Source organism: Electrona antarctica (genome assembly GCF_951216825.1).
Source record: "Electrona antarctica genome assembly, contig: scaffold_594, whole genome shotgun sequence".
Taxonomy (NCBI): Eukaryota; Metazoa; Chordata; class Actinopteri; order Myctophiformes; family Myctophidae; genus Electrona; species Electrona antarctica.
Genome location: NW_027637165.1, coordinates 1 through 60000, shown reverse-complemented (window position 1 = coordinate 60000; position 60000 = coordinate 1). Strand labels below are relative to the sequence as shown.

Here is a 60000-nt window from a genome sequence, read left to right as displayed (position 1 = left end):
TCTGGCCTTGACAGCCCATACATCCACACAGAAAACTACTTTCTGGCCTTGATTGACAGCCCATACATCCACACAGAAAACTACTTTCTGGCCTTGACAGCCCCTACATCCACACAGAAAACTACTTTCTGGCCTTGACAGCCCCTACATCCACACAGAAAACTACTTTCTGGCCTCGACAGCCCATACATCCACACAGAAAACTACTTTCTGGCCTCGACAGCCCATACATCAACACAGAAAACTACTTTCTGGCCTCGACAGCCCATACATCAACACAGAAAACTACTTTCTGGCCTTGACAGCCCATACATCCACACAGAAAACTACTTTCTGGCCTCGACAGCCCATACATCAACACAGAAAACTACTTTCTGGCCTTGACAGCCCATACATCCACACAGAAAACTACTTTCTGGCCTCGACAGCCCATACATCCACACAGAAAACTACTTTCTGGCCTCGACAGCCCATACATCCACACAGAAAACTACTTTCTGGCCTTGATTGACAGCCCATACATCCACACAGAAAACTACTTTCTGGCCTTGACAGCCCATACATCCACACAGAAAACTACTTTCTGGCCTTGATTGACAGCCCCTACATCCACACAGAAAACTACTTTCTGGCCTTGACAGCCCATACATCCACAGTAAAAAGTATTTTTACCGGATGTTTCTATAGAGGGTATGCGCGTGACTTTGATTGATTGAAATATTTATTAACAGTTTGCAGAATTACAGTACATTTCAAGCACAAACTCAATACAAAGACTGTTAACTGTGAGTGGACGACCCAATTAAGCATTACACTTGTTTACAAGAGGGTCCACCTTGTTCAATTCATCAAAAACATCATCAAACCTGGAAGTTATATTAGGAACGTCTACTGAGTGCAAAAAACTACTTTCTGGCTTTGACAGCCCATACATCCACACAGAAAACTACTTTCTGGCCTTGACAGCCCATACATCCACACAGAAAACTACTTTCTGGCCTTGACAGCCCATACATCCACACAGAAAACTACTTTCTGGCCTTGACAGCCCATACATCCACACAGAAAACTACTTTCTGGCCTTGATTGACAGCCCATACATCCACACAGAAAACAACTTTCTGGCCTCGACAGCCCATACATCCACACAGAAAACTACTTTCTGGCCTTGACAGCCCATACATCCACACAGAAAACTACTTTCTGGCCTTGATTGACAGCCCATACATCCACACAGAAAACTACTTTCTGGCCTTGACAGCCCCTACATCCACACAGAAAACTACTTTCTGGCCTTGACAGCCCCTACATCCACACAGAAAACTACTTTCTGGCCTCGACAGCCCATACATCCACACAGAAAACTACTTTCTGGCCTCGACAGCCCATACATCAACACAGAAAACTACTTTCTGGCCTCGACAGCCCATACATCAACACAGAAAACGACTTTCTGGCCTTGACAGCCCATACATCCACACAGAAAACTACTTTCTGGCCTCGACAGCCCATACATCAACACAGAAAACTACTTTCTGGCCTTGACAGCCCATACATCCACACAGAAAACTACTTTCTGGCCTCGACAGCCCATACATCCACACAGAAAACTACTTTCTGGCCTCGACAGCCCATACATCCACACAGAAAACTACTTTCTGGCCTTGATTGACAGCCCATACATCCACACAGAAAACTACTTTCTGGCCTTGACAGCCCATACATCCACACAGAAAACTACTTTCTGGCCTTGATTGACAGCCCCTACATCCACACAGAAAACTACTTTCTGGCCTTGACAGCCCATACATCCACACAGCAAACTACTTTCTGGCCTCGACAGCCCCTACATCCACACAGAAAACTACTTTCTGGCCTCGACAGCCCATACATCCACACAGAAAACTACTTTCTGGCCTCGACAGCCCCTACATCCACACAGAAAACTACTTTCTGGCCTTGACAGCCCATACATCCACACAGAAAACTACTTTCTGGCCTCGAGAGCCCATACATCCACACAGAAAACTACTTTCTGGCCTCGAGAGCCCATACATCCACACAGAAAACTACTTTCTGGCCTTGATTGACAGCCCCTACATCCACACAGAAAACTACTTTCTGGCCTTGATTGACAGCCCCTACATCCACACAGAAAACTACTTTCTGGCCTTAATTGACAGCCCCTACATCCACACAGAAAACTACTTTCTGGCCTTGATTGACAGCCCCTACATCCACACAGAAAACTACTTTCTGGCCTTGACAGCCCCTACATCCACACAGAAAACTACTTTCTGGCCTTGACAGCCCATACATCCACACAGAAAACTACTTTCTGGCCTTGATTGACAGCCCCTACATCCACACAGAAAACTACTTTCTGGCCTTGATTGACAGCCCCTACATCCACACAGAAAACTACTTTCTGGCCTTGACAGCCCATACATCCACACAGAAAACTACTTTCTGGCCTTGATTGACAGCCCCTACATCCACACAGAAAACTACTTTCTGGCCTTGATTGACAGCCCCTACATCCACACAGAAAACTACTTTCTGGCCTTGATTGACAGCCCCTACATCCACACAGAAAACTACTTTCTGGCCTTGATTGACAGCCCCTACATCCACACAGAAAACTACTTTCTGGCCTTGATTGACAGCCCCTACATCCACACAGAAAACTACTTTCTGGCCTTGACAGCCCATACATCCACACAGAAAACTACTTTCTGGCCTCGACAGCCCATACATCCACACAGAAAACTACTTTCTGGCCTTGATTGACAGCCCCTACATCCACACAGAAAACTACTTTCTGGCCTTGATTGACAGCCCATACATCCACACAGAAAACTACTTTCTGGCCTTGACAGCCCATACATCCACACAGAAAACTACTTTCTGGCCTCGACAGCCCATACGTCCACAAAGAAAACTACTTTCTGGCCTTGACAGCCCATACATCAACACAGAAAACTACTTTCTGGCCTTGACAGCCCATACATCCACACAGAAAACTACTTTCTGGCCTCGACAGCCCATACGTCCACAAAGAAAACTACTTTCTGGCCTTGACAGCCCATACATCCACACAGAAAACTACTTTCTGGCCTTGACAGCCCATACATCCACACAGAAAACTACTTTCTGGCCTTGATTGACAGCCCATACATCCACACAGAAAACTACTTTCTGGCCTTGACAGCCCATACATCCACACAGAAAACTACTTTCTGGCCTCGACAGCCCATACGTCCACAAAGAAAACTACTTTCTGGCCTTGACAGCCCCTACATCCACACAGAAAACTACTTTCTGGCCTTGATTGACAGCCCATACATCCACACAGAAAACAACTTTCTGGCCTCGACAGCCCCTACATCCACACAGAAAACTACTTTCTGGCCTCGACAGCCCATACATCCACACAGAAAACTACTTTCTGGCCTTGATTGACAGCCCATACATCCACACAGAAAACTACTTTCTGGCCTTGACAGCCCCTACATCCACACAGAAAACTACTTTCTGGCATCGACAGCCCATACATCCACACAGAAAACTACTTTCTGGCCTCGACAGCCCCTACATCCACACAGAAAACTACTTTCTGGCCTCGACAGCCCATACATCCACACAGAAAACTACTTTCTGGCCTCGACAGCCCATACATCCACACAGAAAACTACTTTCTGGCCTCGACAGCCCATACATCCACACAGAAAACTACTTTCTGGCCTTGATTGACAGCCCATACATCCACACAGAAAACTACTTTCTGGCCTTGACAGCCCATACATCCACACAGAAAACTACTTTCTGGCCTTGATTGACAGCCCATACATCCACACAGAAAACTACTTTCTGGCCTTGATTGACAGCCCATACATCCACACAGAAAACTACTTTCTGGCCTTGATTGACAGCCCATACATCCACACAGAAAACTACTTTCTGGCCTTGACAGCCCCTACATCCACACAGAAAACTACTTTCTGGCCTCGACAGCCCATACATCCACACAGAAAACTACTTTCTGGCCTTGATTGACAGCCCATACATCCACACAGAAAACTACTTTCTGGCCTTGACAGCCCCTACATCCACACAGAAAACTACTTTCTGGCCTTGACAGCCCATACATCCACACAGAAAACTACTTTCTGGCCTTGACAGCCCCTACATCCACACAGAAAACTACTTTCTGGCCTCGACAGCCCATACATCCACACAGAAAACTACTTTCTGGCCTTGACAGCCCATACATCCACACAGAAAACTACTTTCTGGCCTTGACAGCCCCTACATCCACACAGAAAACTACTTTCTGGCCTTGATTGACAGCCCCTACATCCACACAGAAAACTACTTTCTGGCCTTGATTGACAGCCCCTACATCCACACAGAAAACTACTTTCTGGCCTTGATTGACAGCCCCTACATCCACACAGAAAACTACTTTCTGGCCTTGATTGACAGCCCCTACATCCACACAGAAAACTACTTTCTGGCCTTGACAGCCCATACATCCACACAGAAAACTACTTTCTGGCCTTGATTGACAGCCCCTACATCCACACAGAAAACTACTTTCTGGCCTTGATTGACAGCCCCTACATCCACACAGAAAACTACTTTCTGGCCTTGATTGACAGCCCCTACATCCACACAGAAAACTACTTTCTGGCCTTGATTGACAGCCCCTACATCCACACAGAAAACTACTTTCTGGCCTTGATTGACAGCCCCTACATCCACACAGAAAACTACTTTCTGGCCTTGATTGACAGCCCCTACATCCACACAGAAAACTACTTTCTGGCCTTGACAGCCCATACATCCACACAGAAAACTACTTTCTGGCCTCGACAGCCCATACATCCACACAGAAAACTACTTTCTGGCCTTGACAGCCCCTACATCCACACAGAAAACTACTTTCTGGCCTCGACAGCCCATACATCCACACAGAAAACTACTTTCTGGCCTTGATTGACAGCCCCTACATCCACACAGAAAACTACTTTCTGGCCTTGACAGCCCATACATCCACACAGAAAACTACTTTCTGGCCTCGACAGCCCATACATCCACACAGAAAACTACTTTCTGGCCTTGATTGACAGCCCCTACATCCACACAGAAAACTACTTTCTGGCCTTGATTGACAGCCCATACATCCACACAGAAAACTACTTTCTGGCCTTGACAGCCCATACATCCACACAGAAAACTACTTTCTGGCCTCGACAGCCCATACGTCCACAAAGAAAACTACTTTCTGGCCTTGACAGCCCCTACATCCACACAGAAAACTACTTTCTGGCCTTGATTGACAGCCCATACATCCACACAGAAAACTACTTTCTGGCCTTGATTGACAGCCCATACATCCACACAGAAAACTACTTTCTGGCCTTGACAGCCCCTACATCCACACAGAAAACTACTTTCTGGCCTTGACAGCCCCTACATCCACACAGAAAACTACTTGCTGGCCTCGACAGCCCATACATCCACACAGAAAACTACTTTCTGGCCTCGACAGCCCATACATCCACACAGAAAACTACTTTCTGGCCTTGACAGCCCATACATCCACACAGAAAACTACTTTCTGGCCTCGACAGCCCATACATCAACACAGAAAACTACTTTCTGGCCTTGACAGCCCATACATCCACACAGAAAACTACTTTCTGGCCTCGACAGCCCATACATCAACACAGAAAACTACTTTCTGGCCTTGACAGCCCATACATCCACACAGAAAACTACTTTCTGGCCTCGACAGCCCATACATCCACACAGAAAACTACTTTCTGGCCTCGACAGCCCCTACATCCACACAGAAAACTACTTTCTGGCCTTGATTGACAGCCCATACATCCACACAGAAAACTACTTTCTGGCCTTGACAGCCCCTACATCCACACAGAAAACTACTTTCTGGCCTCGACAGCCCATACATCCACACAGAAAACTACTTTCTGGCCTCGACAGCCCATACATCCACACAGAAAACTACTTTCTGGCCTTGATTGACAGCCCATACATCCACACAGAAAACTACTTTCTGGCCTTGACAGCCCATACATCCACACAGAAAACTACTTTCTGGCCTTGACAGCCCCTACATCCACACAGAAAACTACTTTCTGGCCTCGACAGCCCCTACATCCACACAGAAAACTACTTTCTGGCCTTGACAGCCCATACATCCACACAGAAAACTACTTTCTGGCCTCGAGAGCCCATACATCCACACAGAAAACTACTTTCTGGCCTCGAGAGCCCATACATCCACACAGAAAACTACTTTCTGGCCTTGATTGACAGCCCCTACATCCACACAGAAAACTACTTTCTGGCCTTGATTGACAGCCCCTACATCCACACAGAAAACTACTTTCTGGCCTTAATTGACAGCCCCTACATCCACACAGAAAACTACTTTCTGGCCTTGATTGACAGCCCCTACATCCACACAGAAAACTACTTTCTGGCCTTGACAGCCCATACATCCACACAGAAAACTACTTTCTGGCCTTGATTGACAGCCCCTACATCCACACAGAAAACTACTTTCTGGCCTTGATTGACAGCCCCTACATCCACACAGAAAACTACTTTCTGGCCTTGATTGACAGCCCCTACATCCACACAGAAAACTACTTTCTGGCCTTGATTGACAGCCCCTACATCCACACAGAAAACTACTTTCTGGCCTTGATTGACAGCCCCTACATCCACACAGAAAACTACTTTCTGGCCTTGACAGCCCATACATCCACACAGAAAACTACTTTCTGGCCTCGACAGCCCATACATCCACACAGAAAACTACTTTCTGGCCTTGATTGACAGCCCCTACATCCACACAGAAAACTACTTTCTGGCCTTGATTGACAGCCCATACATCCACACAGAAAACTACTTTCTGGCCTTGACAGCCCATACATCCACACAGAAAACTACTTTCTGGCCTCGACAGCCCATACGTCCACAAAGAAAACTACTTTCTGGCCTTGACAGCCCCTACATCCACACAGAAAACTACTTTCTGGCCTTGACAGCCCATACATCCACACAGAAAACTACTTTCTGGCCTTGATTGACAGCCCATACATCCACACAGAAAACAACTTTCTGGCCTCGACAGCCCCTACATCCACACAGAAAACTACTTTCTGGCCTCGACAGCCCATACATCCACACAGAAAACTACTTTCTGGCCTTGATTGACAGCCCATACATCCACACAGAAAACTACTTTCTGGCCTTGACAGCCCCTACATCCACACAGAAAACTACTTTCTGGCCTCGACAGCCCATACATCCACACAGAAAACTACTTTCTGGCTTCGACAGCCCCTACATCCACACAGAAAACTACTTTCTGGCCTCGACAGCCCATACATCCACACAGAAAACTACTTTCTGGCCTCGACAGCCCATACATCCACACAGAAAACTACTTTCTGGCCTCGACAGCCCATACATCCACACAGAAAACTACTTTCTGGCCTTGATTGACAGCCCATACATCCACACAGAAAACTACTTTCTGGCCTTGACAGCCCCTACATCCACACAGAAAACTACTTTCTGGCCTCGACAGCCCATACATCCACACAGAAAACTACTTTCTGGCCTTGATTGACAGCCCATACATCCACACAGAAAACTACTTTCTGGCCTTGACAGCCCCTACATCCACACAGAAAACTACTTTCTGGCCTTGACAGCCCATACATCCACACAGAAAACTACTTTCTGGCCTTGACAGCCCCTACATCCACACAGAAAACTACTTTCTGGCCTCGACAGCCCATACATCCACACAGAAAACTACTTTCTGGCCTTGACAGCCCATACATCCACACAGAAAACTACTTTCTGGCCTTGACAGCCCCTACATCCACACAGAAAACTACTTTCTGGCCTTGATTGACAGCCCCTACATCCACACAGAAAACTACTTTCTGGCCTTGATTGACAGCCCCTACATCCACACAGAAAACTACTTTCTGGCCTTGATTGACAGCCCCTACATCCACACAGAAAACTACTTTCTGGCCTTAATTGACAGCCCCTACATCCACACAGAAAACTACTTTCTGGCCTTGACAGCCCATACATCCACACAGAAAACTACTTTCTGGCCTTGATTGACAGCCCCTACATCCACACAGAAAACTACTTTCTGGCCTTGATTGACAGCCCCTACATCCACACAGAAAACTACTTTCTGGCCTTGATTGACAGCCCCTACATCCACACAGAAAACTACTTTCTGGCCTTGATTGACAGCCCCTACATCCACACAGAAAACTACTTTCTGGCCTTGATTGACAGCCCCTACATCCACACAGAAAACTACTTTCTGGCCTTGATTGACAGCCCCTACATCCACACAGAAAACTACTTTCTGGCCTTGACAGCCCATACATCCACACAGAAAACTACTTTCTGGCCTCGACAGCCCATACATCCACACAGAAAACTACTTTCTGGCCTTGACAGCCCATACATCCACACAGAAAACTACTTTCTGGCCTCGACAGCCCATACATCCACACAGAAAACTACTTTCTGGCCTTGATTGACAGCCCCTACATCCACACAGAAAACTACTTTCTGGCCTTGACAGCCCATACATCCACACAGAAAACTACTTTCTGGCCTCGACAGCCCATACATCCACACAGAAAACTACTTTCTGGCCTTGATTGACAGCCCCTACATCCACACAGAAAACTACTTTCTGGCCTTGATTGACAGCCCATACATCCACACAGAAAACTACTTTCTGGCCTTGACAGCCCATACATCCACACAGAAAACTACTTTCTGGCCTCGACAGCCCATACGTCCACAAAGAAAACTACTTTCTGGCCTTGACAGCCCCTACATCCACACAGAAAACTACTTTCTGGCCTTGACAGCCCATACATCCACACAGAAAACTACTTTCTGGCCTTGATTGACAGCCCATACATCCACACAGAAAACTACTTTCTGGCCTTGATTGACAGCCCATACATCCACACAGAAAACTACTTTCTGGCCTTGACAGCCCCTACATCCACACAGAAAACTACTTTCTGGCCTTGACAGCCCCTACATCCACACAGAAAACTACTTTCTGGCCTCGACAGCCCATACATCCACACAGAAAACTACTTTCTGGCCTCGACAGCCCATACATCCACACAGAAAACTACTTTCTGGCCTTGACAGCCCATACATCCACACAGAAAACTACTTTCTGGCCTCGACAGCCCATACATCAACACAGAAAACTACTTTCTGGCCTTGACAGCCCATACATCCACACAGAAAACTACTTTCTGGCCTCGACAGCCCATACATCAACACAGAAAACTACTTTCTGGCCTTGACAGCCCATACATCCACACAGAAAACTACTTTCTGGCCTCGACAGCCCATACATCCACACAGAAAACTACTTTCTGGCCTCGACAGCCCCTACATCCACACAGAAAACTACTTTCTGGCCTTGATTGACAGCCCATACATCCACACAGAAAACTACTTTCTGGCCTTGACAGCCCCTACATCCACACAGAAAACTACTTTCTGGCCTCGACAGCCCATACATCCACACAGAAAACTACTTTCTGGCCTCGACAGCCCATACATCCACACAGAAAACTACTTTCTGGCCTTGATTGACAGCCCATACATCCACACAGAACACTACTTTCTGGCCTTGACAGCCCATACATCCACACAGAAAACTACTTTCTGGCCTTGACAGCCCCTACATCCACACAGAAAACTACTTTCTGGCCTCGACAGCCCATACATCAACACAGAAAACTACTTTCTGGCCTTGATTGACAGCCCCTACATCCACACAGAAAACTACTTTCTGGCCTTGATTGACAGCCCATACATCCACACAGAAAACTACTTTCTGGCCTTGATTGACAGCCCCTACATCCACACAGAAAACTACTTTCTGGCCTTGATTGACAGCCCATACATCCACACAGAAAACTACTTTCTGGCCTTAATTGACAGCCCATACATCCACACAGAAAACTACTTTCTGGCCTTGATTGACAGCCCCTACATCCACACAGAAAACTACTTTCTGGCCTTGACAGCCCATACATCCACACAGAAAACTACTTTCTGGCCTTGATTGACAGCCCCTACATCCACACAGAAAACTACTTTCTGGCCTTGATTGACAGCCCCTACATCCACACAGAAAACTACTTTCTGGCCTTGATTGACAGCCCCTACATCCACACAGAAAACTACTTTCTGGCCTTGATTGACAGCCCCTACATCCACACAGAAAACTACTTTCTGGCCTTGACAGCCCATACATCCACACAGAAAACTACTTTCTGGCCTCGACAGCCCATACATCCACACAGAAAACTACTTTCTGGCCTTGATTGACAGCCCCTACATCCACACAGAAAACTACTTTCTGGCCTTGATTGACAGCCCATACATCCACACAGAAAACTACTTTCTGGCCTCGACAGCCCATACGTCCACAAAGAAAACTACTTTCTGGTAGTGACAGCCCCTACATCCACACAGAAAACTACTTTCTGGCCTTGATTGACAGCCCCTACATCCACACAGAAAACTACTTTCTGGCCTTGATTGACAGCCCCTACATCCACACAGAAAACTACTTTCTGGCCTTGACAGCCCATACATCCACACAGAAAACTACTTTCTGGCCTCGACAGCCCATACATCCACACAGAAAACTACTTTCTGGCCTTGATTGACAGCCCATACATCCACACAGAAAACTACTTTCTGGCCTCGACAGCCCATACGTCCACAAAGAAAACTACTTTCTGGTCGTGACAGCCCCTACATCCACACAGAAAACTACTTTCTGGCCTTGACAGCCCCTACATCCACACAGAAAACTACTTTCTGGCCTTGACAGCCCCTACATCCACACAGAAAACTACTTTCTGGCCTTGACAGCCCCTACATCCACACAGAAAACTACTTTCTGGTCTTGACAGCCCATACATCCACACAGAAAACTACTTTCTGGCCTTGATTGACAGCCCCTACATCCACACAGAAAACTACTTTCTGGCCTTGATTGACAGCCCCTACATCCACACAGAAAACTACTTTCTGGCCTTGACAGCCCATACATCCACACAGAAAACTACTTTCTGGCCTTGATTGACAGCCCCTACATCCACACAGAAAACTACTTTCTGGCCTTGATTGACAGCCCCTACATCCACACAGAAAACTACTTTCTGGCCTTGATTGACAGCCCCTACATCCACACAGAAAACTACTTTCTGGCCTTGATTGACAGCCCCTACATCCACACAGAAAACTACTTTCTGGCCTTGATTGACAGCCCCTACATCCACACAGAAAACTACTTTCTGGCCTTGACAGCCCATACATCCACACAGAAAACTACTTTCTGGCCTCGACAGCCCATACATCCACACAGAAAACTACTTTCTGGCCTTGACAGCCCCTACATCCACACAGAAAACTACTTTCTGGCCTCGACAGCCCATACATCCACACAGAAAACTACTTTCTGGCCTTGATTGACAGCCCCTACATCCACACAGAAAACTACTTTCTGGCCTTGACAGCCCATACATCCACACAGAAAACTACTTTCTGGCCTCGACAGCCCATACATCCACACAGAAAACTACTTTCTGGCCTTGATTGACAGCCCCTACATCCACACAGAAAACTACTTTCTGGCCTTGATTGACAGCCCATACATCCACACAGAAAACTACTTTCTGGCCTTGACAGCCCATACATCCACACAGAAAACTACTTTCTGGCCTCGACAGCCCATACGTCCACAAAGAAAACTACTTTCTGGCCTTGACAGCCCCTACATCCACACAGAAAACTACTTTCTGGCCTTGATTGACAGCCCATACATCCACACAGAAAACAACTTTCTGGCCTCGACAGCCCCTACATCCACACAGAAAACTACTTTCTGGCCTCGACAGCCCATACATCCACACAGAAAACTACTTTCTGGCCTTGATTGACAGCCCATACATCCACACAGAAAACTACTTTCTGGCCTTGACAGCCCCTACATCCACACAGAAAACTACTTTCTGGCCTCGACAGCCCATACATCCACACAGAAAACTACTTTCTGGCTTCGACAGCCCCTACATCCACACAGAAAACTACTTTCTGGCCTCGACAGCCCATACATCCACACAGAAAACTACTTTCTGGCCTCGACAGCCCATACATCCACACAGAAAACTACTTTCTGGCCTCGACAGCCCATACATCCACACAGAAAACTACTTTCTGGCCTTGATTGACAGCCCATACATCCACACAGAAAACTACTTTCTGGCCTTGACAGCCCCTACATCCACACAGAAAACTACTTTCTGGCCTCGACAGCCCATACATCCACACAGAAAACTACTTTCTGGCCTTGATTGACAGCCCATACATCCACACAGAAAACTACTTTCTGGCCTTGACAGCCCCTACATCCACACAGAAAACTACTTTCTGGCCTTGACAGCCCATACATCCACACAGAAAACTACTTTCTGGCCTTGACAGCCCCTACATCCACACAGAAAACTACTTTCTGGCCTCGACAGCCCATACATCCACACAGAAAACTACTTTCTGGCCTTGACAGCCCATACATCCACACAGAAAACTACTTTCTGGCCTTGACAGCCCCTACATCCACACAGAAAACTACTTTCTGGCCTTGATTGACAGCCCCTACATCCACACAGAAAACTACTTTCTGGCCTTGATTGACAGCCCCTACATCCACACAGAAAACTACTTTCTGGCCTTGATTGACAGCCCCTACATCCACACAGAAAACTACTTTCTGGCCTTAATTGACAGCCCCTACATCCACACAGAAAACTACTTTCTGGCCTTGACAGCCCATACATCCACACAGAAAACTACTTTCTGGCCTTGATTGACAGCCCCTACATCCACACAGAAAACTACTTTCTGGCCTTGATTGACAGCCCCTACATCCACACAGAAAACTACTTTCTGGCCTTGATTGACAGCCCCTACATCCACACAGAAAACTACTTTCTGGCCTTGATTGACAGCCCCTACATCCACACAGAAAACTACTTTCTGGCCTTGATTGACAGCCCCTACATCCACACAGAAAACTACTTTCTGGCCTTGATTGACAGCCCCTACATCCACACAGAAAACTACTTTCTGGCCTTGACAGCCCATACATCCACACAGAAAACTACTTTCTGGCCTCGACAGCCCATACATCCACACAGAAAACTACTTTCTGGCCTTGACAGCCCATACATCCACACAGAAAACTACTTTCTGGCCTCGACAGCCCATACATCCACACAGAAAACTACTTTCTGGCCTTGATTGACAGCCCCTACATCCACACAGAAAACTACTTTCTGGCCTTGACAGCCCATACATCCACACAGAAAACTACTTTCTGGCCTCGACAGCCCATACATCCACACAGAAAACTACTTTCTGGCCTTGATTGACAGCCCCTACATCCACACAGAAAACTACTTTCTGGCCTTGATTGACAGCCCATACATCCACACAGAAAACTACTTTCTGGCCTTGACAGCCCATACATCCACACAGAAAACTACTTTCTGGCCTCGACAGCCCATACGTCCACAAAGAAAACTACTTTCTGGCCTTGACAGCCCCTACATCCACACAGAAAACTACTTTCTGGCCTTGACAGCCCATACATCCACACAGAAAACTACTTTCTGGCCTTGATTGACAGCCCATACATCCACACAGAAAACTACTTTCTGGCCTTGATTGACAGCCCATACATCCACACAGAAAACTACTTTCTGGCCTTGACAGCCCCTACATCCACACAGAAAACTACTTTCTGGCCTTGACAGCCCCTACATCCACACAGAAAACTACTTTCTGGCCTCGACAGCCCATACATCCACACAGAAAACTACTTTCTGGCCTCGACAGCCCATACATCCACACAGAAAACTACTTTCTGGCCTTGACAGCCCATACATCCACACAGAAAACTACTTTCTGGCCTCGACAGCCCATACATCAACACAGAAAACTACTTTCTGGCCTTGACAGCCCATACATCCACACAGAAAACTACTTTCTGGCCTCGACAGCCCATACATCAACACAGAAAACTACTTTCTGGCCTTGACAGCCCATACATCCACACAGAAAACTACTTTCTGGCCTCGACAGCCCATACATCCACACAGAAAACTACTTTCTGGCCTCGACAGCCCCTACATCCACACAGAAAACTACTTTCTGGCCTTGATTGACAGCCCATACATCCACACAGAAAACTACTTTCTGGCCTTGACAGCCCCTACATCCACACAGAAAACTACTTTCTGGCCTCGACAGCCCATACATCCACACAGAAAACTACTTTCTGGCCTCGACAGCCCATACATCCACACAGAAAACTACTTTCTGGCCTTGATTGACAGCCCATACATCCACACAGAACACTACTTTCTGGCCTTGACAGCCCATACATCCACACAGAAAACTACTTTCTGGCCTTGACAGCCCCTACATCCACACAGAAAACTACTTTCTGGCCTCGACAGCCCATACATCAACACAGAAAACTACTTTCTGGCCTTGATTGACAGCCCCTACATCCACACAGAAAACTACTTTCTGGCCTTGATTGACAGCCCATACATCCACACAGAAAACTACTTTCTGGCCTTGATTGACAGCCCCTACATCCACACAGAAAACTACTTTCTGGCCTTGATTGACAGCCCATACATCCACACAGAAAACTACTTTCTGGCCTTAATTGACAGCCCATACATCCACACAGAAAACTACTTTCTGGCCTTGATTGACAGCCCCTACATCCACACAGAAAACTACTTTCTGGCCTTGACAGCCCATACATCCACACAGAAAACTACTTTCTGGCCTTGATTGACAGCCCCTACATCCACACAGAAAACTACTTTCTGGCCTTGATTGACAGCCCCTACATCCACACAGAAAACTACTTTCTGGCCTTGATTGACAGCCCCTACATCCACACAGAAAACTACTTTCTGGCCTTGATTGACAGCCCCTACATCCACACAGAAAACTACTTTCTGGCCTTGACAGCCCATACATCCACACAGAAAACTACTTTCTGGCCTCGACAGCCCATACATCCACACAGAAAACTACTTTCTGGCCTTGATTGACAGCCCCTACATCCACACAGAAAACTACTTTCTGGCCTTGATTGACAGCCCATACATCCACACAGAAAACTACTTTCTGGCCTCGACAGCCCATACGTCCACAAAGAAAACTACTTTCTGGTAGTGACAGCCCCTACATCCACACAGAAAACTACTTTCTGGCCTTGATTGACAGCCCCTACATCCACACAGAAAACTACTTTCTGGCCTTGATTGACAGCCCCTACATCCACACAGAAAACTACTTTCTGGCCTTGACAGCCCATACATCCACACAGAAAACTACTTTCTGGCCTCGACAGCCCATACATCCACACAGAAAACTACTTTCTGGCCTTGATTGACAGCCCATACATCCACACAGAAAACTACTTTCTGGCCTCGACAGCCCATACGTCCACAAAGAAAACTACTTTCTGGTCGTGACAGCCCCTACATCCACACAGAAAACTACTTTCTGGCCTTGACAGCCCCTACATCCACACAGAAAACTACTTTCTGGCCTTGACAGCCCCTACATCCACACAGAAAACTACTTTCTGGCCTTGACAGCCCCTACATCCACACAGAAAACTACTTTCTGGTCTTGACAGCCCATACATCCACACAGAAAACTACTTTCTGGCCTTGATTGACAGCCCCTACATCCACACAGAAAACTACTTTCTGGCCTTGATTGACAGCCCCTACATCCACACAGAAAACTACTTTCTGGCCTTGACAGCCCATACATCCACACAGAAAACTACTTTCTGGCCTTGATTGACAGCCCCTACATCCACACAGAAAACTACTTTCTGGCCTTGATTGACAGCCCCTACATCCACACAGAAAACTACTTTCTGGCCTTGATTGACAGCCCCTACATCCACACAGAAAACTACTTTCTGGCCTTGATTGACAGCCCCTACATCCACACAGAAAACTACTTTCTGGCCTTGATTGACAGCCCCTACATCCACACAGAAAACTACTTTCTGGCCTTGACAGCCCATACATCCACACAGAAAACTACTTTCTGGCCTCGACAGCCCATACATCCACACAGAAAACTACTTTCTGGCCTTGACAGCCCCTACATCCACACAGAAAACTACTTTCTGGCCTCGACAGCCCATACATCCACACAGAAAACTACTTTCTGGCCTTGATTGACAGCCCCTACATCCACACAGAAAACTACTTTCTGGCCTTGACAGCCCATACATCCACACAGAAAACTACTTTCTGGCCTCGACAGCCCATACATCCACACAGAAAACTACTTTCTGGCCTTGATTGACAGCCCCTACATCCACACAGAAAACTACTTTCTGGCCTTGATTGACAGCCCATACATCCACACAGAAAACTACTTTCTGGCCTTGACAGCCCATACATCCACACAGAAAACTACTTTCTGGCCTCGACAGCCCATACGTCCACAAAGAAAACTACTTTCTGGCCTTGACAGCCCCTACATCCACACAGAAAACTACTTTCTGGCCTTGATTGACAGCCCATACATCCACACAGAAAACTACTTTCTGGCCTTGATTGACAGCCCATACATCCACACAGAAAACTACTTTCTGGCCTTGACAGCCCCTACATCCACACAGAAAACTACTTTCTGGCCTTGACAGCCCCTACATCCACACAGAAAACTACTTGCTGGCCTCGACAGCCCATACATCCACACAGAAAACTACTTTCTGGCCTCGACAGCCCATACATCCACACAGAAAACTACTTTCTGGCCTTGACAGCCCATACATCCACACAGAAAACTACTTTCTGGCCTCGACAGCCCATACATCAACACAGAAAACTACTTTCTGGCCTTGACAGCCCATACATCCACACAGAAAACTACTTTCTGGCCTCGACAGCCCATACATCAACACAGAAAACTACTTTCTGGCCTTGACAGCCCATACATCCACACAGAAAACTACTTTCTGGCCTCGACAGCCCATACATCCACACAGAAAACTACTTTCTGGCCTCGACAGCCCCTACATCCACACAGAAAACTACTTTCTGGCCTTGATTGACAGCCCATACATCCACACAGAAAACTACTTTCTGGCCTTGACAGCCCCTACATCCACACAGAAAACTACTTTCTGGCCTCGACAGCCCATACATCCACACAGAAAACTACTTTCTGGCCTCGACAGCCCATACATCCACACAGAAAACTACTTTCTGGCCTTGATTGACAGCCCATACATCCACACAGAAAACTACTTTCTGGCCTTGACAGCCCATACATCCACACAGAAAACTACTTTCTGGCCTTGACAGCCCCTACATCCACACAGAAAACTACTTTCTGGCCTCGACAGCCCCTACATCCACACAGAAAACTACTTTCTGGCCTTGACAGCCCATACATCCACACAGAAAACTACTTTCTGGCCTCGAGAGCCCATACATCCACACAGAAAACTACTTTCTGGCCTCGAGAGCCCATACATCCACACAGAAAACTACTTTCTGGCCTTGATTGACAGCCCCTACATCCACACAGAAAACTACTTTCTGGCCTTGATTGACAGCCCCTACATCCACACAGAAAACTACTTTCTGGCCTTAATTGACAGCCCCTACATCCACACAGAAAACTACTTTCTGGCCTTGATTGACAGCCCCTACATCCACACAGAAAACTACTTTCTGGCCTTGACAGCCCATACATCCACACAGAAAACTACTTTCTGGCCTTGATTGACAGCCCCTACATCCACACAGAAAACTACTTTCTGGCCTTGATTGACAGCCCCTACATCCACACAGAAAACTACTTTCTGGCCTTGATTGACAGCCCCTACATCCACACAGAAAACTACTTTCTGGCCTTGATTGACAGCCCCTACATCCACACAGAAAACTACTTTCTGGCCTTGATTGACAGCCCCTACATCCACACAGAAAACTACTTTCTGGCCTTGACAGCCCATACATCCACACAGAAAACTACTTTCTGGCCTCGACAGCCCATACATCCACACAGAAAACTACTTTCTGGCCTTGATTGACAGCCCCTACATCCACACAGAAAACTACTTTCTGGCCTTGATTGACAGCCCATACATCCACACAGAAAACTACTTTCTGGCCTTGACAGCCCATACATCCACACAGAAAACTACTTTCTGGCCTCGACAGCCCATACATCCACACAGAAAACTACTTTCTGGCCTTGACAGCCCATACATCCACACAGAAAACTACTTTCTGGCCTTGACAGCCCATACATCCACACAGAAAACTACTTTCTGGCCTTGACAGCCCATACATCCACACAGAAAACTACTTTCTGGCCTTGACAGCCCCTACATCCACACAGAAAACTACTTTCTGGCCTTGACAGCCCATACATCCACACAGAAAACTACTTTCTGGCCTTGATTGACAGCCCATACATCCACACAGAAAACAACTTTCTGGCCTCGACAGCCCCTACATCCACACAGAAAACTACTTTCTGGCCTCGACAGCCCATACATCCACACAGAAAACTACTTTCTGGCCTTGATTGACAGCCCATACATCCACACAGAAAACTACTTTCTGGCCTTGACAGCCCCTACATCCACACAGAAAACTACTTTCTGGCCTCGACAGCCCATACATCCACACAGAAAACTACTTTCTGGCTTCGACAGCCCCTACATCCACACAGAAAACTACTTTCTGGCCTCGACAGCCCATACATCCACACAGAAAACTACTTTCTGGCCTCGACAGCCCATACATCCACACAGAAAACTACTTTCTGGCCTCGACAGCCCATACATCCACACAGAAAACTACTTTCTGGCCTTGATTGACAGCCCATACATCCACACAGAAAACTACTTTCTGGCCTTGACAGCCCCTACATCCACACAGAAAACTACTTTCTGGCCTCGACAGCCCATACATCCACACAGAAAACTACTTTCTGGCCTTGATTGACAGCCCATACATCCACACAGAAAACTACTTTCTGGCCTTGACAGCCCCTACATCCACACAGAAAACTACTTTCTGGCCTTGACAGCCCATACATCCACACAGAAAACTACTTTCTGGCCTTGACAGCCCCTACATCCACACAGAAAACTACTTTCTGGCCTCGACAGCCCATACATCCACACAGAAAACTACTTTCTGGCCTTGACAGCCCATACATCCACACAGAAAACTACTTTCTGGCCTTGACAGCCCCTACATCCACACAGAAAACTACTTTCTGGCCTTGATTGACAGCCCCTACATCCACACAGAAAACTACTTTCTGGCCTTGATTGACAGCCCCTACATCCACACAGAAAACTACTTTCTGGCCTTGATTGACAGCCCCTACATCCACACAGAAAACTACTTTCTGGCCTTGATTGACAGCCCCTACATCCACACAGAAAACTACTTTCTGGCCTTGACAGCCCATACATCCACACAGAAAACTACTTTCTGGCCTTGATTGACAGCCCCTACATCCACACAGAAAACTACTTTCTGGCCTTGATTGACAGCCCCTACATCCACACAGAAAACTACTTTCTGGCCTTGATTGACAGCCCCTACATCCACACAGAAAACTACTTTCTGGCCTTGATTGACAGCCCCTACATCCACACAGAAAACTACTTTCTGGCCTTGATTGACAGCCCCTACATCCACACAGAAAACTACTTTCTGGCCTTGATTGACAGCCCCTACATCCACACAGAAAACTACTTTCTGGCCTTGACAGCCCATACATCCACACAGAAAACTACTTTCTGGCCTCGACAGCCCATACATCCACACAGAAAACTACTTTCTGGCCTTGACAGCCCATACATCCACACAGAAAACTACTTTCTGGCCTCGACAGCCCATACATCCACACAGAAAACTACTTTCTGGCCTTGATTGACAGCCCCTACATCCACACAGAAAACTACTTTCTGGCCTTGACAGCCCATACATCCACACAGAAAACTACTTTCTGGCCTCGACAGCCCATACATCCACACAGAAAACTACTTTCTGGCCTTGATTGACAGCCCCTACATCCACACAGAAAACTACTTTCTGGCCTTGATTGACAGCCCATACATCCACACAGAAAACTACTTTCTGGCCTTGACAGCCCATACATCCACACAGAAAACTACTTTCTGGCCTCGACAGCCCATACGTCCACAAAGAAAACTACTTTCTGGCCTTGACAGCCCCTACATCCACACAGAAAACTACTTTCTGGCCTTGACAGCCCATACATCCACACAGAAAACTACTTTCTGGCCTTGATTGACAGCCCATACATCCACACAGAAAACTACTTTCTGGCCTTGATTGACAGCCCATACATCCACACAGAAAACTACTTTCTGGCCTTGACAGCCCCTACATCCACACAGAAAACTACTTTCTGGCCTTGACAGCCCCTACATCCACACAGAAAACTACTTTCTGGCCTCGACAGCCCATACATCCACACAGAAAACTACTTTCTGGCCTCGACAGCCCATACATCCACACAGAAAACTACTTTCTGGCCTTGACAGCCCATACATCCACACAGAAAACTACTTTCTGGCCTCGATAGCCCATACATCAACACAGAAAACTACTTTCTGGCCTTGACAGCCCATACATCCACACAGAAAACTACTTTCTGGCCTCGACAGCCCATACATCAACACAGAAAACTACTTTCTGGCCTTGACAGCCCATACATCCACACAGAAAACTACTTTCTGGCCTCGACAGCCCATACATCCACACAGAAAACTACTTTCTGGCCTCGACAGCCCCTACATCCACACAGAAAACTACTTTCTGGCCTTGATTGACAGCCCATACATCCACACAGAAAACTACTTTCTGGCCTTGACAGCCCCTACATCCACACAGAAAACTACTTTCTGGCCTCGACAGCCCATACATCCACACAGAAAACTACTTTCTGGCCTCGACAGCCCATACATCCACACAGAAAACTACTTTCTGGCCTTGATTGACAGCCCATACATCCACACAGAACACTACTTTCTGGCCTTGACAGCCCATACATCCACACAGAAAACTACTTTCTGGCCTTGACAGCCCCTACATCCACACAGAAAACTACTTTCTGGCCTCGACAGCCCATACATCAACACAGAAAACTACTTTCTGGCCTTGATTGACAGCCCCTACATCCACACAGAAAACTACTTTCTGGCCTTGATTGACAGCCCATACATCCACACAGAAAACTACTTTCTGGCCTTGATTGACAGCCCCTACATCCACACAGAAAACTACTTTCTGGCCTTGATTGACAGCCCATACATCCACACAGAAAACTACTTTCTGGCCTTAATTGACAGCCCATACATCCACACAGAAAACTACTTTCTGGCCTTGATTGACAGCCCCTACATCCACACAGAAAACTACTTTCTGGCCTTGATTGACAGCCCCTACATCCACACAGAAAACTACTTTCTGGCCTTGATTGACAGCCCCTACATCCACACAGAAAACTACTTTCTGGCCTTGATTGACAGCCCCTACATCCACACAGAAAACTACTTTCTGGCCTTGATTGACAGCCCCTACATCCACACAGAAAACTACTTTCTGGCCTTGACAGCCCATACATCCACACAGAAAACTACTTTCTGGCCTCGACAGCCCATACATCCACACAGAAAACTACTTTCTGGCCTTGATTGACAGCCCCTACATCCACACAGAAAACTACTTTCTGGCCTTGATTGACAGCCCATACATCCACACAGAAAACTACTTTCTGGCCTCGACAGCCCATACGTCCACAAAGAAAACTACTTTCTGGCCTTGATTGACAGCCCCTACATCCACACAGAAAACTACTTTCTGGCCTTGATTGACAGCCCCTACATCCACACAGAAAACTACTTTCTGGCCTTGACAGCCCATACATCCACACAGAAAACTACTTTCTGGCCTCGACAGCCCATACATCCACACAGAAAACTACTTTCTGGCCTTGATTGACAGCCCATACATCCACACAGAAAACTACTTTCTGGCCTTGATTGACAGCCCATACATCCACACAGAAAACTACTTTCTGGCCTCGACAGCCCATACATCCACACAGAAAACTACTTTCTGGCCTTGATTGACAGCCCATACATCCACACAGAAAACTACTTTCTGGCCTCGACAGCCCATACGTCCACAAAGAAAACTACTTTCTGGTCGTGACAGCCCCTACATCCACACAGAAAACTACTTTCTGGCCTTGACAGCCCCTACATCCACACAGAAAACTACTTTCTGGCCTTGACAGCCCCTACATCCACACAGAAAACTACTTTCTGGCCTTGACAGCCCCTACATCCACACAGAAAACTACTTTCTGGTCTTGACAGCCCATACATCCACACAGAAAACTACTTTCTGGCCTTGATTGACAGCCCCTACATCCACACAGAAAACTACTTTCTGGCCTTGATTGACAGCCCCTACATCCACACAGAAAACTACTTTCTGGCCTTGACAGCCCATACATCCACACAGAAAACTACTTTCTGGCCTCGACAGCCCATACATCCACACAGAAAACTACTTTCTGGCCTTGATTGACAGCCCCTACATCCACACAGAAAACTACTTTCTGGCCTTGATTGACAGCCCATACATCCACACAGAAAACTACTTTCTGGCCTTGACAGCCCATACATCCACACAGAAAACTACTTTCTGGCCTCGACAGCCCATACGTCCACAAAGAAAACTACTTTCTGGCCTTGACAGCCCCTACATCCACACAGAAAACTACTTTCTGGCCTTGATTGACAGCCCATACATCCACACAGAAAACTACTTTCTGGCCTTGATTGACAGCCCATACATCCACACAGAAAACTACTTTCTGGCCTTGACAGCCCCTACATCCACACAGAAAACTACTTTCTGGCCTTGACAGCCCCTACATCCACACAGAAAACTACTTGCTGGCCTCGACAGCCCATACATCCACACAGAAAACTACTTTCTGGCCTCGACAGCCCATACATCCACACAGAAAACTACTTTCTGGCCTTGACAGCCCATACATCCACACAGAAAACTACTTTCTGGCCTCGACAGCCCATACATCAACACAGAAAACTACTTTCTGGCCTTGACAGCCCATACATCCACACAGAAAACTACTTTCTGGCCTCGACAGCCCATACATCAACACAGAAAACTACTTTCTGGCCTTGACAGCCCATACATCCACACAGAAAACTACTTTCTGGCCTCGACAGCCCATACATCCACACAGAAAACTACTTTCTGGCCTCGACAGCCCCTACATCCACACAGAAAACTACTTTCTGGCCTTGATTGACAGCCCATACATCCACACAGAAAACTACTTTCTGGCCTTGACAGCCCCTACATCCACACAGAAAACTACTTTCTGGCCTTGATTGACAGCCCCTACATCCACACAGAAAACTACTTTCTGGCCTTGATTGACAGCCCCTACATCCACACAGAAAACTACTTTCTGGCCTTGACAGCCCATACATCCACACAGAAAACTACTTTCTGGCCTTGATTGACAGCCCCTACATCCACACAGAAAACTACTTTCTGGCCTTGATTGACAGCCCCTACATCCACACAGAAAACTACTTTCTGGCCTTGATTGACAGCCCCTACATCCACACAGAAAACTACTTTCTGGCCTTGATTGACAGCCCCTACATCCACACAGAAAACTACTTTCTGGCCTTGATTGACAGCCCCTACATCCACACAGAAAACTACTTTCTGGCCTTGATTGACAGCCCCTACATCCACACAGAAAACTACTTTCTGGCCTTGACAGCCCATACATCCACACAGAAAACTACTTTCTGGCCTCGACAGCCCATACATCCACACAGAAAACTACTTTCTGGCCTTGACAGCCCATACATCCACACAGAAAACTACTTTCTGGCCTCGACAGCCCATACATCCACACAGAAAACTACTTTCTGGCCTTGATTGACAGCCCCTACATCCACACAGAAAACTACTTTCTGGCCTTGACAGCCCATACATCCACACAGAAAACTACTTTCTGGCCTCGACAGCCCATACATCCACACAGAAAACTACTTTCTGGCCTTGATTGACAGCCCCTACATCCACACAGAAAACTACTTTCTGGCCTTGATTGACAGCCCATACATCCACACAGAAAACTACTTTCTGGCCTTGACAGCCCATACATCCACACAGAAAACTACTTTCTGGCCTCGACAGCCCATACGTCCACAAAGAAAACTACTTTCTGGCCTTGACAGCCCCTACATCCACACAGAAAACTACTTTCTGGCCTTGACAGCCCATACATCCACACAGAAAACTACTTTCTGGCCTTGATTGACAGCCCATACATCCACACAGAAAACTACTTTCTGGCCTTGATTGACAGCCCATACATCCACACAGAAAACTACTTTCTGGCCTTGACAGCCCCTACATCCACACAGAAAACTACTTTCTGGCCTTGACAGCCCCTACATCCACACAGAAAACTACTTTCTGGCCTCGACAGCCCATACATCCACACAGAAAACTACTTTCTGGCCTCGACAGCCCATACATCCACACAGAAAACTACTTTCTGGCCTTGACAGCCCATACATCCACACAGAAAACTACTTTCTGGCCTCGATAGCCCATACATCAACACAGAAAACTACTTTCTGGCCTTGACAGCCCATACATCCACACAGAAAACTACTTTCTGGCCTCGACAGCCCATACATCAACACAGAAAACTACTTTCTGGCCTTGACAGCCCATACATCCACACAGAAAACTACTTTCTGGCCTCGACAGCCCATACATCCACACAGAAAACTACTTTCTGGCCTCGACAGCCCCTACATCCACACAGAAAACTACTTTCTGGCCTTGATTGACAGCCCATACATCCACACAGAAAACTACTTTCTGGCCTTGACAGCCCCTACATCCACACAGAAAACTACTTTCTGGCCTCGACAGCCCATACATCCACACAGAAAACTACTTTCTGGCCTCGACAGCCCATACATCCACACAGAAAACTACTTTCTGGCCTTGATTGACAGCCCATACATCCACACAGAACACTACTTTCTGGCCTTGACAGCCCATACATCCACACAGAAAACTACTTTCTGGCCTTGACAGCCCCTACATCCACACAGAAAACTACTTTCTGGCCTCGACAGCCCATACATCAACACAGAAAACTACTTTCTGGCCTTGATTGACAGCCCCTACATCCACACAGAAAACTACTTTCTGGCCTTGATTGACAGCCCATACATCCACACAGAAAACTACTTTCTGGCCTTGATTGACAGCCCCTACATCCACACAGAAAACTACTTTCTGGCCTTGATTGACAGCCCATACATCCACACAGAAAACTACTTTCTGGCCTTAATTGACAGCCCATACATCCACACAGAAAACTACTTTCTGGCCTTGATTGACAGCCCCTACATCCACACAGAAAACTACTTTCTGGCCTTGATTGACAGCCCCTACATCCACACAGAAAACTACTTTCTGGCCTTGATTGACAGCCCCTACATCCACACAGAAAACTACTTTCTGGCCTTGATTGACAGCCCCTACATCCACACAGAAAACTACTTTCTGGCCTTGATTGACAGCCCCTACATCCACACAGAAAACTACTTTCTGGCCTTGACAGCCCATACATCCACACAGAAAACTACTTTCTGGCCTCGACAGCCCATACATCCACACAGAAAACTACTTTCTGGCCTTGATTGACAGCCCCTACATCCACACAGAAAACTACTTTCTGGCCTTGATTGACAGCCCATACATCCACACAGAAAACTACTTTCTGGCCTCGACAGCCCATACGTCCACAAAGAAAACTACTTTCTGGCCTTGATTGACAGCCCCTACATCCACACAGAAAACTACTTTCTGGCCTTGATTGACAGCCCCTACATCCACACAGAAAACTACTTTCTGGCCTTGACAGCCCATACATCCACACAGAAAACTACTTTCTGGCCTCGACAGCCCATACATCCACACAGAAAACTACTTTCTGGCCTTGATTGACAGCCCATACATCCACACAGAAAACTACTTTCTGGCCTTGATTGACAGCCCATACATCCACACAGAAAACTACTTTCTGGCCTCGACAGCCCATACATCCACACAGAAAACTACTTTCTGGCCTTGATTGACAGCCCATACATCCACACAGAAAACTACTTTCTGGCCTCGACAGCCCATACGTCCACAAAGAAAACTACTTTCTGGTCGTGACAGCCCCTACATCCACACAGAAAACTACTTTCTGGCCTTGACAGCCCCTACATCCACACAGAAAACTACTTTCTGGCCTTGACAGCCCCTACATCCACACAGAAAACTACTTTCTGGCCTTGACAGCCCCTACATCCACACAGAAAACTACTTTCTGGTCTTGACAGCCCATACATCCACACAGAAAACTACTTTCTGGCCTTGATTGACAGCCCCTACATCCACACAGAAAACTACTTTCTGGCCTTGATTGACAGCCCCTACATCCACACAGAAAACTACTTTCTGGCCTTGACAGCCCATACATCCACACAGAAAACTACTTTCTGGCCTCGACAGCCCATACATCCACACAGAAAACTACTTTCTGGCCTTGATTGACAGCCCCTACATCCACACAGAAAACTACTTTCTGGCCTTGATTGACAGCCCATACATCCACACAGAAAACTACTTTCTGGCCTTGACAGCCCATACATCCACACAGAAAACTACTTTCTGGCCTCGACAGCCCATACGTCCACAAAGAAAACTACTTTCTGGCCTTGACAGCCCCTACATCCACACAGAAAACTACTTTCTGGCCTTGATTGACAGCCCATACATCCACACAGAAAACTACTTTCTGGCCTTGATTGACAGCCCATACATCCACACAGAAAACTACTTTCTGGCCTTGACAGCCCCTACATCCACACAGAAAACTACTTTCTGGCCTTGACAGCCCCTACATCCACACAGAAAACTACTTGCTGGCCTCGACAGCCCATACATCCACACAGAAAACTACTTTCTGGCCTCGACAGCCCATACATCCACACAGAAAACTACTTTCTGGCCTTGACAGCCCATACATCCACACAGAAAACTACTTTCTGGCCTCGACAGCCCATACATCAACACAGAAAACTACTTTCTGGCCTTGACAGCCCATACATCCACACAGAAAACTACTTTCTGGCCTCGACAGCCCATACATCAACACAGAAAACTACTTTCTGGCCTTGACAGCCCATACATCCACACAGAAAACTACTTTCTGGCCTCGACAGCCCATACATCCACACAGAAAACTACTTTCTGGCCTCGACAGCCCCTACATCCACACAGAAAACTACTTTCTGGCCTTGATTGACAGCCCATACATCCACACAGAAAACTACTTTCTGGCCTTGACAGCCCCTACATCCACACAGAAAACTACTTTCTGGCCTCGACAGCCCATACATCCACACAGAAAACTACTTTCTGGCCTCGACAGCCCATACATCCACACAGAAAACTACTTTCTGGCCTTGATTGACAGCCCATACATCCACACAGAAAACTACTTTCTGGCCTTGACAGCCCATACATCCACACAGAAAACTACTTTCTGGCCTTGACAGCCCCTACATCCACACAGAAAACTACTTTCTGGCCTCGACAGCCCCTACATCCACACAGAAAACTACTTTCTGGCCTTGACAGCCCATACATCCACACAGAAAACTACTTTCTGGCCTCGAGAGCCCATACATCCACACAGAAAACTACTTTCTGGCCTCGAGAGCCCATACATCCACACAGAAAACTACTTTCTGGCCTTGATTGACAGCCCCTACATCCACACAGAAAACTACTTTCTGGCCTTGATTGACAGCCCCTACATCCACACAGAAAACTACTTTCTGGCCTTAATTGACAGCCCCTACATCCACACAGAAAACTACTTTCTGGCCTTGATTGACAGCCCCTACATCCACACAGAAAACTACTTTCTGGCCTTGACAGCCCATACATCCACACAGAAAACTACTTTCTGGCCTTGATTGACAGCCCCTACATCCACACAGAAAACTACTTTCTGGCCTTGATTGACAGCCCCTACATCCACACAGAAAACTACTTTCTGGCCTTGATTGACAGCCCCTACATCCACACAGAAAACTACTTTCTGGCCTTGATTGACAGCCCCTACATCCACACAGAAAACTACTTTCTGGCCTTGATTGACAGCCCCTACATCCACACAGAAAACTACTTTCTGGCCTTGACAGCCCATACATCCACACAGAAAACTACTTTCTGGCCTCGACAGCCCATACATCCACACAGAAAACTACTTTCTGGCCTTGATTGACAGCCCCTACATCCACACAGAAAACTACTTTCTGGCCTTGATTGACAGCCCATACATCCACACAGAAAACTACTTTCTGGCCTTGACAGCCCATACATCCACACAGAAAACTACTTTCTGGCCTCGACAGCCCATACGTCCACAAAGAAAACTACTTTCTGGCCTTGACAGCCCCTACATCCACACAGAAAACTACTTTCTGGCCTTGACAGCCCATACATCCACACAGAAAACTACTTTCTGGCCTTGATTGACAGCCCATACATCCACACAGAAAACAACTTTCTGGCCTCGACAGCCCCTACATCCACACAGAAAACTACTTTCTGGCCTCGACAGCCCATACATCCACACAGAAAACTACTTTCTGGCCTTGATTGACAGCCCATACATCCACACAGAAAACTACTTTCTGGCCTTGACAGCCCCTACATCCACACAGAAAACTACTTTCTGGCCTCGACAGCCCATACATCCACACAGAAAACTACTTTCTGGCTTCGACAGCCCCTACATCCACACAGAAAACTACTTTCTGGCCTCGACAGCCCATACATCCACACAGAAAACTACTTTCTGGCCTCGACAGCCCATACATCCACACAGAAAACTACTTTCTGGCCTCGACAGCCCATACATCCACACAGAAAACTACTTTCTGGCCTTGATTGACAGCCCATACATCCACACAGAAAACTACTTTCTGGCCTTGACAGCCCCTACATCCACACAGAAAACTACTTTCTGGCCTCGACAGCCCATACATCCACACAGAAAACTACTTTCTGGCCTTGATTGACAGCCCATACATCCACACAGAAAACTACTTTCTGGCCTTGACAGCCCCTACATCCACACAGAAAACTACTTTCTGGCCTTGACAGCCCATACATCCACACAGAAAACTACTTTCTGGCCTTGACAGCCCCTACATCCACACAGAAAACTACTTTCTGGCCTCGACAGCCCATACATCCACACAGAAAACTACTTTCTGGCCTTGACAGCCCATACATCCACACAGAAAACTACTTTCTGGCCTTGACAGCCCCTACATCCACACAGAAAACTACTTTCTGGCCTTGATTGACAGCCCCTACATCCACACAGAAAACTACTTTCTGGCCTTGATTGACAGCCCCTACATCCACACAGAAAACTACTTTCTGGCCTTGATTGACAGCCCCTACATCCACACAGAAAACTACTTTCTGGCCTTGATTGACAGCCCCTACATCCACACAGAAAACTACTTTCTGGCCTTGACAGCCCATACATCCACACAGAAAACTACTTTCTGGCCTTGATTGACAGCCCCTACATCCACACAGAAAACTACTTTCTGGCCTTGATTGACAGCCCCTACATCCACACAGAAAACTACTTTCTGGCCTTGATTGACAGCCCCTACATCCACACAGAAAACTACTTTCTGGCCTTGATTGACAGCCCCTACATCCACACAGAAAACTACTTTCTGGCCTTGATTGACAGCCCCTACATCCACACAGAAAACTACTTTCTGGCCTTGATTGACAGCCCCTACATCCACACAGAAAACTACTTTCTGGCCTTGACAGCCCATACATCCACACAGAAAACTACTTTCTGGCCTCGACAGCCCATACATCCACACAGAAAACTACTTTCTGGCCTTGACAGCCCATACATCCACACAGAAAACTACTTTCTGGCCTCGACAGCCCATACATCCACACAGAAAACTACTTTCTGGCCTTGATTGACAGCCCCTACATCCACACAGAAAACTACTTTCTGGCCTTGACAGCCCATACATCCACACAGAAAACTACTTTCTGGCCTCGACAGCCCATACATCCACACAGAAAACTACTTTCTGGCCTTGATTGACAGCCCCTACATCCACACAGAAAACTACTTTCTGGCCTTGATTGACAGCCCATACATCCACACAGAAAACTACTTTCTGGCCTTGACAGCCCATACATCCACACAGAAAACTACTTTCTGGCCTCGACAGCCCATACGTCCACAAAGAAAACTACTTTCTGGCCTTGACAGCCCCTACATCCACACAGAAAACTACTTTCTGGCCTTGATTGACAGCCCATACATCCACACAGAAAACTACTTTCTGGCCTTGATTGACAGCCCATACATCCACACAGAAAACTACTTTCTGGCCTTGATTGACAGCCCATACATCCACACAGAAAACTACTTTCTGGCCTTGACAGCCCCTACATCCACACAGAAAACTACTTTCTGGCCTTGACAGCCCCTACATCCACACAGAAAACTACTTTCTGGCCTCGACAGCCCATACATCCACACAGAAAACTACTTTCTGGCCTCGACAGCCCATACATCCACACAGAAAACTACTTTCTGGCCTTGACAGCCCATACATCCACACAGAAAACTACTTTCTGGCCTCGACAGCCCATACATCCACACAGAAAACTACTTTCTGGCCTCGATAGCCCATACATCAACACAGAAAACTACTTTCTGGCCTTGACAGCCCATACATCCACACAGAAAACTACTTTCTGGCCTCGACAGCCCATACATCAACACAGAAAACTACTTTCTGGCCTTGACAGCCCATACATCAACACAGAAAACTACTTTCTGGCCTTGACAGCCCATACATCCACACAGAAAACTACTTTCTGGCCTCGACAGCCCATACATCCACACAGAAAACTACTTTCTGGCCTCGACAGCCCCTACATCCACACAGAAAACTACTTTCTGGCCTTGATTGACAGCCCATACATCCACACAGAAAACTACTTTCTGGCCTTGACAGCCCCTACATCCACACAGAAAACTACTTTCTGGCCTCGACAGCCCATACATCCACACAGAAAACTACTTTCTGGCCTCGACAGCCCATACATCCACACAGAAAACTACTTTCTGGCCTTGATTGACAGCCCATACATCCACACAGAACACTACTTTCTGGCCTTGACAGCCCATACATCCACACAGAAAACTACTTTCTGGCCTTGACAGCCCCTACATCCACACAGAAAACTACTTTCTGGCCTCGACAGCCCATACATCAACACAGAAAACTACTTTCTGGCCTTGATTGACAGCCCCTACATCCACACAGAAAACTACTTTCTGGCCTTGATTGACAGCCCATACATCCACACAGAAAACTACTTTCTGGCCTTGATTGACAGCCCCTACATCCACACAGAAAACTACTTTCTGGCCTTGATTGACAGCCCATACATCCACACAGAAAACTACTTTCTGGCCTTGACAGCCCATACATCCACACAGAAAACTACTTTCTGGCCTTGATTGACAGCCCCTACATCCACACAGAAAACTACTTTCTGGCCTTGATTGACAGCCCCTACATCCACACAGAAAACTACTTTCTGGCCTTGATTGACAGCCCCTACATCCACACAGAAAACTACTTTCTGGCCTTGATTGACAGCCCCTACATCCACACAGAAAACTACTTTCTGGCCTTGACAGCCCATACATCCACACAGAAAACTACTTTCTGGCCTCGACAGCCCATACATCCACACAGAAAACTACTTTCTGGCCTTGATTGACAGCCCCTACATCCACACAGAAAACTACTTTCTGGCCTTGATTGACAGCCCATACATCCACACAGAAAACTACTTTCTGGCCTCGACAGCCCATACGTCCACAAAGAAAACTACTTTCTGGCCTTGATTGACAGCCCCTACATCCACACAGAAAACTACTTTCTGGCCTTGATTGACAGCCCCTACATCCACACAGAAAACTACTTTCTGGCCTTGACAGCCCATACATCCACACAGAAAACTACTTTCTGGCCTTGACAGCCCATACATCCACACAGAAAACTACTTTCTGGCCTCGACAGCCCATACATCCACACAGAAAACTACTTTCTGGCCTCGACAGCCCATACATCCACACAGAAAACTACTTTCTGGCCTTGACAGCCCATACATCCACACAGAAAACTACTTTCTGGCCTTGATTGACAGCCCATACATCCACACAGAAAACTACTTTCTGGCCTTGATTGACAGCCCATACATCCACACAGAAAACTACTTTCTGGCCTCGACAGCCCATACATCCACACAGAAAACTACTTTCTGGCCTTGATTGACAGCCCATACATCCACACAGAAAACTACTTTCTGGCCTCGACAGCCCATACGTCCACAAAGAAAACTACTTTCTGGTCGTGACAGCCCCTACATCCACACAGAAAACTACTTTCTGGCCTTGACAGCCCCTACATCCACACAGAAAACTACTTTCTGGCCTTGACAGCCCCTACATCCACACAGAAAACTACTTTCTGGCCTTGACAGCCCCTACATCCACACAGAAAACTACTTTCTGGTCTTGACAGCCCATACATCCACACAGAAAACTACTTTCTGGCCTTGATTGACAGCCCCTACCTCCACACAGAAAAGTTTAATTTGATTGCATTAAACGACGATAAACGGCATTAAACTCACTTTGCCACTCGATTTGCCATTCACTTTATGCATGTGCATACGCTCTGTAGTACAGAAGTCTATATGTATATAGAGTCTATATATATATATAGAGTCTATATATATATATATAGAGTCTATATATATATAGAGTCTATATATATATAGAGTCTATATATATATATAGACTCTATATATATATAGACTCTATATATATATATAGACTCTATATATATATATATATATATAGAGTCTATATATATATAGACTCTATATATATATATATATATATAGACTCTATATATATATAGACTCTATATATATATATAGACTCTATATATATATATATATATATAGAGTCTATATATATATATATAGACTCTATATATATATATATATATATAGACTCTATATATATATAGACTCTATATATATATATAGACTCTATATATATATATATATATATAGAGTCTATATATATATATATAGACTCTATATATATATATATAGACTCTATATATATATATATATATAGACTCTATATATATATATATATATAGACTCTATATATATATATATAGAGTCTATATATATATATATAGAGTCTATATATATATATATAGACTCTATATATATATAGAGTCTATATATATATATATAGAGTCTATATATATATATATATAGAGTCTATATATATATATATAGTCTATATATATATATATAGAGTCTATACAAAGCAACTGTAACCGGGTAACGCTTACTGTAACTATACTACAACTGTAACCTCACCTCAAAACATGTGAAGGCTATTCAGTGTAAAAGATACAGAGGCTCAAACTATTTCATGTCAAGGACCCCAAATATATCTGTAATTGGACGCCGACCCCCATCTGAAAATATGTTGTTCCAGGGACCCCCCCCTCCCAGAAGCAAAGATTTGAGTTAAAAACGTTCGCCCTGAAAGAATATATATATTCAAAGATTTGCGCCACATTTTCACGATTTTTCAAAAATAGCAGATTGACGCTCGTAGCGCGGCACGAGCTTGTAGATCTGATATTTTTCAACAGCTAAAGTATAACATAATGCTTTAAAACACCAAAAGGGGTTCCCGTCCAAAATGGGTTTTAATCAGACTAGTGTGTAAACATTATATTCCACAGAATCCGAGTCATGTCACACATTAATTAGCTAAATTACAATTTGTGCATTCTGTGCCAAAGGTACTTTTAATTTGATGATGATGTCATGATGATGATGTCATTCTGTGCCAAAGGTACTTTTAATTTGATGATGATGTCATGATGATGATGTCATTCTGTGCCACGGTACTTTTGATTTGATGATGATGTCATGATGATGATGTCATTCTGTGCCAAGGTACTTTTGATTTGATGATGATGATGTCATGCGCAACTCCTCTATTCGGGGTTCATAGTCTTGCTCAAGGACACTTCCACACTGTGGGGGAGCCCACAGGGATCCAACCGGCAACCTCCGGATTCCAAGATGACCTCGTGTCTATACCGCACGCACGCACTATGATGAGTGCCTAATTATTTTTTAAATCAAATGATTTTGTCACCGCACGCACGCACGCGCACGCACGCACGCACACACGTGCACACACACACACACACACACACACACACACACACACACAGTCACACACACACACACACACACACACACACACACACACACACACACACACACACACACACACACACACACACACACACACACACACACACACACACACAGTGTGAAACATCCTTTGCTGATGTTTCTCAGGCTGAACGGTGGGTGTCTGCTGCCCCCTAGTGTTGACAGACTGATATAACAACTCCAACAGATACAATGCGACTAATAAAGCAGTTTAAGAGACGTTTAAGAATATTAAACGACACACCGTTCATGTTACAGTACAGTATGAAGACAGTTACTGTACAATAATACTACTACTGTTGGTTATCTACCACTCAAATAACTTGTTAAGACGTGAAGTGGCAGCGGTGGCACTTCATTTTCTTTTCCGTTGTTGACGTTGAATTAGTGTAAACCCTGAAAGCCACTTCACGTTTTTGATATATTGTTTAGAAAAGGGTAAGAAATGGGGAATTGTGGAAACATGCGCCGTCTCTGAACGGGGTGGGAGGGGCTCTTTCTGTGACCTCATCTCGGAGCTACAGAATGAGTGTGGGGAGAGGGCACATATGGGGCTAGAGCTTAGCCCAGATACCCTGGGTAAATATAGTAATCATTTCATTTCACCCCATTCTACAAATGTTGTTTTTACCTCCTCTATGATGATTTCCTGCCCCTCCTATATCGGCCCTACAGGTTTAATGTTTGTCTTTAAAAACGCCATTGACAATGAAGGGAACATTTACGTCATCTTGTCCCTAAACACAAACATTAAATGCCATTAACAATAAAGAGAATTTTCAAGCAGGCCAGGACCTAAGGAGGCGGTTTGGGACATAGGTGGGATAGAGATAGGTGGGAGCGAGAGACCATTTAAAGCTTTATAGTAATATATATAATATAGTAATATAAGTAAAATAACTTAAAACAATTCTCAAAACAACAATTAGAGCTTGTAACTAAGAGTCGTATAACTCCATTAGTCCATTCATTGGAACAGATTTTTCTTTTTAATTTCATGGAAAAAAATCGATGTTTTTTTCGGACATACAAGATTTTCTCCCGCCTTTCTCGTCTAGACTGATCGTTTCAGAGTGACCGAGAGCGTCAACTCAGATCTGTGAGGGAAGAAGCCAGACATCGCACCTGATCATTTGAGGTTTAAGCCACAGGACAAAGACGGTTGGTGTTTCTAGCATTATGTTATACTTTAGCTGTTGAAAAATAGCAGATCTACAAGCTCATAGCGCGGCACCAATCTTTTTTTTTGGGGTGTGGGTGTCAAATCCCCCCAAACCCCCGAAATGCATAGAAAACTATGCTATCATCATATCAGTTCATCTCCATCTATCTACACTACCCTCTGCATTAACCATCATCATCTCCATCTATCTACACTACCCTCTGCATTAACCATCAGTTCATCTCCATCTATCTACACTACCCTCTGCATTAACCATCATCATATCAGTTCATCTCCATCTATCTACACTACCCTCTGCATTAACCATCAGTTCATCTCCATCTATCTACACTACCCTCTGCATTAACCATCATCATATCAGTTCATCTCCATCTATCTACACTACCCTCTGCATTAAGCATCATATCAGTTCATCTCCATCTATCTACACTACCCTCTGCATTAACCATCATCACATCAGTTCATCTCCATCTATCTAAACTACCCTCTGCATTAACCATCATCAGTTCATCTCCATCTATCTACACTACCCTCTGCATTAACCATCAGTTCATCTCCATCTATCTACACTACCCTCTGCATTAACCATCATCATATCAGTTCATCTCCATCTATCTACACTACCCTCTGCATTAACCATCATCATATCAGTCCATCTATCTACACTACCCTCTGCATTAACCATCATATCAGTTCATCTCCATCTATCTACACTACCCTCTGCATTAACCATCATCATATCAGTTCATCTCCATCTATCTACACTACCCTCTGCATTAACCATCATATCAGTTCATCTCCATCTATCTACACTACCCTCTGCATTAACCATCATCAGTTCATCTCCATCTATCTACACTACCCTCTGCATTAACCATCATCATATCAGTTCATCTCCATCTATCTACACTACCCTCTGCATTAACCATCATCATATCAGTTCATCTCCATCTATCTACACTACCCTCTGCATTAACCATCATCATATCAGTCCATCTATCTACACTACCCTCTGCATTAACCATCATCATATCAGTCCATCTATCTAAACTACCCTCTGCATTAACCATCATATCAGTTCATCTCCATCTATCTAAACTACCCTCTGCATTAACCATCATCATATCAGTTCATCTCCATCTATCTAAACTACCCTCTGCATTAACCATCATCATATCAGTTCATCTCCATCTATCTACACTACCCTCTGCATTAACCATCATATCAGTTCATCTCCATCTATCTACACTACCCTCTGCATTAACCATCATCATATCAGTTCATCTCCATCTATCTACACTACCCTCTGCATTAACCATCATCATATCAGTTCATCTCCATCTATCTACACTACCCTCTGCATTAACCATCATATCAGTTCATCTCCATCTATCTACACTACCCTCTGCATTAACCATCATCATATCAGTTCATCTCCATCTATCTACACTACCCTCTGCATTAACCATCATATCAGTTCATCTCCATCTATCTACACTACCCTCTGCATTAACCATCATCAGTTCATCTCCATCTATCTACACTACCCTCTGCATTAACCATCATCATATCAGTTCATCTCCATCTATCTACACTACCCTCTGCATTAACCATCATCATATCAGTTCATCTCCATCTATCTACACTACCCTCTGCATTAACCATCATCACATCAGTTCATCTCCATCTATCTAAACTACCCTCTGCATTAACCATCATATCAGTTCATCTCCATCTATCTACACTACCCTCTGCATTAACCATCATCATATCAGTCCATCTATCTAAACTACCCTCTGCATTAACCATCATATCAGTTCATCTCCATCTATCTACACTACCCTCTGCATTAACCATCATCATATCAGTCCATCTATCTAAACTACCCTCTGCATTAACCATCATATCAGTTCATCTCCATCTATCTACACTACCCTCTGCATTAACCATCATATCAGTTCATCTCCATCTATCTACACTACCCTCTGCATTAACCATCATCATATCAGTTCATCTCCATCTATCTAAACTACCCTCTGCATTAACCATCATATCAGTTCATCTCCATCTATCTACACTACCCTCTGCATTAACCATCATATCAGTTCATCTCCATCTATCTACACTACCCTCTGCATTAACCATCATCATATCAGTTCATCTCCATCTATCTACACTACCCTCTGCATTAACCATCATCATATCAGTTCATCTCCATCTATCTAAACTACCCTCTGCATTAACCATCATCACATCAGTTCATCTCCATCTATCTACACTACCCTCTGCATTAACCATCATCACATCAGTTCATCTCCATCTATCTACACTACCCTCTGCATTAACCATCATATCAGTTCATCTCCATCTATCTACACTACCCTCTGCATTAACCATCATCATATCAGTTCATCTCCATCTATCTACACTACCCTCTGCATTAACCATCATCATATCAGTTCATCTCCATCTATCTACACTACCCTCTGCATTAACCATCATCATACTGTATCAGTTCATCTCCATCTATCTAAACTACCCTCTGCATTAACCATCATCACATCAGTTCATCTCCATCTATCTACACTACCCTCTGCATTAACCATCATCATATCAGTTCATCTCCATCTATCTACACTACCCTCTGCATTAACCATCATCAGTTCATCTCCATCTATCTACACTACCCTCTGCATTAACCATCATCATATCAGTTCATCTCCATCTATCTACACTACCCTCTGCATTAACCATCATCATATCAGTTCATCTCCATCTATCTACACTACCCTCTGCATTAACCATCATCAGTTCATCTCCATCTATCTACACTACCCTCTGCATTAACCATCATCAGTTCATCTCCATCTATCTACACTACCCTCTGCATTAACCATCATATCAGTTCATCTCCATCTATCTACACTACCCTCTGCATTAACCATTATCAGTTCATCTCCATCTATCTACACTACCCTCTGCATTAACCATCATCAGTTCATCTCCATCTATCCACACTACCCTCTGCATTAACCATCATCAGTTCATCTCCATCTATCTAAACTACCCTCTGCATTAACCATCATCATATCAGTTCATCTCCATCTATCTACACTACCCTCTGCATTAACCATCATCACATCAGTTCATCTCCATCTATCTAAACTACCCTCTGCATTAACCATCATCATATCATCTCCATCTATCTAAACTACCCTCTGCATTAACCATCATCATATCAGTTCATCTCCATCTATCTACACTACCCTCTGCATTAACCATCATCACATCAGTTCATCTCCATCTATCTACACTACCCTCTGCATTAACCATCATCACATCAGTTCATCTCCATCTATCTACACTACCCTCTGCATTAACCATCATCATATCAGTTCATCTCCATCTATCTACACTACCCTCTGCATTAACCCGGGCTTGGGACAGGCACAAATAGGACACTGGCTTGTGCCTGTTGAGGCTGCATTTATCCTTTTTTTAATCTATTCTATTCTATTCTATCTAATCTATCTATCTTACGTTTTATGTATTTTTTGTCTTTTATTTTATTTTACATATCTGCTTTTCTGTGCAAAAGACCTGACAAATGCATCCATATCTAGGTCTGTTGTCATGGCCTTCTCGTGAGCAAAGTGTAGCAAAGTGTAGCAAAGTGTAGCATAGTGTAGCATAGTGTAGCATAGTGTAGCATAGTGTAGCATAGTGTAGCATAGTGCGGCGGAAGGGGTTAAGGACACGAGAAAAATAATAACTACATTTATTTTTCTCTCATGTAGCATAGTGTAGCATAGTGTAGCAGTAGCATAGTGTAGCATAGTGTAGCAGTAGCATAGTGTAGCATAGTGTAGCAGTAGCATAGTGTAGCATAGTGTAGCAGTAGCATAGTGTAGCATAGTGTAGCAGTAGCATAGTGTAGCATAGTCAGCGGATTCGACCGTTATCTCTTCATTGAATCTTTGAAATCATCCATTATCAGCACCTTAGAATGAGCTCAGTAGGGCCATACTGGCATACTCACCCTTGGCTGAACATAGCCTGGTCCCCCTGGTGGACGTGTCATTTCCAACTATTGTCAGAGCATGGAAACTAGGGGCTACTAATATATACTATTCTCTGCCTATCGGGACGTAACTCGGACGGCGCTGAGTCGGGTCTGGTGGCCTTCGCAACGCTCGGCACGGCGACTCGCTCGTCTAGCGCCTTGCTCGGCGGTGCCTCACGTGGCTCAAGGCCACCAGACACGGCGCGCCTCCGTCAGGACATCAGTGACATTATCACGCTGCACAATAGCTGATAATGACATACTGAAACAGTGAGTATGCCAGTATGGCCATACTGAGCTCATTCTAAGGTTTCATACTGAAACAGTGAGTATGCCAGTATGGCCATACTGAGCTCATTCTAAGGTGCTGATAATGACATACTGAAACAGTGAGTATGCCAGTATGGCCATACTGAGCTCATTCTAAGGTGCTGATAATGACATACTGAAACAGTGAGTATGCCAGTATGGCCATACTGAGCTCATTCTAAGGTGCTGATAATGACATACTGAAACAGTGAGTATGCCAGTATGGCCATACTGAGCTCATTCTAAGGTTTCATACTGAAACAGTGAGTATGCCAGTATGGCCCTACTGAGCTCATTCTAAGGTTTCATACTGAAACAGTGAGTATGCCAGTATGGCCATACTGAGCTCATTCTAAGGTTTCATACTGAAACAGTGAGTATGCCAGTATGGCCCTACTGAGCTCATTCTAAGGTTTCATACTGAAACAGTGAGTATGCCAGTATGGCCATACTGAGCTCATTCTAAGGTTTCATACTGAAACAGTGAGTATGCCAGTATGGCCATACTGAGCTCATTCTAAGGTGCTGATAATGACACTGAAACAGTGAGTATGCCAGTATGGCCATACTGAGCTCATTCTAAGGTGCTAAGCTCATTCTAAGGTGATAATGACATACTGAAACAGTGAGTATGCCAGTATGGCCATACTGAGCTCATTCTAAGGTTTCATACTGAAACAGTGAGTATGCCAGTATGGCCCTACTGAGCTCATTCTAAGGTGCTGATAACGGATGATTTTGCAGATTCAATGAAGAGATAACGGTCGAATGGGGTGGCATAGTGCGGCGGAAGGGGGTAAGGACACGAGACAGACGCATGATCCTGATGAGATTCCAATTACGAGAGGTCACATAAATGCGATGCAGCTCAGGAAAGGCATCCTTATACCTGTGTGTAGATGTTTGCAAACGGTGGAGAGGTCTACAAACTCTACATTACCATCATCATCATTAGTCTTTTTGAATTATTTTTCCAACATTATTTTTGCAACAAGAATCTCATTGGAAAGTTTGTCTAGTCGAGTTCAACTTGGGGTGAGTTGGGCCACATTGGTCAAAAGGTCACTTGATGTGGGCACAACGCGTGCTCACGCTGCCTCAGTCACTGCTATAACCACGTGTGTGTGTGTGTGTGTGATATATATATATATATATATATATATATATATATATATATAGTTCAGCCCACCTCTAAACCATATGGGACCCACTTGAGGCCCATATAGTTCAGCCCACCTCTAAACCATATGGGACCCACTTGAGGCCCATATAGTTCAGCCCACCTTGAAACCATATGGGACCCACTTGAGGCCCATATAGTTCAGCCCACCTTGAAACCATATGGGATATGGTTTACATCAGGGGTGCCACACATTTATGACGTGAGATCTACTTTCAAAATGACCAGCTCAACAAGATCTACCCACTGAGTGTACCAAGTGTACCATTGCTGAAAATAGTTTAAATATATAATGTACCTGGGGGGGGGCTTTCCCCCCGGTATTTAACCTAAACGCCCAATGCATTCTCAATGGCAATAGCACAAACTTTGGCATGCTACTAGTCCTACATACATACACCTAGAAACCCCATTCAAACCTATTTAGGTTCATCTTACGGTGGACATGTTTGCCTGAAAAGAAATCTTTGAAATGTTTCATAGTTTTAGAAATATAGTGCTTTCAAATTTGAGAAATTCACAATGGGGCTCAATGGCAGATATTGGCACGTCAAAAAAGCACTTTCACCTAGAAACTCCATTCACACTTTTTATAATTCAGCTTACTGTGGAGACACATGCTGGAACCTTTTACTTTGAAATGATTTGTAGTTTCGGAGTTATTTAACTTAAACGCCCAATGCATTCTCAATGGCAATTACACAAACTTTGGCATGCTACTTGTCCTACATACTTACACCTAGAAACCCCTATTTAGGTTCATCTTACGGTGGACATGTTTGCCTGAAAATAAATCTTTGAAATGTTTCATAGTTTTAGAAATATATAGTGCAAGGACACTTCGACACCAACTCTGGGGGAGCCCGGGTTCGAACTGGCAACCTTGCAGTTACCATCCAGCCACTCTACCCCTGAGCCACCGCCGCCCTGTTTTGGTTTGGTTTTACTATAGTTTATGACAGAATGGAGAGAGAAAGCTAAATTCATTGACAAAGTACATTTGGAATTTGTCACCCATCCTACACACCCTATACCACACTTTTTGACTACTTTCAAAATGACCAGCTCGGCAAGATCTACCCACCAAATCAATTATTATACCATTGCTGAAAATAGTTTAAATATGTACCTGAGGGGGCTTCGGAATAGTAGAGTTTGTGTTACATTCTGTACAGTATAAGACAAATGCACTTGGAATGGGAAACAGAGGGGGAGAAATGTTTTTTTTTATCGTTTTTTTCCTTCAATATATTTAAATGAAATAGTCTTTAGGGGCATGTTATGTGATCTACCTGCACAGCCTTTGTGATCTACTGGTAGATCGTGATCTACCTTTTGGGCACCCCTGGTTTACATGATCGATCTATGCCGGAGCACTGGAGAGCTCCACATCGCCGGCTCTGTGCCGTCAAAGAAACGCTGTTTTGACCAAAATGCCATCTGGGACAAGGAATAGGAGATACAGGCGATTTAAAGAAACGGATAGAATGGATTATTATGGCGACGACGATCTAAGATGGACGATCCAGTGCTGTGCTAACAACACAGCTAGCTAACCGACTAACATAAGTAGCAATATGGGTCGATCCATCGAATGCACTATAAAAGCGCAATATTGACAAAGGTCTTCGGCAATGGCGTTAAGTGTCAGTATCAAAATTAGGCTTCAATTGACAAAGGACTTCGGCAATGGCGGTATAAGTGTTAATATATAATTCAATTAATCAATCAATATATATCCTATTGAAAACCTCATGTTTCTATATCAGTGATGCTCAAAATATGTAATGTCAAGAACATCTACAAATATGTATTCGACCGCGCACACACACACACACACACACACACACACACACACACACACACACACACACACACACACACACACACACACACACACACACACACACACACACACACACACACACACACACACACGTTAGTAAAGACAACATGAACGTATCAGCATAACATTTAAAACAATGTAATTCATACAGTAGGACTTTGACACGATGTTTGGAGCTAGAAACAGACTTTGACACGATGTTTGGAGCTAGAAACAGACTTTGACACGATGTTTGGAGCTAGAAACAGACTTTGACACGATGTTTGGAGCTAGAAACAGACTTTGACACGATGTTTGGAGCTAGAAACAGACTTTGACACGATGTTTGGAGCTAGAAACAGACTTTGACACGATGTTTGGAGCTAGAAACAGACTTTGACACGATGTTTGGAGCTAGAAACAGACTTTGACACGATGTTTGGAGCTAGAAACAGACTTTGACACGATGTTTGGAGCTAGAAACAGACTTTGACACGATGTTTGGAGCTAGAAACAGACTTTGACACGATGTTTGGAGCTAGAAACAGACTTTGACACGATGTTTGGAGCTAGAAACAGACTTTGACACGATGTTTGGAGCTAGAAACAGACTTTGACACGATGTTTGGAGCTAGAAACAGACTTTGACACGATGTTTGGAGCTAGAAACAGACTTTGACACGATGTTTGGAGCTAGAAACAGACTTTGACACGATGTTTGGAGCTAGAAACAGACTTTGACACGATGTTTGGAGCTAGAAACAGACTTTGACACGATGTTTGGAGCTAGAAACAGACTTTGACACGATGTTTGGAGCTAGAAACAGACTTTGACACGATGTTTGGAGCTAGAAACAGACTTTGACACGATGTTTGGAGCTAGAAACAGACTTTGACACGATGTTTGGAGCTAGAAACAGACTTTGACACGATGTTTGGAGCTAGAAACAGACTTTGACACGATGTTTGGAGATGTTTGGAGCTAGAAACAGACTTTGACACGATGTTTGGAGATGTTTGGAGCTAGAAACAGACTTTGACACGATGTTTGGAGCTAGAAACAGACTTTTATCATGTTTGATAATACTGATAATATTAATACATTTACACCATAGTTTCATAACACTGATATCAATACATTTACACCATAGTTTCATAACACTGATATTAATACATTTACACCATAGTTTCATAACACTGATATCAATACATTTACACCATAGTTTCATAACACTGATATCAATACATTTACACCATAGTTTCATAACACTGATATTAATACATTTACACCATAGTTTCATAACACTGATATCAATACATTTATAGATTTGGTTTTGGTTTTCACGTTTTCATTGTCGGACTTCTTGTCTGTAACAAAACAGTGAAGCAGGCACGTGCAGAGAGGCAGGGGCTGAAATCCCATAAGAGCACTTTAGGACAAAATAGCGAAAATAGCAGATCTACAAGCTCACGACGCGACCACGCTGCGACACGTTGGGAGCTTGTAGATCTGCTATTTTCGGGGCGCAACCCAGCACTCTTTATCTACTGGAGATGTGGTGTAACGACATGGATTTCTTTCTTGAACAAATTAGTTCAACGCAAAATACTGCGTTCAAGTTCAGGAGACTTCGGGGAAAAAAACTATTCTCCTGAACGCTGCCTTCCTTCCAGCATGGCATGGGAAGGAGAGGAGGGTAAAAGGGGCAGTTGTTTTACAGACAGGTAAAAGGGGCAGTTGTTTTACAGACAGGTAAAAGGGGCAGTTGTTTTACAGACAGGTAAAAGGGGCAGTTGTTTTACAGACGGGTAAAAGGGGCAGTTGTTTTACAGACGGGTAAAAGGGGCAGTTGTTTTACAGACTGGTAAAAGGGCAGTTGTTTTACAGACGGGTAAAAGGGGCAGTTGTTTTACAGACGGGTAAAAGGGGCAGTTGTTTTACAGACGGGTAAAAGGGGCAGTTGTTTTACAGACGGGTAAAAGGGGCAGTTGTTTTACAGATGGGTAAAAGGGGCAGTTGTTTCACAGACGGGTAAAAGGGCAGCTGTTTTACAGACGGGTAAAAGGGGCAGTTGTTTTACAGAAGGGGCAGTTGTTTTACAGACGGGTAAAAGGGCAGTTGTTTTACAGAAGGGTAAAAAGGCAGTTGTTTTACAGACCGGTAAAAGGGGCAGTTGTTTTACAGACTGGTAAAAGGGGCAGTTGTTTTACAGACTGGTAAAAGGGGCAGTTGTTTTACAGACGGGTAAAAGGGGCAGTTGTTTTACAGACTGGTAAAAGGGCAGTTGTTTTACAGACGGGTAAAAGGGGCAGTTGTTTTACAGACGGGTAAAAGGGGCAGTTGTTTTACAGACAGGTAAAAGGGGCAGTTGTTTTACAGACGGGTAAAAGGGGCAGTTGTTTTACAGACTGGTAAAAGGGCAGTTGTTTTACAGACGGGTAAAAGGGGCAGTTGTTTTACAGACGGGTAAAAGGGGCAGTTGTTTTACAGACGGGTAAAAGGGGCAGTTGTTTCACATACGGGTAAAAGGGCAGTTGTTTTACAGACGGGTAAAAAGGGCAGTTGTTTTACAGACGGGTAAAAGGGGCAGTTGTTCTACAGACGGGTAAAAGGGCAGTTGTTTCACAGACGGGTAAAAGGGCAGTTGTTTTACAGACGGGTAAAAGGGCACTTGTTTTACAGACGGGTAAAAGGGCAGTTGTTTTACAGACGGGTAAAAGGGGCAGTTGTTTTACAGAAGGGGCAGTTGTTTTACAGAAGGGTAAAAGGGCAGCTGTTTTACAGACGGGTAAAAGGGGCAGTTGTTTTACAGAAGGGGCAGTTGTTTTACAGAAGGGTAAAAAGGCAGTTGTTTTACAGACGGGTAAAAGGGGCAGTTGTTTTACAGAAGGGGCAGTTGTTTTACAGAAGGGTAAAAAGGCAGTTGTTTTACAGACGGGTAAAAAGGCAGTTGTTTTACAGACGGGTAAAAGGGGCAGTTGTTTCACAGACGGGTAAAAGGGCAGTTGTTTTACAGACGGGTAAAAGGGCAGTTGTTTTACCGACCGGTAAAAGGGCAGTTGTTTTACAGACAGGTAAAAGGGGCAGTTGTTTTACAGAAGGGTAAAAAGGCAGTTGTTTTACAGACGGGTAAAAGGGCAGTTGTTTTACAGACGGGTAAAAGGGCAGTTGTTTTACAGACAGGTAAAAGGGGGCAGTTGTTTTACAGACGGGTAAAAGGGCAGGGGCTGAAGCCCCCTTTGATGTCTATGTGTGTACCCCTGCAGTAAAGATCTGACCACATTCATGAATAATAGAAATACAAAATAAAACTATCAGATGAAAGCAGGTATGAGACACAATGACAGTACAATTATCCAACATATCATGTTAATAGCAGGTGGAAACAATGTGATCACCCCCCCCCCCCAACGTTTTCATGTCAAGGACCCCCAAATTCACACATATTAGCCCCGCGGACCCCCATTTGAAAACATATGCCAGGGACCCCCATGAGACCCCATGGACCCCCCAGGTTTGACCTGAATAAGGCTACGGACCCCCTATTTTAATGTTATTTATATATATCTGCAGGGACCCCCAATTAATATTGTTAAATCAATGTAATGGAACCATAACGGGTCCATTACCTGTTATGGTCCATTTGGTTCCATTTGTACAGTCTCTGAGTTACAGACCCATAAGGGTCCATTTGGTTCCATTTGTACAGTCTCTGAGTTACAGACCCATAAGGGTCCATTTGGTTCCATTTGTACACTCTCTGAGTTACAGACCCATAAGGGTCCATTTGGTTCCATTTGTACACTCTCAGAGTTACAGACCCATAAGGGTCCACTTGGTTCCAAACTATCATTTAGCTGGGGGCCCCCTGGAACTCCCTCAAGGACCCCTGGGGGTCCCCGGACCCCACTTTGGGAACCACTGCTCTAGACATTCTGAATATAAGTAATCTGGATTTGTAATCCGATCCGATGTAATGTGATTACAGTGAGGAGAAGTGGGAGGAGTCACAACACATCGTTCTAAAAAATGTCTTAAAAGTTTCATGACATTAATTTGTATTTTTCGTTTTTCTTCTAGGTATTATGACCTCAGTTACACCCGAAAAACCTGAACTTTCAACATTCAGTGGATTCTCTGTGGCCTGGAGTTTTCTCTGGGGTTTGGAAGCCTTTTGAGCTGCAATGAAAACAGGCAAAACAGTGAAAACAGTGACATCTGCTGGCAAATCCCATTGACATATATGGGATTTGCAGGCTGTGACATCACAGACAGCAGGAAAACTTGTTTGAGCCAGAAAACCCAACAGACCACAGAACATCTACTGAATGTTAAAAGTTCAGGTTTTGTGGGTTCAATTGAGCTCAGAAAACCTAAAGAAAATTAAGGAAAATTACAAAAAACTTTGTTTTGATGTCACAATCCCTTTAATGTAATATATAACAATCTTACAATCTGTCAGTGTCTTCAACGGTATTATTGTCAATCTGTTCACTTCCTGTTGATTATGACCTCTGAACCCACTGAGGTCACGATGACGTAAACAAAAGCTGTCTGGAGGGGGCGGACAATCGTATTATCTTTAACCTGGAAAAGTACACTTTGTAAATTAAGATTGTTTTGACCAACAATGCAAATCTGGGAAAAAAAATCTAAGATACTGTAAATGTAATCTTCTAAATCTGATAACATTGTGAGGCGGGGTGGGGGAGGGAGGGGGGGTGAAACATTCGCGTCCGGTTCATTTCCGGTCGTATCAGCCTCCTAGCAACCTAGAACCATTCATAGGTTGATGAAGAGCGCCACCTATCCTAAACCACTGCAAAGACCACGGGGACACAATATTGCGTGTTGGATTTGACGTGACGTAATATGACATGCTTGGCAGTCAATGTGTTAAGCCCCATTACATACTTCATTCGCAAAAAAAATAATTGTGAGGGAAAAATGTGATTAAAAATATTTCTTATAAGCAAACATTTTAAATATAAAAAACTTCACCTATATAATTGCGTCATTGATTCAAATATACTGTAGATTTTGTTCCAGTGTGTAGACTTTTGCCTCGACCAGTATTTGGCATTGTGTGCAACATACAGTACTAACAACATACAGTACTAACAACATAGACAGAAAAACTAAACTAATCCATAAGGTTTTTCCATCCATCCATCCATCCATCTTCAACCGCTTATCCGTAGTCGGGTCGCGGGGGCAACAGCTCCACCAGAGTGCTCCAGACTTCCCTCTCCAGAGGAACATTAGTGACTTCCTCCTGGGGGATTCCGAGACGTTCCAAGGCCAGTGAGTCGATGTGTTTCCTCCAACTGCGCCTTGGTCTGCCCGGGGTCTCCTCCCAGTGGAGATGTAATCCATCTGGTCCTTGGTCTGCCCCGGGGTCTCCTCCCAGTGGAGATATAATCCATCTGGTCCTTGGTCTGCCCCGGGGTCTCCTCCCAGTGGAGATATAATCCATCTGGTCCTTGGTCTGCCCCGGGGTCTCCTCCCAGTGGAGATGTAATCCATCTGGTCCCTGGTCTGCCCCGGGGTCTCCTCCCAGTGGAGATATAATCCATCTGGTCCTTGGTCTGCCCCGGGGTCTCCTCCCAGTGGAGATATAATCCATCTGGTCCTTGGTCTGCCCCGGGGTCTCCTCCCAGTGGAGATATAATCCATCTGGTCCTTGGTCTGCCCCGGGGTCTCCTCCCAGTGGAGATATAATCCATCTGGTCCTTGGTCTGCCCCGGGGTCTCCTCCCAGTGGAGATATAATCCATCTGGTCCTTGGTCTGCCCCGGAGTCTCCTCCCAGTGGAGATATAATCCATCTGGTCCTTGGTCTGCCCCGGGGTCTCCTCCCAGTGGAGATATAATCCATCTGGTCCTTGGTCTGCCCCGGGGTCTCCTCCCAGTGGAGATATAATCCATCTGGTCCTTGGTCTGCCCCGGGGTCTCCTCCCAGTGGAGATATAATCCATCTGGTCCTTGGTCTGCCCCCCGGGGTCTCCTCCCAGTGGAGATATAATCCATCTGGTCCTTGGTCTGTCCCGGGGTCTCCTCCCAGTGGAGATGTAATCCATCTGGTCCTTGGTCTGCCCCGGGGTCTCCTTCCAGTGGAGATATAATCCATCTGGTCCTTGGTCTGCCCCGGGGTCTCCTCCCAGTGGAGATATAATCCATCTGGTCCTTGGTCTGCCCCGGGGTCTCCTCCCAGTGGAGATATAATCCATCTGGTCCTTGGTCTGCCCCGGGGTCTCCTCCCAGTGGGACGTGCCTCGAGGACCTCCCTAGGGAGACGCCCGAGAGGCATCCTAACCAGATGCCCCGAACCACCTCAGCTGACTCCTTTCCAGGCGAAGGAGCAGCGACTCTACTCCGAGTCTCTCTCGTGTGACTGAACTTCTCACCCTATCTCTAAGGGAGATGCCAGCCACCCGTCGAAGAAAACTCCCTTTTTTGTGCCCAAGTTGGGGCCCAGTTGGGGCCCAGTGGGGGCACAGTGGGGGCCAGTTAGGGCCCAGTGTCAGTGGGGCCCAGTAGGGCCCAGTTGGGGCCCAGTGGGGGCACAGTGGGGGCACAGTGGGGGCACAGTGGGGCCCATTGGGGACACAGCGGGGCCCAGTGGGGGCACAGTGGGGCCCAGTTAGGGCCCAGTGGGGCCCAGTTAGGGCCCAGTGGGGGAACAGTGGGGCCCAGTGGGGGCACAGTGGGGCCCAGTTGGGGCCCAGTGGGGGCACAGTGGGGCCCAGTGGGGGCACAGTGGGTCCCAGTTAGGGCCCAGTTAGGGCCCAGTGGGGGCACAGTTAGGGCCCGGTGGGGGCACAGTGGGGCCCAGTTAGGGCCCACTGGGGGCCCAGTGGGGGCACAGTTAGGGCCCAGTTAGGGCCCAGTGGGGCCCAGTTAGGGCCCAGTGGGGCCCAGTTAGGGCCCAGTTAGGGCCCAGTGGGGGCACAGTGGGGCCCAGTTAGGGCCCAGTGGGGCCCAGTTAGGGCCCAGTGGGGGCCCAGTTGGGGCCCAGTGGGGCCCAGTTAGGGCCCAGTGGGGGCACAGTGGGGCCCAGTTAGGGCCCAGTGGGGGCACAGTGGGGCCCAGTTAGGGCCCAGTGGGGCCCAGTTAGGGCCCAGTGGGGCCCAGTGGGGGCCCAGTGGGGGCCCAGTTAGGGCCCAGTGGGGCCCAGTTAGGGCTGGGGCCTTAATGTTCAGACCTGTTGAGAACTCTACTGTCTGACTAAGTGTCACAGTGTCTCTCGTCCCTCTCCCTCTCTTGGTCGCAATGTCTCTCGTCCTCCCTCTCTCTTGGTCAGTGTCTCTCGTCCCTCTCTCTCTCTCTTGGTCACAGTGTCTCTCGTCCCTCTCTCTCTCTCTTGGTCACAGTGTCTCTCGTCCCTCTCTCTCAAACTTGGTCACAGTGTCTCTCGTCCCTCTCTCTCTCTCTTGGTCACAGTGTCTCTCGTCCCTCTCTCTCTCTCTTGGTCACAGTGTCCCTCGTCCCTCTCTCTCTCTCTTGGTCAGTGTCTCTCATCCCTCTCTCTCTCTCTTGGTCACAGTGTCTCTCGTCCATCTCTCTCTCTCTTGGTCACAGTGTATTTCGTCCCTCTCTCTCTCTCTTGGTCACAGTGTCTCTCGCCCCCCTCTCTCTCCGGGTCTAGACGTCGTAGTGTCTCTCGTCCCTCTCTCTCTCTTGGTCACAGTGTCTCTCGCCCCCCTCTCTCTCCGGGTCTAGACGTCACAGTGTCTCTCGTCCCTCTCTCTCTCTTGGTCACAGTGTCTCTCGCCCCTCTCTCTCTCCCCGTGTCTAGACGTCGTAGTGTCTCTCGTCCCTCTCTCTCTCTTGGTCACAGTGTCTCTCGCCCCCCTCTCTCTCTCCCCGGGTCTAGACGTCATAGTGTCTCTCGTCCCTCTCTATCTCTCTTGGTCACGGTGTCTCTCGCCCCCCTCTCTCTCTCCCCGTGTCTAGACGTCGTAGTGTCTCTCGTCCCTCTCTATCTCTCTTGGTCACAGTGTCTCTCACCCCTCTCTCTCTCTCTCTCTCCGGGTCTAGACGTCATAGTGTCTCTCGTCCCTCTCTCTCTCTCTTGGTCACAGTGTCTCTCACCCCTCTCTCTCTCTCTCTCTCCGGGTCTAGACGTCATAGTGTCTCTCGTCCCTCTCTCTCTCCTGGTCACGGTGTCTCTCGTCCCTCTCTCTCTCTCTTGGTCACAGTGTCTCTCACCCCTCTCTCTCTCTCTCTCTCTCCGGGTCTAGACGTCATAGTGTCTCTCGTCCCTCTCTCTCTCCTGGTCACGGTGTCTCTCGTCCCTCTCTCTCTCTCCCCGGGTCCTCCTGGTGAAGACGGAGGACAGCTCCTGGAGCAGCAGCTCCTGTGAGGCCGTGCAGCACTGCTGCTTCCTCCTGGCGGCGGCGGGGAACTGCAGGAGGCCGCCGGGGGACTCTGGAGAGCCTGGTTCTGGGTCAGGAGAAGCTCCTGGACCTCCAGGAGAAGCTGCTGGACCTCCAGGAGGGACCTCCACCTCCGAGGCGTCCAGAGACAGAGAGCCTCCTCTCAAGGTTCTTCTGACCACGGCTGGAGGTCCTGGAGGGTCCGAGTGGTCCGGAGAGCAGGTCTTCTTCACGGCCGGCTGCGTCTGGACGGGACGGGGCGGGGGGGGGGGGGGGGGGTTAGGGGGTAGGAGGGGGCGGGGGTGTTGGAGGGGGCGGGGGTGTGGGGGGGGATGGGTATGGAGAAATATAATATCAGATCACATCACGGTATTTTGACAAGCAGCGTCACAGTACGTGATGTCATCATGATTATGTTTTCATGGTTATTATTTCAAGTTAACTTAAAACCACCTAAAAGTTCACAGAAAGTATAAGAGAAAAGGAGTATAAACAGACCATTTAGACCAAAATGCTTCCGTCGTACAGTCTGGAGCAACGGAAGCTCTGATCATGAGTCAAATATAAATGCTTCCGTCATACAGTCTGGAGCAACTGAAGCTCTGATCATGAGTCAAATATAAATGCTTCCGTCATACAGTCTGGAGCAACGGAAGCTCTGATCATGAGTAAAATATAAATGCTTCCGTCGTACAGTCTGGAGCAACGGAAGCTCTGATCATGAGTAAAATATAAATGCTTCCGTCATACAGTCTGGAGCAACGGAAGCTCTGATCATGAGTAAAATATAAATGCTTCCGTCATACAGTCTGGAGCAACGGAAGCTCTGATCATGAGTCAAATATAAATGCTTCCGTCATACAGTCTGGAGCAACGGAAGCTCTGATCATGAGTCAAATATAAATGCTTCCGTCATACAGTCTGGAGCAACAGAAGCTCTGATCATGAGTCAAATATAAATGCTTCCGTCGTACAGTCTGGAGCAACGGAAGCTCTGATCATGAGTCAAATATAAATGCTTCCGTCATACAGTCTGGAGCAACGGAAGCTCTGATCATGAGTACAATATAAATGCTTCCGTCATACAGTCTGGAGCAACGGAAGCTCTGATCATGAGTACAATATAAATGCTTCCGTCATACAGTCTGGAGCAACGGAAGCTCTGATCATGAGTAAAATATAAATCTGCATTTGACCAACAATGCCCTCTCTCGACCAGGCCAGCTCGCTCATCCCCACCGGCCCCCTGGTTATCTGAAACCCTCAGATCTGAACGAACACCTCTCAGGGCAGCTGAAAGGAAGTGGCACAAGACAAAGCTACCAGATGATCTCTCCCACTTTCACTCACTCCTCTCTGCCTTCTCCCTCTCACTAACCACTGCTAAAACCTCCTTCTACTACACCAAAATCCAATCCTGCACCTCTAACCCAAGGAAACTCTTCTCCACTTTCTCCTCCCTCCTTAAACCCTTCCCCCCACTCAACCCTCATCCCTCACCGCGGAGGCCTTTGCCACCTACTTCGAAAAGAAGGTTGATGATATCAGTAGCTCCTTTACCCCCCTCCCCCATAAAGAAGCACTCGACTCAACCAATGCTAACCATAACATACCATGCATGTCCTCCTTCTCTCCTCTATCCCCAGACGAGGTCCTGAAACTAGTCACATCCACTAGACCTACCACCTGTCCTCTCGACCCCGCCCCGTCTCCAATCTTCCAGACCATCGCACCTGACCTGCTCCCCTTCATCACCTCCATTATCAACACCTCAGTAACCTCAGGCTGCGTCCCATCTGCCTTCAAATCAGCCAGGGTATCACCACTCCTCAAAAAACCAACTCTTGACCCCTCAGATGTCAAGAACTACAGACCGGTATCACTCCTTTCCTTTCTTTCCAAAACCCTTGAACGTGTTGTCTCCAACCAGCTTTCTCTCCATCTCTCACAGAACAACCTGCTGGATCCCAACCAGTCAGGATTCAAGAAGGCACACTCCACGGAAACTGCACTCCTCGCAGTCACAGAAGCACTACATGCTGCCCAGGCTGCTTCCCACTCTGCAGTCCTGATTCTCCTAGACCTATCGGTGGCATTTGACACAGTGAACCACCAGCTGCTCCTAGGCACCCTAGCTGATCTAGGCATCGGCGGGACGGCGCTGAAGTGGTTCTCCTCCTACCTCTCTGACCGGACTTACCAGGTTTCTTGGAAAGGTTTGCTATCATCCCCCCGCACCCTCCAAACTGGGGTCCCACAGGGATCTGTACTTGGTCCCCTCCTCTTCTCACTGTACACTAAATCCCTTGGCACCATCATCTCTGCTCACAATATATCCTATCACTGCTATGCCGATGACACACAACTGGTTCTATCCTTCCCCCCCTCTGCCACCCAGGTAGAAGAGCGCATCACTGCATGCCTGGCTGACATCTCACAGTGGATGTCTTCCAACCACCTCAAGCTGAACCCAGACAAGACTGAGCTGCTGTTCTTCCCAGCTAAGTCCTGCCCTATGCGGGAGCTAACTATCTCCGTAGACAACGCCCTGGTAAAGTCTGTCCCGACAGCCAGGAACCTTGGTGTTGTCCTGGACAGTCAGCTCTCGTTCAAAACACACATCACAGCTGTCACTAGATCCTGTAGGTTTACACTCTACAACATACGACGAATTAGACCGTTCCTCACCCAGGAGTCAGCCCAGCTCCTAATCCAGACAACAGTCTTGTCAAAACTTGACTATTGTAACTCCCTCCTTACTGGCCTACCGGCATGTGCACTTAAGCCCCTCCAACTGATCCAAAATGCCGCAGCCCGCTTGGTCTTCAACCAGCCAAAATTCTCACACGTCACCCCCCTTCTCCGCTTCCTCCATTGGCTCCCGGTTGCTGCCCGCACAGAATACAAAACTCTGATGCTGGCATTCAAAGCAACCAAAGGCATGGCCCCCCCATATCTCACAAGTATGATCGTACCCTACAAACCCTCCCGCGCACTCAGATCAGCCAACGCAGGGACGCTGGAGGTACCTTCACTAAAAACGCCGGGACAACGCTCCACACGTCCCAAACTCTTCTCCCTTCTGGCTCCAAAACTATGGAATGCACTTCCCATCACAGTCAGAACTGCAGCCTCACTCCCAATCTTCCGCCGTAGTCTGAAAACCCACCTCTTCAGACTCCACCATGGCCCGTAGCACTTGCCCTAGCCTAGCCCCTTAGATAGCACATTATGTAGACTTAGATAGTATTTTAAACAGACTTATAGCTTGTTACGTAGACAGCTCTAGAATTGCACTTTATGTAGTCATAGCACTTTATAGTACACATGTATAATATATTATATAGTATAGTATGTATAGTTAACATAGATACTCCACTGTTACGTTCTTAGTTTACGCATGATTCATGATAACTACTTTTTATATATGTGATGTATGCCATGCTTTTGTTATTGCTTGATGTAAATCGCTCTGGATTAAGAGCGTCTGCTAAATGCCTAAATTGTAAATTGTAAATGCTTCCGTCATACAGTCTGGAGCAACGGAAGCTCTGATCATGAGTAAAATATAAATGCTTCCGTCGTACAGTCTGGAGCAACGGAAGCTCTGATCATGAGTAAAATATAAATGCTTCCGTCGTACAGTCTGGAGCGACGTGCTTGCTGTTAGGGTTAGATTAGGGTTTGAGGTAGGTTGTCTGTAGGTTGTCTGTCTAATGACAGTTCGGACCAATAGTATGTCGGAACTAAAGCCTGTACCCATATTCCTCAGCCTAGTAGGAAAGTCTGTGAAAGATTTCACGTAAATTGCACGCTGCGTTGATGATTTTTCTAAACGGGCCAATCCTGCAAACTTCGGACGGATCCGTCTTGAACACATGACTATAGAGATAGTGGGTAGCGATTTGCGGGATTTTTGGACAGAATCTGGAGGACTAAAAAAAGAATGTTTTTACAAAAGTCGACCTCCTGGTGGCGCTACAACAGGCCGTTCTGGACATTTTGGGGCAGAGGTTCATCGTTGGCATCCAGGGAGTGTGTGCAAAATTTGCCATCGACCGGGTTAACGGTGCCGGAGATTAGCTGTACATAGACGGACGGACGGACACACACACACACACACACACACACACACACATACGGACGGAGTGCAAAACATACTCTCTCCCCATGCCTTCGGCCTGGTGGAGACAATAATGTAAAGATATTTTAAAATATATTTTCGTGAACGGAAATGGCAGCTTCCTTACTCAGATTTTGGGAGGTGTACTTCCAGACTCTAGATAACATTCAGGAGATTGTGGAATAGTTGTCTGGGTAGTGGCTATGTGAGACTAATATCTCTGAAAAGGCATATGGTGGACATAAGCCCTGCCTTACCTGGTGGTCCTGGAAGTCTGGGGGGTGTTGGTGGTCTTGGAGGAGGTGTAGGGGGTCGTGTAGGTGTAGAGGGTCTTGGAGGGTCGGGTCCTGGACCTCCCGGGTCTCTGCGTTGGCACTAGACAGGAAGCTGGTCTGAAGCGACTGGAGCACCTGAAGACCAAAGTCCCCCACCCCCTGAAGACCCAAGTCCTCCTGAAGACCCAAGTCCTCCTGAAGACCCAAGTCCTCCTGAAGATACAAGTCCTCCTGAAGACCCAAGTCCTCCTGAAGACCCAAGTCCTCCTGAAGACCCAAGTCCCCCGTCTCCTGAACCTCCTCGGTCTGCAGCGACTGGAGCACATGAAGACCGAAGTCTCCCACTTCCTCGTACAGCGGCTCCCCGAGGTCAACCGCGAGGTCAACCGCGGGGTCAACCTCGAGGTCAACCACGGGGTCAACCACGGGGTCAGCGACGCAGACGTCAGGAGGGTTAGAATGCTCCTTAAACGAGTCATGATGAGCTTTCATAGGCTGGAGACAGACAGACAGACAGACAGACAGACAGACAGACAGACAGACAGACAGACAAGTAAGGAGTACATTCAAAGTCTGATCGAACCCTACAAACCCTTCCGTGCGGTCAGCAAATCAGCAAATCAGCAAATCAGCAAATCAGCAAAATGCAGGGAAGCAGGCAGAACATTCACTAAAAACACCCTGGACAACGCTCCACACGTCCCTAAAAACACCCTGGACAACGCTACACATGTCCCAGACTCTTCTCCCTTCTCTAAAACACCCTGGACAACGCTCCACATGTCCCAGACTCTTCTCCCTTCTCTAAAACACCCTGGACAACGCTCCACACGTCCCAGACTCTTCTCCCTTCTCTAAAACACCCTGGACAACGCTACACATGTCCCAGACTCTTCTCCCTTCTCTAAAACACCCTGGACAACACTCCACACGTCCCAGACTCTTCTCCCTTCTCTAAAACACCCTGGACAACGCTACACATGTCCCAGACTCTTCTCCCTTCTCTAAAACACCCTGGACAACGCTCCACACGTCCCAGAATCTTCTCCCTTCTCTAAAACACCAGGGACAACGCTCCACACGTCCCAGACTCTTCTCCCCCCTCTCTAAAACACCCTGGACAACGCTCCACACGTCCCAGACTCTTCTCCCCTCTCTAAAACACCCTGGACAACGCTCCACGCGTCCCAGACTCTTCTCCCTTCTCTAAAACACCCTGGACAACGCTCCACACGTCCCAGACTCTTCTCCCTTCTCTAAAACACCCTGGACAACGCTCCACGCGTCCCAGACTCTTCTCCCTTCTCTAAAACACCCTAGACAACGCTCCACACGTCCTAGACTCTTCTCCCTTCTCTAAAACACCCTGGACAACACTCCACACGTCCCAGACTCTTCTCCCTTCTCTAAAACACCCTGGACAACGCTCGACATGTCCCAGACTCTTCTCCCTTCTCTAAAACACCCTGGACAACGCTCCACACGTCCCAGACTCTTCTCTGATTTTTTCCTAAAAAGTCGGATGACTTGTGTGTCGTCCGACTCACAAGTAATAATACAGATGTTGCATGGATTGAAGATCAGTGAAAAGAGGAAGTGGAGAAACAGTGCAGTAAGAAGGGCTCAGCAGCAGGGGGTGCAGTTTGACCGACTGTGGACCAGAAAACAATAGATAGGCTGTCAGATGTTACACACGCACGCACATGTGCGCGCGCACACACACACACACACACACACACACACACACACACACACACACACACACACACACACACACACACCACACACACACACACACACACACACACACAGAGAGAGCATCCTGCCAACCCACACCTCAAACATCCCCTGACACATCCTGATGATGTCATAACAGGAAGTAGCCAGCTTCCCACAGGAAGGGGCGAGGACAGGGCTGTATCCTTTATACAACAACAGGATTGCTATGACAACGCAGTGGGGGGGGGGGGGGGGGGGGGGGGGGGGGGGGGGGGGGTGAAGGTTGTGATGAAGAGGAGAGGAAGGTTGTGATAGAGAGGAAGGTTGTGATGAAGAGGAATGGTAAATGGTAAATGGTGCATTTATATAGCGCCTTTATCCAAGGCGCTTTACAGAGATTGTGCATTACATTCACCCATTCACACACACATTCATACACCGATGGCAGCGGAAACCATGCAAGGGCACCAACTAGCACATCGGGAGCAATTAGGGTTCAGTGTCTTGCTCAAGGACACTTCGACAGTAACTCTGGGGGAGCCCGGGTTCGAACTGGCAACCTTACGGTTACCATCCAGCCACCGCCGCCGAAGGTTGTGATGAAGAGGAGAGGAAGGTTGTGATGGAGAGGAAGGTTGTGATGGAGAGGAAGGTTGTGATGAAGAGGAAGGTTGTGATGGAGAGGAAGGTTGTGATGAAGAGGAAGGTTGTGATGGAGAGGAAGGTTGTGATGGAGAGGAAGGTTGTGATGAAGAGGAGAGGAAGGTTGTGATGAAGAGGAAGGTTGTGATGGAGAGGAAGGTTGTGATGGAGAGGAGAGGAAGGTTGTGATGAAGAGGAGAGGAAGGTTGTGATGGAGAGGAAGGTTGTGATGGAGGAGAGGAAGGTTGTGATGAAGAGGAGCGGAAGGTTGTGATGGAGAGGAAGGTTGTGATGAAGAGGAAGGTTGTGATGAAGAGGAGAGGAAGGTTGTGATGAAGAGGAAGGTTGTAATGAAGAGGAAGGTTGTGATGGAGAGGAAGGTTGTGATGGAGAGGAAGGTTGTGATGAAGAGGAGAGGAAGGTTGTGATGAAGAGGAGAGGAAGGTTGTGATGAAGAGGAAGGTTGTGATGAAGAGGAAGGTTGTGATGAAGAGGAAGGTTGTGATGAAGAGGAGAGGAAGGTTGTGATGAAGAGAGGAAGGTTGTGATGAGGAGGAAGGTTGTGATGAAGAGGAGAGGAAGGTTGTGATGAAGAGGAAGGTTGTGATGGAGAGGAAGGTTGTGATGAAGAGGAAGGTTGTGATGAAGAGGAAGGTTGTGATGGAGAGGAAGGTTGTGATGAAGAGGAGAGGAAGGTTGTGATGAAGAGGAAGGTTGTGATGGAGAGGAAGGTTGTGATGAAGAGGAAGGTTGTGATGGAGGGGAAGGTTGTGATGAAGATGAGAGGAAGGTTGTGATGAAGAGGAAGGTTGTGATGGAGAGGAAGGTTGTGATGAAGAGGAAGGTTGTGATGGAGAGGAAGGTTGTGATGAAGAGGAGCGGAAGGTTGTGATGAAGAGGAGAGGAAGGTTGTGATGAAGAGGAAGGTTGTGATGGAGAGGAAGGTTGTGATGAAGAGGAAGGTTGTGATGAAGAGGAAGGTTGTGATGGATAGAGAGGAGAGGAAGGTTGTGATGAAGAGGAAGGTTGTGATGGAGAGGAAGGTTGTGATGAAGAGGAAGGTTGTGATGAGAGAGGAAGGTTGTGATGAGAGAGGAAGGTTGTGATGGAGAGGAAGGTTGTTATGAAGGGAGAGGAAGGTTGTGATGAAGGAAGGGTTGTGATGAAGAGGAGAGGAAGGTTGTGATGAGAGGAAGGTTGTGATGGAGAGGAAGGTTGTGATGAAGAGGAAGGTTGTGATGAAGAGGGAGAGGAAGGTTTGTGATGAAGAGGGAGAGGAAGGTTGTGATGAGAGGAAGGTTGTGATGAGAGGAAGGTTGTGATGAAGAGGAAGGTTGTGATGAAGAGGAGAGGAAGGTTGTGATGGAGAGGAAGGTTGTGATGGAAGAGGAGAGGAAGGTTGTATGGAGAGGAAGGTTGTGATGAAGAGGAGAGGAAGGTTGTGATGGAGAGGAAGGTTGTGATGAAGAGGGAGAGGAAGGTTGTGATGGAGA

General features: G+C 46.4%; 1 protein-coding gene across 1 annotated transcript; it reads right to left on the bottom strand.

Moving 5' to 3' along the window:
* Window positions 1-51592: 51592 nt before the first annotated feature.
* Window positions 51593-56638, bottom strand: LOC306919102 (uncharacterized protein; the record flags this gene model as incomplete). The annotated part of the gene is made up of 2 exons (XM_079531937.1): window positions 51593-51993; window positions 56129-56638. 2 exons carry the CDS (start codon window positions 56636-56638, stop codon window positions 51610-51612), a joined length of 894 nt encoding a protein of 297 aa, XP_079388063.1. The 3' UTR covers window positions 51593-51609.
* Between the last annotated feature and the right edge of the window lie 3362 nt (window positions 56639-60000).